We start from the raw sequence: 65,739 nt of genomic DNA, 5'->3' as shown, positions 1-65,739 counted from the left end.
CGGCCGGCCTCGCCGGCCACCCCGCCGGCCACCTCGCCGCCCCTCGACGCCGGCCACCGCCTCCCCCCTTCGCCGGCGGCCTCGGATCCGGCGCCGACGAACCTCGTCGCGCGCGCCCAGCTACAGTGCCCGATCCGGCTACAGTAAACCCTAGATCTAGGTTGACTTTCCCTCTTCCCCCTTATTTTTTTGCTATCTTTGACTGCTTGTATCTCCGCAACCGTAGCTCCGTTTTGGGCGTATGATATATCAAAATCTTCGCCTCGACATGTACATCATTTCATTCCATTGCATAATTTGCATTTGAGGTCATCTTGACGCCCAAAATGCTGTTAGAAGGAGGCTTCGTGAGTTAAATTGCAGATCCGTTAGTTCATCATGCACTTTTGTCATTTTTGCCATGTTTAATTCGTGCATGATATGCCTGTGCCCCTTTGGGATGAATTGTTAAGCATTTTATCTTATTTCCAGAGGTGCCACCCATGCATTTTTAGGATGTGTGTGTTGTCTTGTGCAAGCTTGCGAAGTGAGGTACCTGAGATTGCAGATTTCAGGGACTTAGTGATTTTCACTAAGTATGGGATATTTTAGTTCATGATGCTATATGTCCAGCTTGTTTCCTAGTGATCTGTGCCTCTTTTGAGGATGATCAGTAAGGGAGTTTTGATGTTTATGTTATGCTCTATCCATTCATGTCTTTGTTTGCATATGTGGAGTGCTCTAGGTTGACTCAATCGAGCTCAACTTTTGCTTCGTTGTTAATCTGGGCAGATCATCAACTTGTTTGCGATTTTGCCGATGCTACCGTTAGTGTTCCATGCATGCTATGCCTTCGTTCTTGCCATGTGTAGCTAGCACATTGTGCCTTCTTTCTGGTTATATGCTTTCCTTGCCATGACTTGCACCGTAGTGAGTGCATGGAGCTTGTTTACATGCCTTCGTGAGTTATATTTCAGCGTGTCTCAGTTTTCACTAAGTCTGAAAACTGATTGTGTTCGAGCTATGTTCGTGAGCTCGGTAGAGTATTTTGTGAACCCTTTTGGCCCCAGGTCACTTTGGGTGTTTTGTTAAGCTTGTTGAGTAGCTCCATGCCATGTTCTTACTTGTCATGTTCAGGTTTTCTATCATGTTGTTTTGCTGCTCCGAAGAGAGCATCGTGATCTGAAATTTCAGACTAGTGTTAATTTCACTAAGTCTGGAATCTGTTTTGCATTTGCGTTTTAGCCATGCTTGTTTGAACCTCTTAATGGATGAATTGGCCGTGGCTCAATGCTAGTGTTTTGTCAACCATCTTGTGTACATCACTGCCATGTATATTGTTTTCATGTTTGGTGACTGTAGCATGTTCATTTCGTTGCATTTAGATGCCTACTTGCTGTAAATCGCAGACCGGTGTCATATCTTAAAACGCTTGCCATTTTCAAACCGTAGCTCCGATTCCCATGATATTTATATCGTTTTCAATCGATTTCATCCCCTCTATCCAGTGGCACACTTGGTTTTCCAAGTTGATGCCAGGTTCATGCATTTCCTGTCATATCTTGCATTTTGCATCCCGCATCGCATCCCGCATAGCATATCGTCATTTCATCATATTGCTTGGACTTGCCCGTGGTTGATTGTATCCTTGTTGCTTGTTTGTCTTGTTGGGTAGAGCCGGGAGACGAGTTCGCTACCAAGGAGCCCGTTGAGTTTGCTTGTGAGGATCCAGTAAACTCTGACAACTGTGCAGGCAAGATGATCATACCCTCGAAATCACTACTATCTTTGCTATGCTAGTTTGCTCGCTCTTTTGCTTGCCACTGCTTCGATGCCTACCATTTGCTTGTCAGCCTCCCAATTGCATGATTGAACCTCTAACCCACCATTGTCCTAGCAAACCGTTGATTGGCTATGTTACCGCTTTGCTCAGCCCTTCTTATAGCGTTGTTAGTTGCAGGTGAAGATTGGAGCCGTTCCTTGTTGGAACATTTATTTTACTAGTTGGGATATCATTATATTGCTATGTTATCTTAATGCATCTATATACTTGGTAAAGGGTGGAAGGCTCGGCCTCTCGCCTAGTGTTTTGTTCCACTCTTGCCGCCCTAGTTTCCGTCATATCGGTGTTATGTTCCTGGATTGTTGCGTCCCTTACACGGTTGGGCTATAATGGGAACCCCTTGATAGTTCGCCTTGATTAAAGCTTTTCCAGCAATGCCCAACATTGGTTTTACCATTTGCCACCTAGCCTCTTTTTCCCTTGGGTTTCCGGAGCCCGAGGGTCATCGTATTTTAGCCCCCCCTTGGGCCAGTGCTCCCTCTGAGTGTTGGTCCGAACTGAGCTGCCTGCGGGGCCACCTCGGGGAAACTTGAGGGTTGGTTTTACTCGTAGCTAGTCTCATCTGAGTGTGCCCTGAGAAAGAGATATGTGCAGCTCCTATCGGGATTTGTCGGCACATTCGGGCCGTGTTGCTGGACTTGTTTTAACCTGTCGAATTGTCTTGTTGTACCGGGTTACCGAGTCTGATCGGTGTGTCCCGGGTGGAGGTCTATTCCTCCGTTGACCGTGAGAGCTTGTCATGGGCTAAGTTGGGACTCCCCTGCAGGGATTGAACTTTCGAAAGCCGTGCCCGCGGTTATGGGCAGATGGGAATTTGTTAATGTCCGGTTGTAAATAACTTTAACTTAACTTAATTAAAATGAATCAACCGTGTGTGTTACCGTGATGGCCCCTTCTCGGCGGAGTCCGGGAAGTGGACACGGTGTTGGAGTTATGCTTGCGCAGGTTGTTCCTTTAGTTTCTCGCTCGTGCTTCGCCTTCTCTTCTCGCTCTCTTTTGCGTATAAGTTAGCCACCACATATGCTAGTCGCTTGCTGCAGAACCACATATATTTGCCTTATCCATTCCTATGAGCTTAAATAGTTTTGATCGCGAGGGTGCGAGATTGCTGAGTCCCTGTGGCTCACAGATACTATAACTCCAGATGCAGGTCCAGGTGATTCCGCTCCAGGTGACGAGTACGAGCTCAAGTGGGAGTTCGACGAGGACTCTCAGCGTTATTATGTTTCCTTTCCCGATGATCAGTAGTGTTGCCTAGTTGGGGATCGATTCAGGGCCTTGTCGCATGTTGGGTTCTTTTCTATTTTGGCGCCGTAGTCGGGCCATGAGTGTTTGTTTGATGGATGTTATTTATGTACTCTGATGTGACGTGGCGAATGTAAGCCAACTATGTTATCTCCCCCTTTTATTATGTATTACATGGGATGTTGTAATGATTGCCTAACTTGCGACATTGCTTTCAATGCGGTTATGTCTCTAAGTCGTGCCACGACACGTGGGAGCTATAGCCGCATCGAGGGCGTTACAAGTTGGTATCAGAGCCTTCCCCGACCTTAGGAGCCCCATTGCTTGATCGTTTTTAGCAGTCGAGTTGTGAGTCTTAGAGCTTATGGCCATCTTGATGACAAGCTCGAGTTCATCGAAACGGAGTTCGCATGCATCTTCTATGATGTTGAAGGTTTTGCCGGTTCTTCTCGGTTGGAGGTTTCGCTCCGTGCTCCTGCCGCCTCGACTCGAGTGCGCTTTTTCTCGTGTCGGGTTTTGCGGCACTTTCTGCGGTAGTAGTGGCGGTAGTACCGCTTATTAGCGGTAGTACCGCCCTGCCTCCGCGGTAGTACCGCTCTCTGCGGGGCTGAGTGGGGGATAACGGTTGGATTTTCCCCTCCTATAAAAGGGGGTCTTCTTCCCTTTGAACCTTATCCTTTGAGCTCGTGTTCTTTCCCCATTGTTGACCTTCTTCGAGCTTGCTAACTCTCAATCCCTCCATGGATTCTTGCTAGTTTTTGAGGGAAAAGAGAGAGGAGATCTAGATCCACATCTCCACCGATCACTTTCTCCTCTATGTGAGGGGAACCCCTTGGATCTAGATCTTGGAGTTCTTGGTGTTCTCTTTCTTGTTCTTCCTCTCATTTTCCTCCCTAGCATTAGTTGCTTCGGTGGGATTTGAGAGAGAAGGACGTGGGCACTCCGTGTGCCCTTGCCATTGCATTTGGTGCATCGGTTTGAGTTCTCCACGTGATACATGGAAGTTGCAAGTTGAGAAGCTTATTACTCTTGGGTGCTTGGTACCCTTGAGCTTGTTCCTCTTGGGTGCTTGGGCGCCCTAGACGGTTGTTGGTGTTCGGAGCTCAATCATTGTGGTGCAAAGCTCCGGGCAAACGTCGGGGTCTCCAATTAGGTTGTGGAGATCGCCCCGAGCAATTTGACGGGTTCGGTGACCGCCCCCAAGGGTTGCCAAAGTGTACGGGTTCGGTGACCGCCCCCAAGGGTTGCCATTTGTACGGGTTCGGTGACCGCCCTCAAGGGTCCCTTAGTGGAATCACGGCATCTTGCATTGTGCGAGGGCATGAGGAGATTACGGTGGCCCTAGTGGCTTATTGGGGAGAATTGTGCCTCCACACCGCTCCAAACGGAGATTAGCATCCGCAAGGGTGTGAACTTCGGGATACATCGTTGTCTCCGCGTGCCTCGGTTATCTCTTACCCGAGCCCCTTTACTTATGCACTTTACTTTGTGATAGCCATATTGTTTCTTGTCATATATCTTGCTATCACATAGTTGCTTATCTTGCTTAGCATAAGTTGTTGGTGCACATAGGTGAGCCTAGTTGTTTTAGGTTTTGTGCTTGACAAATTAACCGCTAGGTTTATTCCGCATTTGTTCAAGCCTAAACCGTAATTATTTTAAAACGCCTATTCACCCCCCCCCCCTCTAGGCGACATCCACGATCTTTCAGTCGTTGTTGCAGAGTGAACATCGTAACAACCAGCTTGTTGCAATTCACGAGGCGCATGTTTGGGGAGATTCGACGGCTATTTTTGCGTTAATTGGATGGTCGCGGAGGTGGATGATGTTTTTCTTTTATAATCGTAGTGTCGCCCTTCTATAAAACCCTTTGCACAGAAGGATATGTTAGCGGTAACAGGTACATACTGGCCATTGGTTACTGGTGCCTTCATGTGGTTTGAGTTCGATTTAAAAATCAAGGACAAGGGTGAGCAGGACGCCGAAATACAGTTTAGCAAAGGCGTAGCAACGTACCATCACAAGCCGTAACACAAGTGTGTCATCGACCAACTACTTAGTTTCCATAGCACGGTGAAATTAGTACTGCAACAAGTGACAGGACCGGTGGCGGCTAGCCTCCAAGTCAGCGTTGTGAAAGAAGGGTCCCATGACCCTATTGTCCACTTCAACGGTAAATTAACTGTTGGGACTACTAGAAATTATAGATATCATATGGTTGTATATGATAGCAGTGTGCCTAGTGGGGGCTTTGTTTTTTGAGGGTGCCTAATGGGGGCTTGGTGAGGGAAGATGGCTCTCTTGTGTCGTAATCTAGTAACTGTCCAGGGGCTACTCAAGACACCGTGTTTGCAGAAGACGAACAAATGATGCTCTATGTTTGTTTTCGTGATGCGGGTTATGAGATTGAGGATGAGGATATGACTAGCCTTGAGCCAGAGGATGAGGATGGTGACGAGATTGATCCTGACAAAGAGGAAGAGGAAAGCGAATGGGATGGAAGAGGAAGAGGAAGGCGATGAAGAAGATAGCGGAGGCGAAGGGGATGAGGAGGACCATAAGAATATTGTCACTCTCGAATACCCTACACCTGAGACTGTGTGGGAACACGGTTCCCCCAAACTGAAGGTGAAGGTCGATTAGACTGCCATCTTCGTCGCTGGAATACTATTTAACAAGATGGTATGCCCTTTCAAAAGGTTTTAAGTCGCCTAATTATTGATTTGGTGGGTTCTTGGAGTGAGACTGATTTTGTGTTTTGTTGGTTTCCTATATGTCTATTCTGTTGCTCCAAACTCTGATGTACTACACTATAAGTGTAGTGTAAAAAACGATCTTATATTATGGGACGGAGGGAGTAGTTGTTATTTATCAATCGCATATATTCTGACGCCCCCTTCCTGTACCACTGAGAAGGGGAATTCAGTTTATTTATATCCAGTCAACTAGAGTGAGTATGCTCTGTTACAATCATTCCAAGCAGTTGAAGTGCAACATGTTACAACCGACGAAGAATTAGGTCGACAATAATTCCTTGGTTGGAACTGTTTACATTTTATTGCCCAGCTAAGGGAGCACAGCTTGCAACTGTTGATCAGTCACTAACTATCGTATGGTACATACATTACATTCAAGAATGGATACAGTGCGATAAATGCAGCAGAATTGTAGCCTTATACTGGACAGTAATGCCAAGATGCTAGCCTAGCACGCGCATCCGCTCGTCTGTCCTTCGGTTTTAGGGCCTTGTTCTGCAACTGAATTGAAGTAGCTGGGGACAGAAAAGTAAACATGGTTAAGACACTAGTGAATTAAGTAACGGTAGTCCAGGCTTCCAGGCTCTGCATGCCCTCTAAGCTCTAGCCTGTAGGCCTTGAGATAACCTGACAAACTCACTGCATCTGGCAAACATCTTAAGATCGGTCGTGGGTTGAGTTTACTTACATGTCTTGATCGTGCTCATGCTCCAAGGCGAGCTTGGCGATGCACAGGAAAGCGGGGTCGACATTGTAGTCGTCCTTGGCCGAGGTTTCGAAGTACGGAATGTCGCCCTTGGAGACGCACCAGTCTTTTGCTTTCTTCTCAGGAACCTGTGCAGAGCACAACAGTACATAAATTGGAACTGCAGAGCACGACAGTGAAGAAATTTGAAATTGCAGAGCGCTAATTCAAGCAACTAACTGACCACTCGTCTGCTTCCAGCGTCCAGATCGACCTTGTTCCCGACCAAAATGAAGGGGAATTGCTTGGGGTCTGATGGGCCGGCCTGAAAGTGAAAATGGCAAAAAATGCTTCAAGCGATTACAATCTGTCGATGCCATAGACAGCTAACATTGTACTATTGCAGTACACTGTGCATGATCAACGATCCAAAGGACTAAACAACCACTGTTCTTATTTTGATTTACACTGAGAATTTGAAAGCAGAAGAGACTATTGTAAACATACGCATTATGAATTTCTCATTCGCATCGCGACTAACTGATCGTGTAAACATGAGGTTCTGCTTGTCAGAACGGGCAAAAGACGAGAAAGCTACCTGGTTGATGAACTCGTCATGCCAGGTGCCAAGCGTGTTGAATGTTCTTTTGACATTGACGTCGTAGACTAGCACGCAGCAGTCGGCTCCCCTGTAGAAGGCCACGCCGAGGCTCTGGAACCTCTCCTGCCCTGCTGTATCCCAAATCTACAGCAAAACAGGGCAGGACATAATGTTCGATGATGTTAAGCACCACGTACGACATTTTTTAGTCTTTCAAAATCCAGATGAATGGAGGAGGAGCTACGAGGCCGACCGACCTGCAAGGTGACGAGCCTGTCCTCGATGAGGACCTCCTTGGTGAGGAAGTCGGCGCCGATGGTCGCCTTGTACTGCTGGCTGAACTTCTTGTTCACATACCTGACGGTCCATGTCAAGGGAAATGCAAGCAAAGCACACCTCACATTTGATCGAGCACCTTGCGGGCAGCAGCTATACTACTAAATCCCCACAGGCAAAACCCGATGTTGCCGCCACGACAGTCCGGCGTGGGCAGCACTTTTTTAATGCTTGCTTAATAAAGTGAACGAAGCATGATCCCCAACAGAATCGAGCATTGACTAGAAGTGAAACTGAAGCTAGCAGAGCCAATGAGATTGATGAAAGTCAAACCGGCCGGACTAGCCCTAGATCAGAGCAAGCAGCTCGGAAGCGAAGCACCCCCGCGCAAAGGTGCGCCTTGAACCTACCCAATCTACTGCGTCTACTAGAAAGGAATTCAACAAGCCAAGCACCATCGATGGATGATGCCGCGGGAAGGATACTGGTTCATCAGCGACGTCTTGCCGACCCTGCACGCAAAGCCAAATGATTCCAAGTCAAACAAAGTTAAAAAAGCACGCCCAAACCAAGGCCGGAAGAATGGCCGGCAAGGGAAAAGATATGGCCGGCTGGCTGACCCGCTGTCGCCGAGGACGATGACCTTGAGCAGCGTCCGCCTCCTCGGCGCCATCGCCATGGCCGGGCCGGGCAGCGACGGACGGACGGATGCGCGCGGCGGGCGGGGCTGGTGGGCGATCGGTCTGTCTCTCGCTCTCTTCCTGTCAGCTCCTCCTCCCGCCCCTATCTACTCCACCACCAGTGCAGTTGTGTCACGGGGCGGTGCACGGGGAGCGAGGGAAAAGGCGTTGCGAGTTGGGACACTTCGGAGGGCGATCCATCCGGTCAGAGTATTAGACAAGTGGGGGGGGGGCAGTGACATGAGAAAACAAATGGGTCAGAGAATCCGGCCCGCGGGCCACGACACCGGGCACCGGCACCGACGACGACGTCCGAGGCTTAGCGGGCCGAGATGGAGCCCGGCCCATGCGAGACCCGTTCGTGCGCCTCGACCGACCGTGGATCGCGGCAGCTTTTTTTACGTTATCGCCACGAGGAGCTGACTCAGGCTCGTGCTATCCCCTGTACCCGCAGCCGATGAGGTAGCCTGTCGGTAGCGCGTGGAAAGCTGCAGCTTCCGTGATCCGCTCCCCAACGTGTCACCACCACGTTGGTGTGGCTCGCTCGCAGATCGTACCAACGGGGCCCAAGAAACAGTTAATGCGTCCAATGCGTTTGTTCAGATTGTGATGACGATCTTGCCCTTCTTCGTCCTCTCAATTTCCCCGTACCGTTCTCAAAAAGAAAAAGAAAAAATCCCCGTGCGAACGAGTCCGTACAAAATTTCCCTCGCAAGAAAAAAAAAGAGAGTTCGTGCGAATTTTGTGCCTCTTCCAACTATGAATATGCAACAAACCCAAAAACCAGGTGGGAGGGCGGTGAGACACACATTTTTACCAAATGGATAACGTTAGTTTTCTTTCGAACCATAATGCAAACAAGTTGCATGTAATTTATAAAAAGACAAAGGAAATCAAGGTTTCAAGCTATTCGCAAAAAAATAAAAATCAAGGTTTCAAGCGATCATTTTTCAATGATGATCTAGCCGACAATGAGCATTGTAACATTTCTTCTAAATTTCTAATCTTCGTGGTTAAAACAAGCTCACACACACAGACACACTCTCTCTTTTCACTAGCGCTTGTCATTCTACTTGCATTTTCCCCTTACCACACATATGTGGAGCTATCTTTATTTTGGCAGTGTTTTGGGTTCACCATCACGAACAACACCATAGCAGTTCGTTGGCGCGACAGATCAGAATTCATGTCGAGTAGATGTCTTTTTGGGCAAGGGTTGACTATTCGTTTTTACATGTTCCAATGACTTGATTGTAGTGTAGAAAGACATGTTTGGTGGAACTTATGGTACGATGAGCTATTGCTCTTCCCATACCACAACATAATATCGGGGCAAGTTCCATTACTTATGGTACGATGAGCTGTTACTTATGGTACAATGAACTTATGGTACCAAGTTCCATTACTCCAAGTCGAAGAATAAAGAAACACAAGTCTGTGAAAAACACATAGGGCGCGGACAAAGTAGGATGAACCCATGAAAAATAATATCGGGCCAACATTTTTGACAGTCAAGAGTTGCCCTTGACAAATGCGGACAATTTCAGTAAAAAGACGTTTTGCGTTCCAAGTTCATGTGCACCTACATGAGCAGTAGAGATAGAACATCTAAGAACTAAAAACAGCCTGAATTTTTCTGCCAACAACATATTCCTATGTTCTACTAACTATAGTACGTGCCAAAAAAAATCAGGTTCTTTTGATTTTTTACAATTTTTGAATTTACAGTTCATCGGGAGCAGGCTCGAGCTCCATTTGAAATATCCGATAATTTTGTGGCCTTTTTGCAGCTTGGAGTCTAATAAACCATATTTAAAACGGCTCCCCACAATCATACCCAAGTAGCACTACACTTTAATTTTCCCTTATAAAATCGACCACAGGGGCACAGACTGTAGTGAGCGAGCCGACGACGTCCCTCCATCCAAGTCGAACCACACCACACTGCCGCCGCGTCCCGTGCTCCCGGGTGAGATCGAGCGCGAGTAGCCAGCCGACGATGAGCCGCCTCGTTTCCCGGCGGCACCTCGCCGCCGCCACGGCCCTCCGACGATCCCCCGCCGCGTTCGCTTCCAGGTGACCCGCCTCCGCCTCTCACCCCTGCTCCGTTTCTTCTTCTTCTTTTGTCGCGATCCGGCTCCGTCCAAAGCTTATCATCACCGGTGGCGTGCGCGGGGGAAACAGACCGTGGAAATTTGACGCCGATTTCTCAACACGGGAGCTCGAATCGCCTGCTCCGTGACCGCGATTTCAGGCGCGATCTGGGCTGGTAGCTTTCAGGGCTGTGAGGGGGGCTGCGATTGATTTGCTACTGCTCGATTCTGCACTGACCGCGGACCATTTGGTTTGTGTTTTGGGCCGTTACTGACAGTTTTGCGCGATGCGCAGGTGGCTGCACACGCCGGCATTTGCGACGGTGTCCCCCGAGGAGATCTCTGGCTCAAGCCCCGCGGAAGTGCAGAATTTTGGTGAGATGGCCGGCATTTGGGGGATCTGCTTGTATGGGCTGCTTTAAATTGGTCCTGCTTGCTTGCTAGCTTTGTCATGGACACGCTTCAGAGCCGTCTCTGTCTAAGGGGTTACTGATTGCTGCTTGTGACGTTTAAGAGCGATGCATATGAATAGGGTTATTTTCACGGTGAAGGTGGGCAGAAATAATTTTACTCGAGAAGGAGCTTTCCATCGCTTCCGATTTGTGCCATCGGTATCAGACTTCATTCCTGTGAAGTTCCTGCTGGGCCAAATGGGCAAGATGTGTTTGGTCACTGTGGTGCTTTGTTTCTTAGGCTCGTTTTATGATTACTTGCTCACACCTAGTTCTGTACTGTTCTACTGTTGAGCATTCAGTACTGTACAACTGTTGAGCAAGTATGTTTAAAAGTACGGAACCTGAAATTGAATGGCCAGAACATGGAATCATTCATTCGGCTTCTTTGTAGTTTCATCTATGACCATCATGTTCCCCACCGAAGTGAAATATGCTATGTCACCACATCCATTGACGAAGTTAAATTCAGTGCAGGGAAAATGGATAAAGTCTGCTAACTGGAACTGGATAGTCGATCCTTTAAATGGCGAAAAGTTTATCAAAGTTGGTGAGGTTCAGGGGTCTGAAATAAAGGTATTGATGCTTTGGGGTGCTTCTCTTTTGATTTCCATTGTTACAGCGCTACGAGTGTAATTTAGTCGTATCAACTTTTGTCAACTTTTATCAGCTTAAAATACAAAGACTGACTTTTTGTTTATACTTTACTGGTATCGTCGTGTGTCTATTAGCTCCGAAGTGTGTTCTCAAACAATATGCAACATTTTTGTGGTGCAGCCATTTGTGGAGAGTTTATCTAAATGCCCAAAGCATGGACTTCACAACCCACTTAGAGCTCCAGAGAGGTATGTGTTATTTTCCTGTACCATGGATTCAAGTTGGTTAACGTATATCATAACAATACTTTTTTCGGCTGTCTGATGTTTTTGACCTCAATGTTTCAAAATTAACATAACTAGTTGGTTTCCTGTTGGGGAAATTTTATTTGACTGGTCCGCTTATCTGATTGTCAACCTTTTAATCTATATTAAGTAAATGAAATCACAATTTACAAAGGTTTTCCTCACCATTTAGTCTTTGGTCACTGAAGTTTTTACCCTACAAACCTATGTATGCATGTTAATTACGGCATTATAATTTATGCTCATTCATCGCCAGACAGCACCTCCTAAAAAGTATTCTTTAGCTACTTTATACTCCCCCTGACAACATTATTGCCAGTATTCCGTAGCTATTCTCTTCACTTCTCTGTCTCTGTGATGCATTCTGCCATTATTTTTACCGTAAATGCTTTTAGCAACTATTTGAAAGTATGAATTACAAAAGTTATACACATTACTTTTCATGTCACATATCTAAATATTTTGTAAAATACAAATGACCAGATATCAAAAGGTTCAACCATGCTTCCAGCAGTAGCATGTTTTTGTGACTTGAAAGTGTAGTCAGCAAACATGGTATATGAACAAACCCATATGCCCTGTATAAAATTGTGCTGATAATAGTAGTGTCTGGTTCTATCAGCATTTGTACCTTGCTGAATTTTGGAACCTCCAATATGCAGGTATCTCATGTATGGAGATATATCTACAAAAGCTGCACACATGCTTGGTCAACCTGAGGTATGCCATCTTGAAACAAAGATGATGCGACTTTCTTCTACTCAGATCTTCTTTTAAACGACTCTACACGTGCATGGGCCAATTTGCCATGTGATTCACATTTATTAATGCAAATAGGGGCATCCCCTCCGGACTTTGCGACCCCTTCATAGAGGAGAGAAGAGCGATAGCACCTTTTTTTCTCATCTAATTCCCCACTCATTATTGTCACCGGTGATTGACAGGTCTTAGATTTCTTTGCTAAGCTTGTTCAAAGGGTTTCTCCGAAGAGCTATCAACAAGCTCTTTTGGAAGTTCAAGTTTCTCAAAAATTCTTGGAGAACTTCTGTGGAGATCAGGTACGTGCAGATCATTTTCTTCATTTCCCTGTTCAGTTGTTCACAAGTGATGGTACAGTTTTATATGAATGCGTGCATGTTTAGCAACGAGCTGTCATTATGCCCCGGTCTGCAGATTGAAATGAACACCCAATAATAATACTTTCTACTTTAATACTCTCTCTGGCTAATATAACAGGTGCGCTTTCTGGCTCGGTCATTTGCTGTACCTGGAAATCATGTTGGACAAATGAGTAATGGCTATCGTTGGCCATTTGGCCCAGTAAGTACTCAAAACTTCTTTGGTAGACAAAATGCTGTATTTGAGATTTGTTGCTCCTTTTGGTCCTTCCACTGCATATCAGCACTTCTAAAGAATTGGTACGGTCTAATTGGATTCCTGGTACTCGATTTACAAGCTATTGGGCACAGGAATTCAACTGTGTGCAAAAGTGAGCTGTATCTGATACACTAGGCAAAATAATTGCTTAACATGGCCTGCTAGTGTTTTTTTTCCCCTTAACATATTATTTGTTGAATGCACTGCCATGGTGAAGCTGCTAGACAAAGATCAGGTTCCATCCTTAATCTAATTATTTGGTAATAATAGAGTTAGACCCATTGGAACTACAAAGGAACTTTCATGTGGATGTAAAAACATTTGGCTTGATGAACTTTGAATTTTTCATGAACTCTTTAGCATGTCTTACATTCTTTTGAGAGTGAACTGAAGTACACTTTGATGGTTTAATTTCTTTTTAGTTGCTTCAAATGGTTATTCCAGTAACTGAATGTTAAGCTTTTGATGCACCATGAGTTTTTTTTATTACCTGTGACATGTTAGGTCTAATATAATTTTAACTTTGGGCAGGTTGCAATAATCACACCATTCAATTTCCCATTGGAGATTCCCTTGCTGCAACTGATGGGTGCACTTTATATGGGAAATAAACCAGTCCTCAAAGTTGACAGCAAAGTTAGCATTGTGATGGAACAAATGATCAGGTTGCTTCACGAGTGTGGGTTACCTGCAGAGGACGTGGACTTCATAAATTCTGATGGTATCACAATGAACAAGCTGCTGTTGGAGGTTTGACTTCTATTTTATGACTTTGGGAGAATGTTTCCTGTAGCTTTGGAAAGGAATTTGTGCTATAGTAAGATGATATAACTAGTTAATCAATCTGTGACAAGCCAATTCTATGTTTGGACATATACATGTAGAATCCTTTTCATCATGTTAGTGATAAGCAGCAGTGTGTGGTTCCGCCATTCTTTTAGTTTACTGAATGTGGTACAACATGTTCAAGGGTTCAACAACAGAGATTGTTTGGAATTCAAAAAATAACAATATGCGTCCACTAGCTTTTTTATTCTGAGCTAGAACTAGCTATTGACCAAGTGGGCTAGCACTACTGTCTTATATGCAGCACATATTTCATGGTTGGATTTATTCTTCACATGATCTTTTGTAGGCAAATCCAAAAATGACCCTCTTCACTGGGAGCTCACGTGTGGCAGAGAAATTGGCTGCAGATTTGCAAGGCCGAATCAAGTTAGAAGATGCTGGTTTTGATTGGAAAATTCTTGGTCCAGATGTTCAAGAGGTCTGAAGTCAGTTCTGTTTTATCCTTAACGTCAATATATTCATAATAACATTGTATATTCATAGTTCAGTGTCATGCATTTACCAAGCCGAAGATGATTTGACTTACTTTTATGATATGATGCCCAAACAGGTTGATTATATTTCATGGGTTTGCGACCAGGATGCTTACGCTTGCAGCGGTCAGAAGTGCTCTGCTCAGTCTATGCTATTCATGCACAAGGTAAAGACCAAAGAATGATATCACCAGTGCACAATTTTCCTTCCTGGGTTTGTTAGTGAATTATGCGCCCAGTTGATATCTTTATGAACACTGGTTCAAGTTCAACCGTCTCTTGTCATAGTGATTTTTGTTATTTTAAGATAATAAGTAAAATGCTCCAGAGAAAGAAAAAAGAAGTGAATGACTCTTTATGAACTTTGGGAGCTTGTTACAACATTGCGCTTCTCTGTCAACAGACACAACAATAGCGTGTTTAATAGTTTTCTTCTAATTGCAGAACTGGTCATCTAGTGGGCTACTTGAGAAAATGAAGAAACTTTCTGAAAGAAGGAAGCTTGAAGATTTGACGATTGGTCCAGTCCTTACTGTGAGTGACCATCTTTAACCACATTCTGTTCTTTTGTAACTTTCTCTTCATGGTGTAGGATTTGGCAGCAGCTAGTTGTTAAAATGCTGAAGTGAGTAATAAATCAGAACCAATTAACAATAATTGTTTCCCAATACTTTGGTTGCTGTGACAATCCAAGCATCAAGTAGTAGTGTATAAAAGAAGAGAACTGAATTTACGTAAGAAAATAAAAGAAAACTGAAGGAACTTGTCCTTGCACAGTACAATGCATATGAGAGAAAGAACACTTAGTCCACATTTAACACCATTTTTTAGAACTGTTGGTGTGGTTGCACAACTAGATGGGCAGTATAGGCAGTTTCAGGTAGGAATGCGAGTGCTCACTCTATTGATCCAACTCTCCTCGCCAATGACTCATTTCCAACATAATTGGCTGCCCACCTGGTATACATGTCATTGCATTATTTTTCAAGCAAATAGACTTGGATGCATCGATGGGTCCGACTGACCAATTCACTTGCATAGCGGCTTCAAGTTTCACCGTAGAATTAATTTTATCTTCATTTTCTGCTTATGCAGGTTACAACAGCAACCATGATAGAGCACATGAACAACCTTCTCAAAATACCAGGATCAGAGGTTCTGTTCGGTGGTGAACCTTTGGAGAATCACTCCATCCCAGAAATATATGGTGCTTTCAAACCGACTGCTGTATTTGTCCCACTAGTGGAGATCCTTAAAAATGGTAACTTCGAGCTTGTGACAAAGGAGATATTTGGTCCTTTCCAGGTAATACATTCAGACGTTGAGGCTTTCTTTCACATGCTACTGTACAACATGTTGATGATGTTGACTGATTTTCCTATGATGTTAGTGTTACTGACCCCCTCCATAAGCGTATGTATCAGATGGGCCCATGTTTACGGCCTTATTATGGCCTGGCTGAAGAATAATTTTCTTGGCTATGGAATATACTAATATTTATCTCCACTTGATGCTTAGGTCCATGTTATATTTCAGATTCGTATAGCAAATGAAAACTAGTTTTACTCACCCTTACTGAATTTGCTAACTTGGAAGAGAGCTACGGCCTAAGGTTTCCATGGCCTATCTTGTATTCTAGAATACATTAAGTTGGTTTAACTTGTATTTCTTTGACAGTTTCTTTAAGTAATATACTTACCTACTGCGAGTGCATATTTCAGGTGGTTACAGAATACTCTGAGGAACAGCTTGATTTAGTATTAGAAGCCTGCGAAAGGATGAATGCGCATCTGACAGCTGCAGTAGTTTCAAACGACAAATTGTTCCTGCAGGCAAGTTCGCTCATCTCTTTCAGTGTTGAAATTTATATCCATTTGGCTGCTTTATTATCCTCGAAGTCTTCATTTTTTGCACCAAGAGTCCGATAAAGTTGTGGTTTTAGAAGTTATTTACATTATTATCCTCAAGTCTCTTTACATCAGTAGCTGAACATTCCACAGCTTGGTGAATGATTCGCTCTTATCATCTCGCTTTTCAGGAAGTACTCGGTAGATCGGTTAACGGGACAACGTATGCTGGAATTCGAGCAAGGACCACCGGCGCTCCGCAGAACCACTGGTGAGTCAAGCCCCGTTGCCCATACCAGTAATCATCGGTGAATGCTGTTGAAAATGAATGATCTGACATTTTCCTCGACATGATTCAGGTTTGGTCCTGCCGGTGACCCGAGAGGCGCGGGGATCGGCACTCCAGAAGCCATCAAACTCGTCTGGTCTTGCCACAGGGAGATCATATATGACATTGGTCCCTTGCCCAAGAAGTGGGCACTTCCTGCGGCTACATGATATGCCTAAGCTAGGACAACTAGCTAGAAGAACACGACGGCGATGGAGAGAAAGCAACACGGACAGAATTAGCTGGTTGAGAACTGACATTGTGTTGAATAATGGAAGCCTCGTGTAGGCAATTGGGAGAGTCTCGACCCCCTAGGAACACAATAAAGGTCATAATTATGAATGGAAGTACTACGATGGTTGTCAATGGAGCTTTAGATGTTGCTCTAGTAAAAGAATTAAATTATGCAACATCTTCTATGGTTCGTCATCTCACAGGTCAGCTCTCAGCTGGTCCGTCATGCTTGAGATGCAGGCAAGGTGTTTGTCATAAGAGCACTGCTACAAGTAGTTTCGTTGTCATAATGCCCAAGAGAGAGAGGTGTGGGACACGAGAAAAAAGAGGGGGTAAATGAAGTCAACGTGCCCGACATTTTTTGCCAGGTCAGCCCTGACGTGTGGGCCTGACTAGTGAAAACGGGCTTGAAACTATGCAATATATAATCAGTGTTTTTTCTGCTAAATATACCCCCAAACCAGTAGGTTTTACCAGCAAAAATAAAATTGTTGTTTTGTTTAACTCTAACGCCAATTGTGGTGTGTTTTTCTTTGCTATTTATTCCCCTCAGAGCTCCAGATCTGGAGAATCCGAAGCTCGTTCATCTAGAACTCACCTTCTACCACCATAGTATCAAAGTGGGGAAGGAGAGAAACGACTAGCTAGCTAGATCTGGACGACTACCAAGCATATTGACAGAGCTTGTGCCACATCCACGGCCAACAATCGACTTCCATTGTGGAAGACAGTAGGAGGATGAAAAGGTCGACCACTGCTTGCCTTCTCCGGTGAGGAGCTCCCTAGTTGCGATGAAAAGGTCGGCCACCGCTTGCCTTCTCTGATGAGGAGCTCCCTAGTTGCACGAGGCCAGACACCAGCAACCACAAACCTATTGAAACCTACTATATACAAGAGCAACCTGAGCTCCCTCCCATCCTCACTCTGGACGGCAGTATCATCGAAGGAGGAGAGGAGAGCAGGGGAAAACATTTGCGAATCTCACCGGCAGAGGGGGACAGAGAAACATGAAGAAGAAAATGTTAGCCCCTATGGATTATTTGGTTTGCAATATTCTAAAAACATAAACATAGGAAGCCGTGAGAATATGGTAGGAATGCATGCCTGAAATAGATGATTGGAAATCCCATAAACCCCATAATAGATGTTTGAAATCACATAAATAGATGATTGAAATAGGCTTTGGTTCACAGGGGCAAGAAAAACAAGAACCCCAATAAACACGTCATATCAAAGTCAAATCACATGAAATATATATAATCAGCATGTTATTGTACCGCTAAGGATTTAAATCTGGTTATTCACCCATAGGAATTTGAAAAGGGCAGTGGGCTGTATTATTCCAACCTTTTTCCTTTGAAATTAAGATCAAAGGATTTTTTTTCTCCATTTTCTCTTAGCCCCATTCCTTTGAACCAAACAATATCGTCATCATAGGAAAATGTCCTATTGCTATGTTTCCCCCCACTTCTCCTTTGAGCCAAAGAACCCCTTAGACCCATATGTGCGCTTAATGCCACTTCTAAATCTCCAACTAAATGGACAGAAATAGGAGATTGTGCCGAAAGCATCATTGACTAGGAAGGGGATACAATACAAGGCTGTCTTTCATGCTCTTCAAGAAAAGCCTCCTTCTTTCTCCCGTCGGCACCACCAACAATCCGCCCCACCTTCGATGGCATTTGGGCCGTGGAGGTGCGGAGGATCACAGCCCCCCGCCGGTGTGAGGGACCCCGTTCTTGTTTGTTAGGTTCAACGTCTTGGTTGCGGCTGTGTGGCGGTGGTGATGTCCTTCAGTAAGAATAATGTCCCTCACGTTCGATCCCCATCCCATGATCGGAGGAAATGTGGAGGTGTGTCTCCGTCGGATCTCACAGGATTCGGTCGGTGTCGGTCTTCGTTTAGATCTATTTGAATCCAGTTTTTTCGTTTTCATTTATGTGGCTACAGGTTTGGTCTTTTCGATCTATAACTCTCTTCATTGGTGATGGTTACTGTTTTGATGCGCTGATTCTTTGAGACCACGACGACTTTTCAACTATCTACTACAACCAGATTTGTCCGGCTCCGACGAGGGAGGGCTTTTTTTTGAGCAACTGCATCCTTTATTAAACGTTCAAACACATGGGGATACAGATGATATCGGGCAAAATACTAAGCCACACATGGCGCCCGGGGCTAAGAGAGGCAGGTGCCTTTGCTAAAGCATGTGCTTCTCTGTTATGCTTCCTATTCTCATGAAGAAACTTTACATCTTGGAAATGACTCCTCTTGTGCTTGATATCTTGTAAGATAGAAAAGTATCGGCAAAGAACTTCGTCTTGTATGTTCAGCACTACCTCCAAGCAGTCCGAGGCCACACATATGGATTGAACCTGCAAATCCGAGGCGAGAGAGAGGGCCTCGCAACATGCCTGTGCTTCAAGTATAGTTGGGTCGAGGCGGCCTTCATAGATGATGGTCGAGGCGCCCAAGTAGTTTCCTCGTTTGTCCCTGCAGATCACTGCTGCAGCTGCGCGTCTCCAATCTTCGAAAAGCCTGCATCAACATTCATTTTAACATCATGGTGCTCAGGCGGGAGCCATGTATGCGACGGCGGATTCCCCCGGCTACTACTGGTCACATGCAGGTCCCTGGAGATCACATGCAGGTCCCCTGAATTTACATGTAGGTCCTTGGGACGTGGTTTCTTGTCCGGTATCATCTCGAGCTCCGCCAGAAACTTTTCAACGAAAATATGGGTACTTAGTGGGCTCTGGTACTGATCTTCATGGATGGCACGGCGTCTCGCCCACCATATGGCCCACATTGTCACCAATACCCGTGCTAGGTCGGCCGAAGGTAGGGTATCAACCAACCATAGCATCCAAAGCTTGGCATCCTTCTCCCTGTTTGATATGATTGTTTCCGTCAAATCCTCGTCAGTGAGGGCCCAGACGCAGCGAGCCATGCGGCAGTCAAAGAGGGAATGACGCCATGTATCGACCGCCGCGTGACAGATAGTGCACTCCCTGAGTCAGCCATACTTCGGTGTTTTCGGACCTCTCCGGTTGGGATCGAGCTCTGGGCCAACCTCCAGGTGAAGACACGTACTTTAGAGAGAACTGCGGCACCCCATAGTCTAGACCAGGACCGGCGATCTGCATCGGCCCGCGAGTGCCCTTCGGTGTGTTCAAGCCAATCAGTGCGCTGCCGCTGTGCTTGAAACGCACCTCTATGCTATGGACAAGGAAGCAATCCTCAACATTCCTCTCAGCTCCCGAGTCCAAGACGATTTCTGGGCTTGGCATTATGAACGCAAGGGCGTTTTCACGGTGAGGTCGGCATATTAAACTCCTGTCCTCTACGAGGGACGGCTTAGAGGCATCAAAGCGTATACTGGGCCGCCATCGCCCTTTTACTCCCTGGGCCATGTTGCTATACATTATACATAGCGCAAGTCCGACCCGAACTGGGAACGTAAAGCCCACCCAAAGTGTATTATATATACGCAGGTCAGGATCATCAAGGCAGGTGCTGAACCAATTGGATCATGGCGCTCCGATTAGTTTTGGCACGTGCTCTCCTCCAGCCAGCGGCGTGGGCACCCGCACCCGCCGCCGCGGCGGCGATCGCGGCCGTGCTTTCGCGCCGCCTCTTCAGCAACACCACCCGTGGTGGCGGCCGCGGCCGCGGCGCACACGTCGATAAGCGCATCGAAAGGACCAAGGAGGAGCTGCTCGAGCTCTACAAGGGGAAGACCCCCGCGCCCGCGGCGGAGGAGGTGGCGGCCGACCTCACCGGCGTGCTCCGGCGGTTCGAGGCCGCCAAGTCGACGCCGGGCCAGGAGCAGCACGGGTCGAAAACGTTCGTCGGAGATTCGTTCGCCGGAGATTCGTTCGTCGGGGATTCGTTCGTCGGGGAGCCGTTCGCCGGAGAGCACTTCGACACGGAGCCCTACGAGGCCGACGGGTCCGTCGACGGGTACTCCTTCTCGGGGGGCACGTACGAGGGGGACTCCCACTCGGGAGACATATACACGCCTTGGGTGGGCCGGGAGACCCGTCGCGGCGGCGACTGACACGGCCGGCGATCGTCCGGCGATGTAAGGTTGATTGTTCTTTGCGAGGTTGGTAGCGTCATAATCCGAGCGTGAATCCATCATATCAGGGGAACATCGATCTGTTCATGTCGCTTCAGTTTGTATCACTGAGTTACATGGACCATGATTTTTGATTGTGGGCTGTTGCACATCTAAGTGAATGAATCAAGTATAAATAGAAAAAGAAAATGTTCACACGAATCTCCGTATAAGAGCAATGACATAAGACTCAGATGTGCAATACTTATGACACATCTGGATGTGATTTAACAAAACTGTTTTTGAATTTGTTATATACCTTCCATTATTGACGACTTTGTTAACATATGTGGTGGTGATTGTTTTTCTGTTAAATATTTCTTTCCTTTTTGTTTGTTTCTTGGGCCAACAGGGTTGACGCATCATTCGATGAACTTGTTATTGTCTTTTTGGAACACACAAGCACTCATACCATATGTTGTGATAACCAGTACAATATGTCGTCGCCTCCAGATCATCCACCATCAGAAACATAGGTTACATTAACATCCTTCGACTTTGAATCCTGCTTTTCCTCCCAAAACCCCTAGAGAAAAACTATCCACCACAAGAAGTGGAGACCGGAAACAACAACTGAACACGTTGTGATCGCAGTTATCGAAGTGCTACTTTATAAGAGCACAAAGACATGAAACTAGAGAACCATACAGGCATACACCATTGTGCCCCTCCCTGTGTTTTTTTTTTTTTGCAAGAACCCTCCCTGGTTGTTGATTGTCCTACTTGACACTTTGATAAGTCTGGTATGTATACCACTAAATCCTTCGATGATACGCCAATTGTGTGTGCGAGGGGTGTTAAATCCTAGTGGAAAGCCCATGTTCCCCTAAAAATTCATGTGGTTGTTACCTACTAGCAGGGCCTTTACTTGTGACAATCTGCTGAAGAGTATGTCGCTGGATGACCTTACTTGCCCCTTATGTGCAGAAAAGGAATATATTCAACTTTTTTTTTGATTGAGTAATAGCATCACATTTTTTTCTATTTTCTGAATGATTCGATTAACCAACCTCTCAATCGATGGACAAAAAATTTGGAACTTAATAATGAATTTGAAGATCTCATTCTTCTTTCATGGGACGAAGATGGGGCAACATAAGATGTCTTTTTGCAGAGGTGGATGCTCTACTGCAACAATGGAAAGTGCTGCAAAGCGATCCGCAATCGGCACTACTGCTACGCTGATGGCGCTTCTTGGATTATCAGCATGGAGAAATTCTCTAAAAAAAGAATCTAAAGTGCTCGACTCTCCTGACGGATGGCGCGAACGAAGATCAGTGACGCATCCTGACAAAATGCACCAACTAGTTCCAGTCCTGAACATCTTGTTCATTAGGTTGTATCTGAAGTGGGCAAAAACCCATTTGTTTGGATAGTCTAGTTACCGCGAGCACCTTGGACTCTATTCTCCTGGTTTCATTCTGTGAAATGGAACAAGGAGCCTACTCTGGGGCTCCTATTTCTCCAAAAATGAAGAAAAACCATAAACCAAAAAAGGCATGCTACCAACAATATAAGACATGCCAAAGCACCGAGCGACAAACTATCAGATTGATCTGTGAGGGTAAATTAACACCACTGCCTCCTTGGTGCTAGCCAGGAGTACCTAATCCATGTTCAGATGCTCGGGCGTTGTTGTCATCCGTTCTGATGCAGAGGCCGGAGGTCTTCCTCCTTTTCAAAAAAAAAAAAACTCTCCATCACTTGGGCGTAAGAACATCCCATGCTCTGGTGCCAGCCACAAATTAAATTCTCCGAAATTCTTCAAAGGGGAGAGGATATGTTAATTTTCATCACAGATAAAGTAATTATAAATCACAAAAAGACAAGAGTCATAGTATTACTTCATCAAGAACACTACTGTCGCTTCTGCTGAGAACGATAATCGTAGTGCTCTTGTCCTCGCAGAGGGCTCTCAAAGGACCATTCAAGTCTGTTGAACTGAAACCCTATTCTCAGTCATAGCTAGGTGCAACAAACAGAAAATGTAAGGTCGTGTTGTTTGAGTATTAAGGGCCTGTTCGGCAATCCACCACTCCGAGAAATACGAGAATCTGCGGAGCATCTGTTTCTCCACTCCGTATTTTCAACTGAAGCTCGGGCCACTCCGGGAGCGGAGTCGTGCGGAGTGGCGAGACTCCGAACAGGCCCTAAGTTCATTGTACTATGAAGGAGCTGTACATATTTGCAGATGACATTCATTTAGTTTAAAAGTGCAAGGAAAAATAAATGAACTACATGTGGAGAAGTTACTGCAGAAGCCACTGGATGGTGCCAACACCTCCAGAATAGCATCAGGATGCATGCTCCGGTCTGCTCGTGCACACCACTCAGAAATGGTTGCGGCCATGCTTCACCGGTGTATGTGAGCTCCTGTTTAATTGACAAGGGTAGTGGTACATTTGTTTTGTATGTCCCTCTGGCTGTGTGTTCTCTTGCCATATGGCAGGGTCCGTGTGCAAAGAAAATTTCGTCTCCTGCCATGGCAGCTAGTCTGCTGTCCGTTGTTTTCTTTTTCGTGAATTTTACCATCTTGCATGTGAAGTTGATAGCACGTAACAGCCATATAATCGTATAAATCGTTAAGAGAGGCGGCTAAGGCACAACGGTTTCGTGGTGTAGTTGGTTATCACGTCAGTCTAACACACTGAAGGTCTCCGGTTCGAACCCGGGCGAAGCCATTATGTTTTTATTCTTCTGAATTTTTACCAACCCCTCGCTCTGTTTTTCAGCTAGTCTAGGGGGCATAGCAGAGAAGAAAAAGGGAGAAAAACAAAGTTCAGATTTGCTCGTGTCATCTGCAGATCAGATGCATGTGACGACCCAAGTTGCCATAGAGCATTTTTCATCACCACTTTGCACGGGCTGGGGGTTACAGAGGATCGAACTCTCGACCTCAGGATCACCCGCCTACGCGCTAGCAAACTGCGCCACAATCCTGTTCTTGTTTGATCAACCATACTAACCAACAAGTCTTATTCGAGATGTCCTACTCCCGCCAAAAACATCATCGCAAACCCTGTTTTTTCACTTTTCACTAATGTGTACTGAAGGTTTTGCTGCAGTTTGTTGGGGTCAGCTCCGTCCCTGCTGGACTGGACGGTGTGTGTCACGACACGGACGTGCTCGTACGGCGCAGCCGGCCTCCCGGCCGCGCGCGGGCAACCCGAGAGCGCGCGCCGAGCATGTCCCTGTCCCTGTCGGTGCGTCGGCGCCACGGCCGACGTCACGGTCGATCGAGCCACGACGAACGCCCCAAGCCCTCGCAGTCGCAGGGCTGGTTGTTGAGAAGCCGAGAGCAGGTTTTCACCCGAAAGAAAACGAGGGATCGTCTCTTTCGCAGGGTGAAGCGCACGAGACATGTCACCCACCCCGCGAGCAGAGCACGAGACAAGGGCGGCGCACGGGTTTCTCAGCTGGCCTGCCGCTATTTCGTCCCAGCCCCAAGTCCAAGGCCCCGTTTTGGTCCGGGCTCGTGCGAACGCGACGCTCTGCTCCTCCGAGCTCTCCCTAGTTGGCCACGCAGACATATGCTCTCCGCTCCCGTCATGTACTGTATAATATAACAAGGAAACACATGCCGCCGTCGCCAAGAAACTCGGCCGAGTTCCGCCACCGGACAGAGGATCCGTGGCTGCATGCGCTTAAAATCGATGTTCCCGAACTAAATCCGCATCGTAAAGACAGACGCGGGAGCCACGGAACCATCAATCGCCTTGTCTCCTTCTCCTCCCTAGCTGCCGCCCCGGACAAGATCTGTCGCCAGCATATAAGCGCGCCCGCCCGCGGACACCTGCACGCAGCAGCTCGTCTCCTCACCTGGCTATCGCACAAGCACAAGTGCACCATTGCCCTCCGTCCTCGGCCTACTTTCGTTGGGTTTCCTTGGTTCGATCGATCGCATTCACATCTGTTGGAGAGAGGGAAGAAGAGGTAGCCATGGACAGCATCCTGATGGTCAAGAGCGAGATCGAGAGCTACGCGGGGCAGCCCGCGGTGCTGGGTGGCGGCGGCGGCGGCGAGGTCGTGGTCAGGAGGAGGAGGAGGGAGCCCACGCTCGGGCCGGTCGGCGGCGGCATCGGCAAGGCGTCCCTGCCCGGCGTCGCCGTCAAGAGGAGCTCCCGGTTCCGTGGGGTGAGCAGGTCGGTGTGTGTACTTATATTCAAAGATCAGCTCCGATGTTTGCATATGCATGCCACGATTGATTTGATGTTGTGATGGTAACTGACTCTGTGATCGATGCATGTATGCAGGCATCGGTGGACGGGCCGCTACGAGGCGCACCTGTGGGACAAGAACTCGTGGAACCCCACGCAGAGGAAGAAGGGCAAGCAGGGTAGGTTCCGTGGCAGTGCCACAACAGAGCGATGCTACAGTGTATGTATACCTATGTTGTCAGATGACTAACGCTGGAAATATGTATACTACAGTGTATCTTGGAGCGTACGACGAGGAGGAGGCAGCGGCGAGGGCCTACGACCTGGCTGCTCTCAAGTACTGGGGCGCCACCACCTACACCAACTTCCCGGTCATGGACTACGACAAGGAGCTCAAGATCATGGAGACCCTCACCAAGGAGGAGTACCTGGCGTCGCTAAGGAGGTGGCACATGTCAACTCCAAAACCCTGCCATATCACATGTGTTTCTAATCTCCTCTTACGTGCACCTAGCTAACTCTGAAATTTCCAACCTGATTCCTCCAGGAAGAGCAGCGGCTTCTCCAGAGGCGTGTCCAAGTACCGCGGCGTCGCCAGGCACCACCAGAACGGACGATGGGAGGCGAGGATCGGGCGCGTCTTCGGGAACAAGTACCTCTACCTCGGCACCTACGGCACGCAGGAGGAGGCGGCGCGCGCCTACGACATCGCGGCCATCGAGTACAAGGGCGTCAACGCCGTCACCAACTTCGACCTCAGGTCCTACATCACGTGGCTCAAGCCCCCCGTCGCCGGCCCGGCGGCGCTCGCCGACCACCTCCTCGCCGGCATGCACACGCAGCTCCCTCCCAGCCCCGTGGAGCACGAGCGCTTCCTCCCGGCCGAGGCCCACATCATGCTCCCTCCCACGACGGCGGCGGCGGCCCCGGGCAGCCCTTTCATCCTCGACCACAGCGCGGCGGCGCTCGGTGGCGGCCTGAGGAGGAGGAGCTCGTCGTCGTCCTCGTCCACGGCGCTCAGCCTGCTGCTCAAGTCGACCATGTTCAAGCAGCTCGTGGAGAGGAACGACCCGGATTCGCCGCAGGGCACGGGAGGGTGCGCGGATCGCGTCGGGGAGCTGCCGGCGGGGGAAGGGTCGTACGAGTACCGCGACTTCTTCCATGGGGTTTCTTCCGACGTGTGCGGCCTCTTCTCGTCGCCAAGCAACGCTTGTGGCAACAATGCGGGGTTTCAGGGGGCCGCCGTGGCGTCGTGCTACGGTAGCGGCGAGAGGATGGCACCGACGACGACGCCCTGGGATGGGTTTGGGGACATTGCGGCGCTACAATAGTTGTACTGAGTAGTGTTGAGGGGCATGATGAATGTATCTTATGTAAATTATGTTGTTATTTGAATTTGTGTAAATAACAAGCTGATCAGGGTTTGATTTGACAAGCCAATCTTCATAGGCTAGATCCTTTTACCACATATATATATAATTACAATGGATTTTGATTCCAAGACATTAGCGAATTCTTACTCCTAATTTATTTCTCGAGGATGAAGAAGAGAGAAAAAAATACAGCTACCCTTGAACCAATAAAATGGGAAAGCACCCCGAGTTTTACTATCTTAGAGAATCTCGAGCCGATCCCTAAAAGGCTATAGATTTTACTTCTCTAACCAGGACCTAGCCGAATTCCTAAAGCGTATAAGCATGGCCGTCTCCAGGAATTTGAGGGCCCAGGACAAAATACAAAATCGGGTCCTAATTTTTCTTAATTTTGTATAACTAAAGAAGTATCCAACGAATATCTACACTGGCCAAATAATACCTCGCTAGCCAGGGAACGCCTCATGCCAAAGCTTACATAAATTTGCTCGATTGCACAATATATGTAGAACTGAAATTCAATGCTTAACAATGGAACCAAATAGATTAAACATGAAAAAAAAGGTACAAATAATAATAAGGGACACAAAAGAATACCAAAGCAATAGTTTCCCTCATCTATTCCTCCCATATGTGTAGACACTCCTGTTGTTGCAGGTCACTAATGAAAATATGTCTTCATCTTATTTTTCTGTAGCATGGAATAAAATTGATATAAATATACATCAGTTCGGGTTTCATCTAAAAAAGACATCAATTCAGAAATCAACACATACATCATGTGTGTCAAACTTCAAGTGCATCTTTTATTGTCGTTTGCTTCTCCCAGTGCAAGAATCAATAAATTACCAACTGATTAGTGGCCGAGGAGGACCAGCACCAGATTTGGAGGGGCGACAAGTCCTGCATTCAGCGGAGGCAAGGCCAGCGCCCAGCGGCCAGGCGGAGGACGGGAATCACAAGCAGCATGGTACACCGTACACTAGTGTAAGCACGGAGCAGCTAGTAGGCGGAGCTAGACTGGGGGAGAGCGGACGCCAGCGGTGATCCGCGGACCAATAATCGTGGATTCATTGCAGATCACAAGAGAGGCGGCGCGTCTGCGCAGTCGAGGGACTGGGAGGGTCACGACCCTAGGGCTCAAGTTGTAGCGGGCGCCATAGAGGCACATTACCTCTCGTTTTTCTCCATCGGGGGCCCCACGATTGGGGGGCGGGGGGGCTGTGCGGTCGGCCACTTTGGCCCCCCTCATCGACGGGCATGCGTATAAGGGAGTACAAAAATTACTCCGCCTCCTAGCGGGCGCCTAAAAATACTCGGCCGCGACGTTGTGGTTGGGCGCAGGGTCACCGGCTCCGCTTTGACATGACGGAGAGGCAGGGAACATTGTTCCTCCTTCACGCGGTAGTGCGGCGATGATGCCGGCTCCGCCTTTGCGCGGCTTGGAGGTGGCGAGGGCGGTGCCGGACCACGGTAGCACAGTGATCGCTCGATCATGAGATGGATCTATTGTTGGAACTCCTCGTCTGTCATTGCGGCCTCAGAGAAGAGGCGCGGTGGCTGGTCCTGCTCATCACCGGAGGAGATGACGATCTCCTCCTTGTCAGAGGAGCAAGTGGCCATGGAGGTCAAGGGGCCTGTGATCGACTGTGGCAGCGCCAAGATCCGGAGGCGCCGCCTGCTGGTGTGGGGAATCAGGACTTCGGCATGGTGGAGATGATGGTTTGGAAAGTGCCAGAGTGGAGATGGTGTGAGCGGAGAGAAAAAAGACTCATGCAGTGCCGTGTGGTCGGAGTAGGCTTCTCAATCGTCGTGTCAGCATTGAAGCGATGTCGTTTGCTCGTCCAGTAGCTTCGCTCTGACCAACATCAATGTCATGGAGTAGGAGCGGCGCTGATTTGCATGAATATGTGGCAACCTCTTCGCGTGAAGAGGGTTTTGGGTGGGACCGGTGTGGCGGACATGTAAGTGGTCCAGACGCCCGCAAAACCGCTCCTGTTTTGTGTCCGATTTGTGGGAAAGCGAACATTCGGACTGCTCCATGGACTGATGCACTACTAGGAAAAACCTTATACGTAGATGCTTAGGAGTAGCGGGGGTCTATAGCACACGCTGCTGCTAATTAGTTGTAGCGACGGGGCTACACCACACGCTACTACTACGCTATTAGTAGTAGCGTGTGCTATAAATCCCTGCTGCCTCTAAAGGTGGCCCGAGGGTTCCCCCGGGTCTCACCACAGTAGCAGCGTGGGAAAGAATATGCGCTACATGAGGCATTTCCTGCTCATCACCGAAGGAGATGATGATCTCCTCCTTGTCAGAGGAGCAGGTGGCCATGGAGGTCAAGGGGCTTGTGATCGACTGTGGCGGCGCCAAGATCCGGAGGCACCGCCTGCCAGTGAGGGGAATCAGGACTTCGGCATGGTGGAGATGATGGTCTGGACATTGCTGGAGTGGAGATGGTGGGAGCAGAGAAAAAAAGGACTCATGTGGTGCCGTGTGGACAACGCCGGAGCCCGACTTAAATAGGCATGACCAGGCCAGGCAAAGGGACGGGAAGGGAGAGGAGGACAACTTCAATGCGGCAAAGTGGTCGAAGTAGGCTTCTCGATTGGAGAGAACTTTCAAGTGCCCAAGCCACAAATTGGAGACAAGTGGATCTCCATTCTCCATTTTGGAGATGGACCGGTTTACCTGTTTTATGCTATTTTACCTAGAAGAGAGGAGTAGAGTTCCTAGGTATTAAGAACAAATAGTTAGTGTTGATTATGACTATGATGATGATGAGAAGTTGTTATTGTGTGCTACAATGTGTTAGAGTTAATGACGGTGAGGAGGAGGAGTTGTGATTATGACTACTACTATGATGATGATGATGATGATGAGTTGTGACTATGAGTAGTGACCAAGTTGTTATATGACTCATGGATGACAATGATGATGATGAGGAGGAGTTGTTATATGACTATGATGTATTATGATGATAAGTTGTTAATATTACGATGATGATGATGATGACGACGACGATGATGATGATGATGACGATGATGATGAGTTATTATATCATTGGGTGAAAGAACCGTGGATTAGATTCAAGTGGATGGATCCAAAGTGACCAAGTCACCCACTGATGTAATAACTCATTATGATCATAATTATATAACAATCTCTAAATTGCTATTGTATGAAAAATTGTATAACAGTGTATAAATATGATATAAAATAAAGTAAAAGTGGAATATGTACAAATAGTACTAGCGCGGGGTTGAGAGGTGCTACTACTAACTAGCAGTAGCGCGTTCTGTGGAGTGCGCTACCGATAACTGAGTTAGCAGTAGCGTGTGCCCAAACAACGCTACTGCTAAATGTTAGTTGTGGCGCCGTAGCAGTATCGCCGTTGCCCACGCTACTGCTAGGTCATTTACTCACGCTACTATTAGGGTCTTCCCTAGAAGTGATGGGGTGACACGTTGGCAAGCAAAATATGTCCGGACCCCTTAGGCCCTGTTTGTTTGGGCTTTTGCTTCTGCCTTTGAAGCTTTTCCATTTTGGCCAAAAAGCGATAAAAGCTTCTAAATAGGTGCTTTTGGAGCTTTTATGGCTTTCGAAGAATCAATATAACAATATTTAGCTCCAAAAACCAGAAAAGCTCTAAAAGCATCTATTTAGGAGTTTTTATGATTTTTTTTGCCAAAGTAGAAAAGTTGTAAAAGCAAAAGCAAAAGCCCAAACAAACAAGACCTTAGTCCAAATACTTACACACGTTTGAGCGTCGGTGTTGGAGATGCACCTCATGAAACTTCTGAAACGAAAGGAACCATCACATTCTTAATAGTACATACCGAACTTATTTCAAGGTGTCCTTGTTGGCTTCGAGGATATCTAGCAACGTGTACTTGGAGGCAACGAAAAAAAGTTGTTTAGGGATACTTGTTAAAAAAAAATTCTCATCACTCACCACATAACAATTCCTCTATTTCTTTTTTTTCTTATAGGAAAAGGCAATGTTTCAGGATTTACGGGGAAAATATATATTTGTGCATTACGAAAATCAGTGAATGTAAAAATTCTACGCATGTACTTGCAATGTACCTTCAGTACCGTAGCATTATTTCTTGCTTGTACGATTGTACGTTTGACCTTCTCTAGAAGAAAAGAACAATTCAGACATAGGCACACATTTTCCATGCCAGCTCCAAAGAGCTTCACATTCCTGGTGAGTCGGCGCACTGAGGCACCAACTTTTATATGCATAAGTTGAGAGAATAAATATGAAATTCAACTTCTTACTAGATGTAGGTATTTAAAAATTCAGTATACAATGATTATAAAAAAAGAGGGTTGACAGGCAAACTAACTCTTGTTCGACGTTCTGATCATTCTAGTTTTGTCAGCTCCGTCATTGGATTTCTTCATATCATGGTAAGGTTATGTGAGCAAAGAAAAAAGCTATACAAACTTGAGCCAGCATGATCACACGTTGTCACCAGAACATTTTTGCAGTTCCAGAACTCAAGAAACGATACAAATATGACACTACAGTTGCACCACACAAAACACACTTTTCAGGAGAAGTGGTTTGGGCATTACATCAAAAGTTCATAATAGAAACGTGCTAAAATCAGTCTATCTGTTTTCACAAAACGAAAAATATATCCATCTTAGTGCTAATAACATAAAAGCATACCATCTTAGGTATTTTGTGTCTCAACAAGTTTAGCAACTTGAAGTCCACGCGTTCCGTCTTGGTTATGTCGAGCATGGCAAAAGCTAAACTAAAGCATGACAAGGTCGGTAAATTATAGTCGACGGAAGTGACAAGGATGCAAGTGGATTGATTGTGGATTCAAAGGCCACCCCAAAGAATGCCGGGCTGATAGTACGAGCGCGCGGGGGGGGGGGGGGGGGGGGGGGGATTCAAGTATTCAAGTGGCTTGGACGATTCAACGGGAGATAGGAGGGTCTCGTTTAGAAGCATGCGCAAGCCTAAAAGGGGAAGGCAATTCCGGAAGACCCGACACACAAGGAGTCTCCAAGTGGCGAAGAATAAGTTAAATTAAACTTCCAAGGAGAGTATGGAAGCACTTTGTCTGCATGTGACGACAGCGCGGGACGCAGAGTCTGGCGGGGCTCCTGGCGGCGGGGATGTCTGGATCCGGCGGCTGCTGGGCTGGGAGGCGGTGGTGGATCTCCGCGGCGTTGGTGGCGGAGGTTCGGTTGGGGTTAGCCAGATCTGGACCTCGATTGGCAGTGGGCGGCACGGCTGTTGGTTCTGGTTGGGGTCCTGCTAGGCAGGGGTGGGGGGGGGGGGGGAGACGCGGCCAGGAGGGCTGGTGCTTTGCCACTCCTCACGTGTGGGACTTGCCGTGGTGAGTCTGCTTCGGCCCAGATTGGGGTCCAACAGGGTGCGTCGACCAGGTGGGGGGACACAGCTAGGCTGTGGCCGCCACCTACCTCCTAAGGTGGGCACGACCTGTGTGTCGGCAGGCGTTTTGGTCGACCTGTGCCGGGGGGTTGCTGCCTGAGGTCCTGCTACCCGGTTCTCGGCACCATGGGGTTGTGTGCCGTACGGGCGGCTATGTTCATGGGTCAAGGTAGCCACCGTGTGCTTGTTCATTCATGGTTCCGTCGCCGGCCTAGGGCCCGGGCAAGGTGGCCTCATAGGGACCGGCGATCTTCTCGGGCGGTGGAGTTCTTCCTCGACATGGTGGTCAAGCTACAAGGCCTAGGGATGATGGTTTAGGGAAAGATGCGTAAGGCCTTGTCTTTTGCTGGCGGCGACGACATCTACGGACGTTATTTTCCTCCTTGGAGGTGTTGTTTACGGGCCATCCTCCCTAGACAAACCGGCATCCTCCCTGTTGCAGCGTCCTCCATTCCACGACGTCTTCCTCAGTGGTGTTCATCTAATGTCTCGATACCTAGGTTCCTCTAGGGGCTTCTTGTCACTGGCGATGTACCTCGTTGTGACCTAGGCCTCTTTTAGACGGCAGTATGCTCGGTGTGCGAGGTCATCCCAGGACCCAGGGGGGTTGCTGGGATCGGTGTCACGCGGGTCGGCCACCGGAGGTATTATTTAGTCAAGTTGCATCGGGTGTAGTTGTCGGTTGCCAGTGATGCTCTCTCGGGTTGGTTGGTGGGTCGCTGGCAAATGCCATGCTTGACCTTGTTAAGCCGACGCCGCTCTCCTCCTTGGATGCGTTGTTTATTGGCCCTTCCTCCGTCAAACCGATGGTTTCTTACTTCTCCTGGCCCGTCGCTTGAAGTGTGCCTAGGAGTGGTGGCCTGCCTGATGAGGTGTGTCGAGGCGCTCCGTGAAGACTTGGGCTTATTGCGAGGAACTAGCTAGCTTTCCTAGTTTAGTGCTTAGCTTAGTCCCTGCTTTTGTGTTCATGTGCTTAGCTATTTGTGCTTCTATTGTATAGCTGGTATCCCAGCAGGGTTGGTGTGTGTTTGTATGCTTCATCTGTAATAGTTGTGGCTTTATTTATAAAGCAAGGTGGAAGCATCGGTCTATCATATGTGAAACTAAAGGAATTATCGACGCTATGTTCCCGTCTAACTTACTTTTTTTACGGGGAGTCTAACTTACTTGAAGCTGGCCTTAATGCCTTATGAGGATATCAAGCAGTGTGACAGTCTGCGTAGGCTCACACAGGAGAGCTGGTGTCGGCTAGCGGGTAGCCCGTTTTACTTCCATTTTAAGCGTTTAGTTATGTTTGCTTACATATCCATACATTATTCTGTATATTAAAAGGCAGCGCACAAAGAAAAAAATATGTGTGTACTCTATAATAGAAAATGAGTCAGAATGTGGAAATTCTACGCATGTACTTGCATTGTACATACAGTGCCAAAGTGTTATTTCTTGATTGTACTGTTGTACATTGTACTTACTAATTAAGACCTTAAGAAATTTAGATAGTGGGGGTCCTACTCGATGGGTGTGGTCTGGTGGGGGTGGGGGGAGATGCGACTAGGTGGGTCGGTGCTCTGCCCTCCTTACCTGTGGGACTCGTGCGGTGAGTCTGCTTTGGCCCGGATTGGGGTCCAGCATGGTGCGCCGACCAGGTGGGGGGCCGCAGCGAGGTTGTGGCCGCCACCTACCTTCTAAGGTGGACACGACCTGGGCGCCGGCGGCTGCCTCGGCCGACCTATGTCGGGGGCTTGCTGCCTGAGGTCCGGCTGCCCGATTATCGACAGCGTGGGATTGGGTGTCGGACGGGCGGCTATGGAGAGGCGTCGAGTAGCCACCGTCCAGTTGTCTGTTCATGCTTCCGTCGCCGGTCTAGGGCTCGGGTCGGGTGGCTTCACAGGGATCGACAATCTTCTCGGGTAATGGAGTTCTTCCTCGACATGGTAGTCAAGCTACAGGGCCTAGGGATGACGGTTCAGCGAAAGTTGCGCAAGGCCTTGGCTGTTGCTGGCGACGACGACGTCTACGGATGTTGTTCTTCTCCTTGAAGGCGTTGCTTATGGGCCGTCCTCCCTAGGCAATCCGATATTCTCCCTATTGTAGCATCTGGCGGCGTCTTCCTCGGTGGTGTTCATCTGATGTCTCGATACCTAGGTTCCTCTAGGGGCTTCTTGTCACCGGCGATGTACCTCGTTGTGACCTAGGCCTCTTTTAGACGCCAGTCTGTTTGGTGTGCGAGGTCATGCTAGGATCAGGGGGTTGCTGGTATCGGTGTCATGCGGGTAGGCTGCCGGAGGTATTCTTTAGTGAAGTTGTATCGGGTGTAGTTGTCGGTTGCCAGTGATGCTCTCTCGGGTTGGTTGGTGGGGCGCCGGTAAATGCCATGCTTGACCTTGTCAAGACGATGCAGAAGACGTCCCCAGACACCACTCTCCTCCTTGTAGGCATCATTTATTGGCCCTTCTTCCGTCAAACTGATGGTTTCTTACTTCTCCTAGCCCGTCGCTTGAAGTGTCCCTAGGAGTGGTGGCCTGCATGGTGAGGTGTGTCAAGGTGCTCCGTGAAGACTTGGGCTTATTGCCAGGAACTAGCTAGCTTTCTTAGTGTAGTGCTTAGCTTGGCTTAGCTTAGTCCCTGCTTTTGGGTTCCGGTTCTTAGATATTTGTGCTTCTATTGTATAGCTGCTATCCCCGGCAAGGTTGGTGTGCGTTTGTATGCTTCATCTGTAATGGTTGTGCCTTTATTTTTAAAGCAGGGCGGAAGCCAACTAAAGAAATTATCGATGCTATGTGCCCGTCTAACTTAATTGAAGCTGGCCTTAATGCCTTATGAGTTATGAGTGTTGAAATATATTGCCCGCCTCTCTCCATCAGTTCGGACATTTGGATAAGTTGGTCGGTGCATGAATTCAATATGGTATCAGAGCCAAGAGGTCTTAAGTTGAAGACCCTGCCAACACAGTACTCCCTCCGTTTTTATTTAGTTCGCGTATTAGCTTTGGTCAAAGTCATGCTTTGTAAACTTTGACCAATTTTATAAACAAAAATATTAACATATACGACAACAAATCAACATCATTAGATTTATTATTGAATATACTTTCATATAGTATAAATTTGTTATGATAAATATTTATATTATTTTCTATAAACTTGGTCAAACTTTACAAAGTTTGACTTCAGTCAACTCTAATAAATATGCGGAGTAAATAAAAACGGAGAGAGTATTAAATAAAACGATTATGTGGCCTATATCGATCCAATGTCTAAGGACTAAAATAGTCTAGACATGAGGGGGGGTGTTGAAATATATTGTCCGCCTCCCTTCATTAGTTCGGACTTTTGGATGGATTGGTCGGTGCATGAATTCAATAACGAGGATATCAAGCAGTGTGACAGTCTGTGTAGGCTCACACATGAGAGCTGGTGCCGGCTAGCGGGTAGCCCGTTTTACTTCCATTTTAAGCGTTTAATTATGTTTGCTAACATATTCATACATTTTTCTGTATATTAAAAGGCAGCGTGCAAAGAAAAAAATATGTGTGTACTCTATAATAGAAAATGAGTTAGAATGTGGAAGTTCTACGCATGTACTTGCATTGTACATACAGTGCCAAAGTTGTACTGTTGTACATTGTACTTACTAATTAAGACCTTAAGAAATTTTGATAGCGCCCACGTTTTGTAAGTTGCCTGAATATAGTTTCTCGTTGATGCGAGTCATGACACTAGTAATCTATACGCACGTGAGCACTAATCATCTCCTCAAAAACAACTTCTTGTGCGTCCTATAAATTGATATAGTCCCAGTATGCATAGGCACCAACACCGGCCCAACTCATCCACTCAAGCAGCATCTGCGATAATAGCCACCACCAACCTGGAAACCATGGTGTCCTCCCCCGTCCTCCTCCTCGCCACCATCCTCCTGGCCGTGGCGTCTGTCCGCGCAAGTGGCCAGGGCCTGCCGCCTCCACCGGCAACGGCTCCAGCACCATCCGCCTGTGGAGGCGACCATTGCCCGTTGAGCGACGTGGTCAAGCTCGACGTGTGCGTCGACCTCCAGCTGGGAAGGATGGGCCTGGCCAACAAAGAGCGATGCTGCCGGCAGATACGTGGGATGCCGAACGCCGCCGACTGTCTGAGCGTCACCTTAAGCCGGGCACATGTCCGTGTTCGCGCAAACATCGCCGACGAAGTCAATGCCGTGCTCACTGCCTGCGGCGTGGCTCGCGTCTTCGACCTCGCTTGTATCATCATATTTTGATGGTGCAGGAGCAGGAATGCGGCTGAGAGGTGCATTAGCACACGTTACCTACTAAATATACGTGATGCCTAAATAAATCTGTCATGCTCACCCGCAAAAAAAAAAAATCTGTCATGCTAGTATGTACTGGTTTCGACCTAGCTTATCCATCGATGCGCACGTGTATCATGGCTGCTGGCTGCTGCTACTGCTGGTCGTCTAAATAAGTTGTGGTATCTACCTGCTATTGTAAGTGATGTGTTCGCTGGCCCTTTTCTTTGGTCTGATCATGTTTTATGCAAAACAATTGTGGGCTTCTAGTCACAAGTTGATTCGGCAAAGTTTTTTACTCACAACACAAGTGTCACTGTGAATGTTGCATAGATTTCCATATCAGAAGCTGTAGCGTTCAAATAAGAGATACTACTTGGCATCACAAACAATACATCACAACAATCACGGATCGGGTCTGGGTGTGCCACACTTGATCACGGCGAGTTCTTGCCTAGCACGAAAGTTGTTGCAAGAGATGGTGTAGTACAGTTGGAAACGCTAATTGACATGTCCAATACAGAAAGATCACAAAACTGCGAGCCGCACGGTTCGCAAATGCCATCCTGGCCAGCGAACGCTCACTGGCTATTGCAGTCGATAAATAAACATGGAACACAAAAAAAGGCAGAAAAGAAAGTTAACCTTTTCAGATAAAAAGAAGTCAACTTTCGTGTTCCTTCACATGATCCATCCGCCCAACACTCACACTCTAGATATATCTACACGTTCAATGATGTAAGCAAAAGATGGTAGATGGGCTCGAACCAAAAGATGGAAGGGTCGCACATAGAGGTCTTATTCCCCCGCACTAAGTGGGGATAGGAGAAGATGTGTGTTTTATATTTTACTTCCTCTATAAACTAACATAAGAGCGTTTAGATCACTACTTTAGTATTCTAAACGCTTTTATAGTAGTTTACGGACGGAGTATCAAATATTGTATAGTACATTTATTTGCTTATATTTGTTGATTCTACTCCAAAGATATTGAGGGATGGCGTTTTTAATGCCTCAGAGCGCCCGTGTTAAAAGAAACTAATAACTCCTTCATATCAGATTGATCTCGGCCTTGATGTATATGATGATTTGACATACATCTAGTAATTTGGAAATTTTCATTTCAACACAACTAATTAATGTGCTATGGCTAGAGAGAAGATATGCTTTGCATGGAGACAAATCTCAAGGCAGTGGATTTGTTGCCGTGTTGTTTGACATCACAAGAATGATGAGGCGCTCGCCGTTGTCACAACTCCTGGGGAGCGCCTTCAGTGTTCCGCCAGGGGCGGAGGAGGCCGAGGAGGGGAGAGGCGAAGGAAGGGAATGGAGAAGCTAAGGTCTTCATCATGAGAGAAAAGGGAGAGGAAATGAGACCTTACCGGAGAGAAGGTGTCAGTCATTGTCGCCACTTTGTTGCGCCACCACCTTCGTCTCGTTGTAGGGTTTCTTTCACCTCCGTCTCTTATGGATTCGTTCCATGAGTCAGAGACGATTCTTTCTACCCCCGTGGAACAGAGTGGTGCGGCGTTGTTTGGGCCAGGATTTTCCACGCGCTGGCCCATACCAAATAGTCAGATTGTGATCCACCGTCCACATGTAACAATTCCCGGTACGGGCGACCCACATGGATCGAGCCATGATCCCAGGCAATGCACATAGTTATTTAGTTGCTAACCAAACAAGACCTTAATGTTATGTTTATCTATAGATTAACATTCTTTTGATACTGCAGTCTGTAGGGTACCAACTCCGATCAACAGTTTATGTTGTTATGTGGAACCAGATCAATTTGTATATTGTACAGTTTGTGTTGTTATATGCAACCAGACCAATTTATATATTATGTAGTTTGTGCTGTTATGTGTAACCAGTTCAATTTGTATACTGTAAGAAATCTACATGGGGTGTCTTCTCTCATTCCCATTTCAATACTACCCGCTTTCTCTTAATGTCTCCCTTTTCTCTCTAGCGATTTCCCCACTTCTCCTTATCATTTTTATCCTCAAAAATACACATCAAGGCGTGGGGCTTCATCTAGTTCTGTAAGTTGTGCATCAGAAACTAAATTTTCATGTGCAATTCCAGTCACTTTGTTATGGCTGACATTCATCCTTACGCTTTCTGGCTTTGGTCATCGGAAGCCAAGCCATGACATGGACCCCCCCCCAGAGTTGGACCAGGAACACCCTGATGGCGACCTCCTGGAGCAGCAGGGGTGAACTGGACTGGAACCCCGACAACAAGCTCCATGCATGACGGCTCAGGTGCGCACTGCCACGATTGTCGCGTTCTTTGGCTACCGCCACACCCTCGTTGCCGCTGGCCCCGATGGGTAGATAGTATTTGGCGAGGCCCAAGACAACGAGGCTGTGTGCCATGCGGAGTACGACAGGGAGCCTGTTCGCCGGCCAACTCCGGTGAGGAGAAGGGGGAAGGCGCACGCCCAACAAGCCAATGCATCCTCTCCCGCCATGGCCACACATGTGAGCTGGATGACAGCTTTGGCCGCGGGGGCAGTTGGTCAAGAGGCGGAGGGGATAGGAGGAGAAGGTGAAGGGAGGTGGAGCGGTGGTGAGTGCTCGGCAGCTGGTGGTGCGTGCGATGCCCTGGCTCTGTCCCGTGGCAAATGGCGTCTCCAACACCGACCCTTAAAATGCCCGCATATGTTTCGGATGAGCTTGTCCATCCAAAAAGATAAGGGTCCCGATAACTGCCACACGTGTGGTGTATCGGATAGTTGTGCCACACGCCTCGTGTGGCATGGACAGCAACCAGCCCACACACTTATGTGTGGGCAAACAACTAATGCCCACACACATCTTTTTTTCCCTCCTGAACCCTCTCACACGCGTGCGTGTGGGCAAAGTTGATAACGCCCACACGCCCGTATGTCAGGCCTCGTACCATTCTGGTCCCGCACGCGATGCGTGACGCCCACCGCGCGTCCGCAGTTGCCATGGTCCAGACCCTCGTCCATGTTCGTTTATCTACAGTTGCCATGTCGCTGAACTACGGTTGCCATGTCGGACAACTGCAGTTGCCATGGTTGCTCAACTGCAGTTGCCATGTATAGTCTGATCTAATGTAGTTGCCATGATTTCATAACTTTAGGAGTTGCCACATACTAACACTAGGCAGTTGAGAGAGTTGCCATGTGCTCACAAGCATGCTAGGACAGTTGCCATGTAAAAAAGAAGAGTTGCCATCTGCTTACGTGCATGTTAGGGCAGTTGCCATGTACGTGCACGTTGGGGCAGTTGCCATATACCATGCAAAAGCACATGGCAACTCGGTAAAAGATAGTTGTCATCTGCTTACGTGCACACTAGACAATTGCCGTGTACCCTGCAAAAATACATGACAACTCGGATAAAAAAAGAGAGTTGCCACCTGCTTATAAAGCACACTAGAGGCAGTTGCCATGTGCGCTGCAAAAACGCATGGCAACTAGCAGCTTACGTGTGGGAGAGGAGACGGGCGTGTGGGCGAGATGGCAAATACCCACACACCAGCCCTTGTGCGTGACTAAAAACTGGTGTGTGGGTAAACTGCTAAACGCACACACACCGGCCCCTTCGTGTGGTAAAACGGATGTGTGGGCGAACTATGTCACACACCACACACACGCCTTGTCCTACGTGGCACAGAAAATCAGCTAGATTGTGTCAAGATTCGTGCATATAGTACTGGACGATGATGGATGCGTGTGGTCAAGATGGTTAACGCCCACACGTGTGGGCATTAACATTTCCGAAAGATAAGGGTATATCCAACGTTGTCACCTAAAACATAACATTGTATTTGTCCGCGGACGCGTTCGTCGATAGTGATACGAAAACCAGCTATCCAGCGCCACCCGCATACATTTCAAATCGAAATTGAACTAATCAGATGAACTTCGTGCAAAGATGACGGAATTCACTTTAGTTCGGACATAATTTACATAAACCGGACAATATTTCGTCTATTCAACTAAAACTAAAAAAAAACCTAAACTAGCATGTATCGCGTACGCGTGGCCGGCCTGCCAGCAGCGCCGATGTTGCCTTCCATGTCATCTTCGTCAGAGCAGTCCTTCCAGTGACGGAAGGGCGCACGGGCGCGACAGCCATGCCTGACCGCCTCGTAGCGCTCGCGCAGGAGCTGATCTGCTTCCTCCTGCATCGTGCGGAGGGTCACCTCGACCAATGCTGACCCTAAGCGCCTTACCCTTGTTGACGGTGGCGGAGGTGTCGCCGAGCGACCACTCCTGGACGATCTTGGCGAGCTCCTCGTCAAGGCGGTGACGGTGTCGGGTGGCCGCCTCCATTGTGTAAGCGACCAGCCGTGTGCCCATGCCTCCCTGAGGTCAGGGTTTGTGCGGACCCAGACTGACGCCTCGTTGGCTTGGCGAATGCCCTGCTGCCCGTCGCGTTGCGCCGCTCCCTCCATGCCGTCTACCTCGCCGCCCTGTCCACCGCCGTGACAAGGCTCCATGATGAAGAGGAGCCGTCGTCGCTGAAGTAGTGGAGGATGCGCCCGCGTGCCATCGCGATTGCTGGCGGCACCTCCTCCTTCACGGCCTTGTCATGCCAGTTGCAAGGGGGAGGCGACTCCGGCTAGTCGATGCGTCCGTAACTGCTATGCGGCGGCAAAAATGGCTCCTTCTTCATGAGTCACCTTGGACGTTGTGGTTGCGGGCGGGGATGCCGGCTCCGCCTTGACATGATGGTGAGGCAGGGAACGTTGTTCCTCCCTCATGCGCTAGCATGACAATGACGCCTGCTCTGCCTTTGCATGGGATGGAGATGGTGACGGCGGCGCTGGACCACGGTAGCACAATGATCCCTTGATCATGGGACTGTTTGTTGCCGGAACTCCTCGTCTGTCATCGCCGCCTCCGAAAAAAGGCGCGGTGGCTAGTCCTCCTCATGACCGGAGAAAATGATGATCTCCTCCTTGTTGGAGGAGCAGACGGACATGAAGGTCAAGGGGCCTGGAGAGCCACTGTGGCAGCGCCAAGATCTGGAGCTGTCGTTGCCTGCCAGTGCAGAGTACCCAGACTTCGGCATGGTGGAGATGATGGTCCGAATAGTGCCGGAGCAGAGAGGGTGGGAGTGAAAAGGAAAAGGACTCGTGAAGTGCCATGTGATGGTGTCGGAGCCCGTCTTATATAGGGACAACGAGGCCAGGCAAAGGGACGGGAAGCCGGCTTCAGTGCAGTACAGCGGTCGGAGTAGGCTTTTCGGTCGCCCCGTCAGCATTGAAGCGGTGCCACTAGCTCGTTCGGCAGCTTCGCACTGATAGGCATCAATGTCATGGAGTCGGAGCGACGCTGATTTGCATGAATATGCGGCAACGGCTTCACGCGACGAGGGTTTTGGATGGGAACGATGTGGCGGACGTGTACACGACGCCTGTTCGGACGTCCACAAAGGCCCCATGTTTTGTGTCCGTTTTGCGGGAAAGCAAACATCTGGACTGCTCCGCGGACCGATGAGATAAGGCGTTGGATAGCAAAATGCGTCCGGACAACTCTGTCTAGATGGTTGCGAAGAGTTTGGGAGTCGGAGGTAAAACTTTTTAAATGAAAGGAATCATCACATCTATAATAGTACCCACCTAACGTATTTCACGGTGTCCTTATTGCCTTCGAGGATATCTAGCAACGTGTTCTTGGAGGCAACAAAAAAAGGTTGGCTCAGGGATGCTGGTTAAAAAAATTCTCATCACTCAGCACATAACAGTTCCTCTATTCCTTTTTTTTGCTTATAGGAAAAGGCAGCGTTTCAGTTGATTTCCGGGGAAAATATACATTTGTGCATTACAATTGAAAAATTAGTGAATGTAGAAATTCTACGCATGTACTTGCAATGTACCTTTGGTACCATAGCATTATTTCTTGCTTGTACAATTGTACGGACTGACCTTCTCTAGAAGAATAGAGCAATGCAGACATAGGCGCACATTTTCCATGCTTGCTCCAAAGAACTTCGCATTCCTGGTGAGTCGGCACACTGAGGCACCAACTTTTATCTGCATAAATTGAGAGAGTAAATATGAAATTCAACTTCTTACCAGATGTAGGTAGTTAAAAATTCAGTGTACAATGATTACAGAAAAAAAATGGTTGATAGGGGAGAACCTGGGAGCACCAACGGATTTCCGATATGCATACATAGTAACTCTTGTTCAACGTGCTGATCATTCTAGTCTTATCAGCTCCGTCACTGGATTTCTTCATATCATGTTAAGGTTATGTGAGCAGAGACAAAACCTATACAAACTCAAGTCAGCGTGACCACACGTTGTCATCTGAACATTTTTGCAGTTCCAGAACTCAAGAAACCATACAAATACTTGAAGTAGCAAGCATGACGTCCACGCGTACCATCTTGTATGTCGAGCATGGCAAAAGCTAAATTAAAGCATGGCAAGGTCGGTAAATATACAGGATGGAAGTGACAAGGATGCAAATGGATTGATTGTCGATTCAAAGGCCATCCTAAAGAATGACGGGCCGAGAGTAAGAAGGGGCGAATTTCAAGCGCCGTTGACGATTCAATGGGAAATAGGAGGTGTTGTGTGGAATCATGTGCAAGCAATTAAAAGAGAAGGCAGTTCCGACAGACCCGACACACAAGGAATCTCCATGTGGGGAAGAAAAAGTTAAACTGAACCTCCAAGGAGTGGTGAGGAAAAAGTTACACTGAGCCTCCAAGGAGATAAGGCGGCACTGCGGCCCAACTTTGCTATACATTTTGTATAACGTATGTGAAACTAAATGAATCATCATATGCTATGTACCCGCCTAACTTAGTTTAAGTCGGCCTTCTTTTTGAAACGAAGTCAAAAGTTTTGCATCATCTCATTAATAAAGAGAAGAGAATTGTCTGGTTAATTGACGAAAAACTGGATGAAATCCGTTACAACATGACCACACAGAACACTTAGGGCGACTTGCCAACTCACACAAGAACGCACACACCGTCAAGGAGAGAAGCGTCGTCGAGGTAGCAATCCAGTGTCATCGTCATCACACCTCCGCCAAGGCGACTCTGACTCCACCATCAACGACCACCGATGAAGCCCTCATCATAAACGAGCGTCGAGGCCTGCGCCGGACAACACCAAACAGTCCACCGCACGCGTCGAAAATCAGGCAGCTCCGACTCTAGCGACGAGCATTGCAGGGGGGAAGCGTTGGACTTGTGCCAAGCCAGCGCCGGAACCGACCACCCGTCTCGTGTCATCGTCACCGCGGAAGCACCTCCTTTGCAGCTCCGACTTCAGGAAGACAAGTATCAGGCAATGTGATCTGGTCTGTGTAGGCTACCATATTTGTATGAGTGAATTCCAAAAAAAAGACTACCATATTTTATTAAATTCAATTGTGGATTTGCTACCATATTTCTTGGACGCCCCAACAATCTACTGTTTACCTTCCTAAATTTTTCGATAAACACTTATGACCGATTTGGAACGGATTAAACCAATTTCTGACGTGTCAGGCCCGCTGTAAGCGCTGACATGGCACATAATTGTCAACACGGATGTTTGACCGTTAGTTTGGATGGAGGGCCCACCCATCAGCACCGTCATATCTCTTTCTTTGTGTGGCATTTCTTCGAATAGGTTGTGCGCAGCGCAGGTGCAGTACGGAACAACGGCGGGAACGTGTTCCTCGGTAGCATGTGTCGCACCCGCGGTCGCTTCCCACGTCGTCCCGGACCGCCGAGCCCCTACCCGGTTGAATCCCTGCCGCCCCCGGCGAGCCATGTGTCGCACCAATCCGAGTGACCGGCACACCGTCGTCCTACCCGACACATCTCCTTGTTGCACCAAGTGTTTGATGCGGCACCAGCGATGAGGCCTGGGAGAGGAGGGACAACCATGAATGCCCAGGTGCAGTGTGGCGGTTCCTCCTCAAGTTCAATGGGGAAGATGAGGGCGCCCCACCCCTGCCCCCTCCTCCGTCTCGGCCAGGAGGGGCTGCTCTAGCGCGGCGATGAGAGGGGGATAGGAGGGCACTCCGCCTTGATGCGCCGACTAGGCCCGACACGCCACCATGACAAGCGGAGGAGGATGAACCCCGTGCAGTTCACGGCTGCCAGCTAGGGAAGGAGGATGAACCCCGTGGTGTTTATTCTTATTCCTGACTATACCATAAAGGCACGCGTTCCTGTGCCGGCTCATTATTAAATGAATCAATCAATAAATAAAAATAGTAGTAACCATAGGTATAGTTCATTTACATAATCAGCGAGTGGCAGCGATTTGCCTGAATATTTGCTGACAACACATCAAGAACAAACTCCAACATACTTGTTGCTGCAGCATATTAAATAATTAAAATTTATCAAAAAAGCATATTAAATATTTAATTATAGAGGATCTGAACTCCACCGGCTAAACAAGAGCACTGACTTTGATCCCAAGTTCACAAGTAATTGGTTGGGAGGAGTTCTAGTATACAAGTAACTTGACAGCTTGTTTGGTTGGGGGGAGTTGTTGATTGGGAATGGGAGTTTAAGGTAAGTGAGACTTAAAATCCTTTAATTGACTCAGGGACATGGGAATTAAGAAAGGAGGGGAAAGGGGAATTAAGAGGGCCAACTCCCTCAGATCTCTTCCCTAGGGAACCCCTGGTAATTGAACTGGGGATTGAGAATTAGCAAAAAAGAAAAACGTTTCGTTGATTGTGCATGTTCGTGAGGGACCTTTGGTTAGCTGAGTACGTACGTGAGGAAGGCATTCTCCTGCCTAATCCCACCAATCAAACAGGGGCAGTTAACTCCCTCTTAAAATCCCACTTCTAATTGCCTTCACATGCCAAACAGAGGAATGGGACTTACAATCAATTTCCCATGTCTAATCCCTTGGCAAACTCCCATCTCGAAACTCCTATTCCCTCTCCCTGTTATTACCAAACACGCTGTGAGGATTTATTGTCCCTTCCAATGTGTTTGAGTCCAGAATGGAACAGATCACTGTGAAACCCCTTCAGCAAGGGGAGAAGGCAGTGCCATAGTGGGAGTGGAGATGTGTTGCACTCCGGTCGTGGTCAGGGTGGGTGGCGGGGTGGCGCGTTGTGTCCTCTGTTGGGGAACGTTGCAGAAAACAAAAAATTTCCTACGGTTTCACCAAGATCCATCTAGGAGTTCATCTAGCAATGAGTGATTGGATTGCATCTACATACATTTGTAGATCATGCGCGGAAGCGTTCAAAGAACGGGGATGAGGAAGGCGTACTCGACGTGATCCAAATCACCGGAGATCCTAGCGCCGAACGGACGACACCTCCGCGTTTAACACACGTACGGTCAGCGTAACGTCTCCTTCTTCTTGATCCAGCAAGGGGGAAGGAGAGGTTGAGGAAGATGGCTTCAACAGCAGCACGACGGCGTGGTGGTGGTGGAGCTGCAGTACTCCGGCAGGGCTTTGCCAAGCTCTATGGAGGAGGAGGATGTATTGGAGAGGGAGAGGGAGGCACCAAAGGCAAGGGTAAGAAGTCCTCCATCTCCCCCACTATATATAGGGGGGACTAGGGGGGGCGCCGGCCCTAGGGGATCCAATCTCCTAGGGGGGGTGTGGCCAAGGGAGGAATCCCTCCTCCCCAAGGCACCTAGGGGGTGCCTTCCCCCTTTAGGACTCTTCCCCCCTTGAACCCTAGGCGCATGGGCCTCTTGGGGCTGGTGCCCTTGGCCCATATAGGCCAAGGCGCACCCCCTACAGCCCATGTGGCCCCCCGGGGCAGGTGGCCCCACCCGGTGGACCCCCGGGACCCTTCCGGTGGTCCCTGTACAATACCGATGACCCCGAAACTTGTCCCGATGGCCGAAATAGCACTTCCTATATATAATTCTTTACCTCCGGACCATTCCGGAACTCCTCGTGACGTCCGGGATCTCATCCGGGACTCCAAACAACATTCGGGTTACTGCATATACATATCCCTACAACCCTAGCGTCACCGAACCTTAAGTGTGTAGACCCTACGGGTTCGGGAGACATGTAGACATGACCGAGATCGCTCTCCGGTCAATAACCAACAGCGGGATCTGGATACCCATGTTGGCTCCCACATGCTCCTCGATGATCTCATCGGATGAACCACGATGTTGAGGATTCAAGCAACCCCGTATACAATTCCCTTCGTCAATCGATATGTTACTTGCCCGAGATTCGATCGTCGGTATCCCAATACCTCGTTCAATCTCGTTACCGGCAAGTCACTTTACTCATACCGTAATGCATGATCATGTGACCAGACACTTGGTCACTTTGAGCTCATTGTGATGATGCATTACCGAGTGGGCCCAGTGATACCTCTCCGTCATACGGAGTGAGAAATCCCAGTCTTGATCCATGTCAACCCAACAGACACTTTCGGAGATACCCGTAGTATACCTTTATAGTCACCCAGTTACGTTGTGACGTTTGGTACACCCAAAGCACTCCTACGGTATCCGGGAGTTACACGATCTCATGGTCTAAGGAAAAGATACTTGACATTGGAAAACTCTAGCAAACGAACTATACGATCTTGTGCTATGTTTAGGATTGGGTCTTGTCCATCACATCATTCTCCTAATGATGTGATCTCGTTATCAATGACATCCAATGTCCATAGTCAGGAAAGCATGACTATCTGTTGATCAACGAGCTAGTCAACTAGAGGCTTACTAGGGACATGTTGGTGTCTATTATTCACACATGTATTACGATTTCCAGATAACACAATTATAGCATGAATAAAGACAATTATCATGAACAAGGAAATATAATAATAATGCTTTTATTATTTCCTCTAGGGCATATTTCCAACATCCTCCTCCTCTGTTTCCTAGAGCCATTTGACGCCATGGCCTACTCCTCATTCCCCGTCGCTGTTGACATGCACCCTCTCCAGCATATCGTCGTTGTCGTCCTAATTCCAAACACACAGATGCCATTAATGGCAGGAAGAAACATCAACGATGCCACCATCTCCTTCGCCCATGCCGCCGCTCAGCCTGCTTTTTTCTTTTGAGCGATTATTACTTTCCTCGTCCGCTCTGTTTGTCGACCTGGATCACAGCAAACTTGATGACCCAGTTACAATTTTCGGCTCGAATGATGAGAGGAAACCTAGGTCGCTCTCAAGGGTAGCGGCCCAGATATGTTGGCCCGGTCATGAGTGGCTAGCGAAAACGGCCTTAGGGATGCAGCGAGTGACCGGCCGATCTGGTGCGTTCGTAGGCTTGATCCAACTGTTAGCGAAGCAAAGCCCTGTGGTGGCTCGTAGCTCACCCCGTTATACTGTTTCTTAATAAAGGGAAAATTGTATGTGCTAGCTCATCAGATTTGTATAGAAAAAAATGAATGATTCTGTATTCAACCATTCTATGACCTTTTTAGTTTTAGTGTATGAAATGTATTGAGTTTTCTATGTGTATTACAGCAGTCCAAAAAGTTGTTTACCAGCAGTTTGCTAGAAAAAAAGCAGTTCAATATAAATAGGAATAAATTTAGTTATATATGTGTGTACTGCAGTAGCAGTTTGGTAAAAAGGGCATTCAACGTAAGGGTGCAATGCGACAGAAGAAAAAACAAAATGGGATACTGAAATAGAGGGCATGTGGGGTGGTCAAAGTGGCAAAGGATGAGCATAAACAAATGAGTGGTGGATACAATTCACTACCTTTAGTGTATAAAACAAAATTTACCTTAATTCCCATAAACGAGTGTCTTTTCTATACGGATCACGTTCCAAAAAATTGTTCTATTATGATTGCGTCCTTGCACTCATTTTTTCCTTGTGGAAATGTCGAAACGAGAATAACAGAAAGATTGTTGTTAATTTGTTCCTGTGACGCTATAGATGTTTGTTTACACTAAAAAACAAAAAAGTTCAAAAAGAACAACACACTTGGATATTTTCCTTGTTAAAAAAATAGTACAATGTATATGAAGAACTCATATTTTCCTTGTTACTAAGTAATAAACCAAGAAGGTTAATTTACAAAACAGAGCAGTTCAATATTTATTGCAAAAAACTCGAATTTTTCTCATTACTAACGAATAAACCAAGAAGTACAGTTTGAAATAACGAAGAAGTTCGACATTTACTTAAAAATCAATTCTTACCATTTCTAAAAATACACAAACAGGTTCAAAAATTCAACAAATAGAGCGGTTTGATGTCTATAAAAATTCTTTTTTTCGTTGCTAAAGTTTAGCGCCATTTTTGTCATTAAAATATTGGAGCAATTTGGTTTTAAAAAGGAAATTAAGAATTTCAAATTAATGAAACGGAGTAGTTTGATGTATACAAAAAACTCAAATTCTTCTGGTTTCTATGCAAAATTAAAGTATGAAGTTTATTTTTTAAAAATTGTACGACGTTTACTTAAAAATCATTTTTTTCCTTTTGTAAGAACAAAATTAAGAAGTTCAAATTAAAAAAACACAGAAGTTCATAGATTATAAAAACCTAGGATTTTTATCCGTTAAAATACCCTAGAAGTTCAAATCTAAAAAACGGAGCAGTTCGGTGGTTATAGAAAATTCAAAAATTTCCCTTTATTAAAGAATGAAGACAAGAAGTTCAGTTTTTAAAAATGGAGTAGTAAAAAAACATAAAAAAGGATTTTCACCATTTCTAATAAAAAAACTCTAGAAGTTCATATTTAAATATAGGGTAGGTTCAGTATTTATTAGAAAACTAGATTTTTTCTGTTACTACAAGGAAATAAACCAAGATGTCCAAATTACAAAAATAGAGATGGTCGATATTTATAAAAATCTTAAGTTTTTCTTGTTACTAAAAAATAAAAATGAAGAAGTTCAAATTAAAATAAAGGAGTAGTTCGATGTATACAGAAAACTGAAATTCTTTTTGTTTCTAGGAAAAATGGAAGCAAGAAGTTCAATTTTAAGAAAAATTGTATGATTCTAAAACTATATTTTTTTCTCCAAAGAATAATACTATGAATTTTTAGGAATTGTGGGTAAAAAACAGATAGTAGTTCAAAGTGAAACCAACCAGCGGTTCAACTACTACATGCAGTGTGTTTCATATCAAAAAAGAATAAAAATACAAAGTCTAAAAAGACTTTAGCTAGAAGTTCACGTGGTCGTACCATGAAGTTCAATAATTCTTCTAAAGGAGGTTCACTATGTATTTACTTGTGCAAAAACACATAAAAATGTTGTTTGTGTTTTAAAACAATTTTCTCAATCCATTACAAAATTGAAACACAAAGCTCGACACGAAAAGTGTTCTTTCTATTCAACAAATTTCCAAGGGTATACCATATTCTTATTCCAAAATAAACGGTTAAAAACAAATTGGTGTATGTTGTTTGAAAAAAGAGTTTAGTCGTATTAAGAAAAGTTGCGTCCTTTCAACATGTTTCTAATGGTTTATCATTGGTGGAACTCCGAGCAACGGGTGAGGAATTACAAACAAAAAATATGTGACAGAAGTTCAAGGTGAAAACAACGGGAAGTTCAACTACTACACGGAATGCGTTTCAGATAAGAATATAAAACAAAAAGCTTAAAAGATTTGTTGCAAGAAGTTCACATACTCCTCCTAGCATAGTTCAAAATTCATGTGCAAGACGTCTGTCGTTCATTTACATGTTGAAAAAAGGCAAAAAACAATGTTGTTTTGCCATTTTAAAAACTGCTCTCAAACGATAACGAATTTGTAACACATGTCTGCATGAAAAACTTGTTGGTAGTCATAAGCTTTCCACTGGTATATTATGTGGCATATTTTGATAAAGGTTTAAATTTTTCATGTATACTGTTTACAACACATTTTTATGTATTCAAAAAATTCTTATCTGTTGAAAGAAGTTGATAGTGAAAACAACGAGAAGTTGAAGTACTGCAAGGAATGTATTTCAGGTGAGGATAAAAGTATAGAAAAAATAAAAGCTTAAAAGATTTGTTGAAAGAAGTTCAAGTGCTTTGTCCGGGGAAGTTCAAAAATTCTTGTGACAGAGGTTCACCTTGTATTTGCATGTTCAAAAAACACAAAAAAGAAATTGTTTTTTGCGTTTTAAAATAATTCTCTCAATCCACAAAGAAGTCTAGTTATTATTTGGGAGCATATTGATTTCAAAGAGAAAATAAAAAATTCAAATTATAAAAATGGAAAAAGTTCATGTACTACTCCCTCCGTCCTAAAATTCTTGTCTTAGATTTGTCTAGATACGGATGTATGAAGTCATGTTTTAGTATTAGGTACATCCGTATCTAGACAAATCTAATACAAGAATTTTGGGACAGAGGAGTACATGGTGTGTGTGTTTAGTATGAGAAAAATGAACTAAAAGGCAAGGTCCATTTTTTTTTGTTATAAGTTCAAGTCCTCGGTCGGAGAAAGTTAAAAAATTATTGTGAGAAAGGTTTGTACAAAAGCAATATCATTTGTGTAACACTGACGAATGGATGAGAAAATTACAAACAAAAATACTTCACAGAAGTTCAACATGAAAAAAGCAGGAAGTTCAACTACTACACTGAATAAATTTCAGATGAAAAACTTTTAAAATCATCACGAATATGAAAAAATGATCAACATGGGAAAGTTGCGTGTTTATAGCAGCTTTCCATCGGTATATCACTTGCTTAATTCCGGTGAGTGGATGGAGAGCTACGAGCAAAAAAATCACGTGAAAAATAGAGTGAAGTTCAAGTAGACATGCCGAAAAGTTCAAGTTCTTCACACGATGCATTTTCGAAGAATCTGTTTCGCGATAAAGGCCGACCACATGATCTCGCTGTTTTCAAAATTACTTGAAAACGGCTAGGAATAAGAGAAAACTATCTATATGAAAAAGTTTCAGATTTTCCATAGCTTTTCAACGGTATATTATTTGCCCAATTCCGATAAAGTTTGTAGAAATTACGTCCAAAAAATATTTTTACCCATTTTCAAAATTGACTTAAAACCGTAAGGACTTGGGAGAAACAATATATACCAAAAAATTTCGCATTTCCTCAAGCTTTCCAATGCCATATCATTTGCTGTATTCAGACGTACGTTAAAAAATTAGCTCGAAAATACAAACTCGGTGAAACTTGTACCATTTTCTAAATTACGTTTAAACCGTTCAAAAACTAGAAAAAAATTTCAACGTGAAAAAGTAGCCCATTTTCATAAGCTTAACAATGCCATATCATTGGCCTCAATTGGATTAGCCGTTTAGTAGTGACACCGAAAATACGAACTCGGCTGTTTGGTTTGTGAAATTTTACGATTTTCCAAATTACTCTTTAACCATAAGGAATTAGAGAAAACTTTCAACACCTGGAAGGAGCGGTTTTGCAGCAGCTTTCCAATGCCATATTATTTGCCTCATTCCAATAAACGGTTTAGAAATGCGATCGAAAATATGATTCACGTTTTGTATGAAGAAAAAACAGTCTTCAAAACTGCTCTTAAACCGCTTACATTTTTGCCGAAAAATTAACTTGGGTCATGATACTCATGTCCATAGCTTTCCAATGGTATATCGCAAGCCCCATTTGGGCAATGTTTGCGGAAGTTCAACCTAGCACCGGGTGAAGTTCAGATCGAACAACTCAGGTAGTAAAATTTCAACAGATGCATGTTTAATCACGACCCGAGAGCAAATCCGCCAATGAGCGATATTCCTATTTAAAACGGGCATTTAGTTGCTAGAAACCGTTTGCAGATTACACTTACATCACATGGAACATGGCTGACCAGAAAAATTTGCGCGGGGAGATACGGTTGCAAAGATACCATTTGCAGATCAAGACGCTTAATTGGACTTTCACAAAGCACATACCTTGATAAAGTTTTGAAGAAGTTCTAAATGGATCAAGCAAAGAAAGGGTTCTTGCCTGTGTTACAAGGTGTGAAGTTGAGTCAGACTCAATGCCCGACCACTGCAGAAGATAGAGAGAAAATGAAAGTCATTCCCTATGCTTCGGCCATAGGTTCTATCATGTATGCAATGTTGTGTACCAGACCTGATGTGTGCCTTGCTATTAGTTTAGCAGGGAGGTACCAAAGTAATCCAGGAGTGGATCACTGGACAACGGTCAAGAACATCCTGAAATACCTGAAAAGGACTAAGGATATATTTCTCGTTGATGGAGGTGAAAAAGAGCTCGTCATAAACGGTTACGTCGATGCAAGCTTTGACACTGATATGGGTGACTCTAAGTCACAAACCGGATACGTATTTTTATTGAATGGTGGAGCTGTCAGTTGATGCAGTTCTAACCAGAGCGTCGGGGCGGGATCTACGTATGAAGCGGAATACATGGTTACTTCGGAAGCAGCAAATGAAGGAGTCTGGATGAAGGAGTTCACATCCGATCTAGGTGTCATACCTAGTGCATCGGGTCCAATGAATATCTTTTGTGACAATACTAGTGCAATTGCCTTGGTAAAGGAATCCATATTTCACAAGAGAACCAAACATATCAAGAGACGCTTCAATTCTATCCGCGATCAAGTCAAGGAGGGAGACATAGAGATTTGCAAGATACATACGGATCTGAATGTTGCAGAACCGTTGACTAAACCTCTCTCACGTGCAAAACATGATCAGCACCAAGACTCCATGGGTGTTAGAACCATTACAATGTAATCTAGATTATTGACTTTAGTGCAAGTGGGAGATTGAAGGAAATATGCCCTAGAGGCAATAATAAATTTGTTATTTATATTTCACTATATCATGATAAATGTTTATTATTCGTGCTAGATTTGTATTAACCGGAAACTTAGTACATGTGTGAATACATAGACAAACATAGTGTCACTAGTATGCCTCTACTTGACTAGCTCGTTAATCAAAGATGGTTAAGTTTCCTAGACATAGACATGAGTTGTCATTTGATGAATGGGATCACATCATTAGAGAATGATGTGATTGACATGACCCATCCATTAGCTTAGCACTATGATCGTTTAGCTTATTGCTATTGCTTTCTTCATAACTTATAAATGTTCCTATGACTATGAGATTATGTAACTCCCGAATACCGGAGGAACACTTTGTGTGATATCAAATGTCACAACGTAACTGGGTGACTATAAAGATGCTCTACGTGTGTCTCCGATGGTGTTTGTTGAGTTGGCATAGATCGAGATTAGGATTTGACAATCCGAGTATCGGAGAGGTATCTCTGGGCCCTCTCGGTAATGCACACCACTATAAGCCTTGCCAGCAATGCGACTAATGAGTTAGTTATGGGAGGTTGCATTACGGAACGAGTAAAGAGACTTGCCGGTAACGAGATTGAACTAGGTATGATGATACCGACGATCGAATCTCGGGCAAGTAACATACCGATGACAAAGGGAACAACGTACGTTGTTATGCGGTTTGACCGATAAAGATCTTCATAGAATATGTAGGAACCAATATGAGCATCCAGGTTCCGCTATTGGTTATTGACCGAAGATGAGTCTCAGTCATGTCTACATAGTTCTTGAACCCGTAGGGTCCGCACGCTTAACGTTTGATGACGATATGTATTGTGAGTTATGTGATTTGATGTACCGAAGGTTGTTCAGAGTCCCGGATGTGATCACGGACATGACGAGGAGTCTCAAAATGGTCGATACATGAATATTGATATATTGGAAGGTTATGTTTGGACACCGGAAAGGTTACGGATAGGTCCGGGCATTTTCCGGAGTACCGGGGGTTACCGGAACCCCCTGGGGGGTTAATGGGCCTTCATGGGATTTAGTGGAAGAGAGAGGTGTTGGGGAATGTAGTATTTCAAAAAAATTCCTACGATCACGCAAAATCTATCTAGGAGAAGCATAGCAACGAGCAGCGAGAGTGTGTCCATGTACCCTCATAGACCGAAAGCGCAAGCGCTTAGTAACGCGGTTGATGTAGTTGAACGTCTTTGCGATCCAACTGATCCAAGTACCGAACGCACGGCACCTCCACGATCTGCACATGTTCAGCTCGGTAACGTCCCTTGAACTCTTGATCCAGTTGATGCCGAGGGAGAGTTTCGTCAACACGACGACATGGTGACGGTGATGATGATGTTACCGGCGCAGGGCTTCGCGTAAGCACTACGACGATATGACCGAGGTGTTAACCATGGAGGGGGCGCCGCACACGGTTAGGAACAATTGATGTGTGTTCTAGGGGTGCCCTCCCTGCGTATATAAAGGAGGGAGAGGGAGGGAGGCAGCCTAGGGTGCGCCCAAGTAGGAGGAATCCTACTTGGGCCCTTAGTCCAATTCAGCTTCCCTTACCATATTTGGACAACGGGAAAGGAAGGAGGGGGAGGGGAAGGAAGTAGGAGTCCTACTTCATACTTTCCTTTTCCTCCTCTCATTTTCCTTTCTCCCCACATGGCTGGCCCTATAGGAGGTGCACCAGCCCCTTGTGGGCTGGTGCGTTCCCTTACTTGGCCCATTAAGCCCATATATTTGCCATGGTTTGCCCGGAACCCCTTCCGGTGACCCGGTATCACCCGGAACACTTCAGGTATCCGAATATAGCCTTCCAATATATGAATCTTTACCTATCGACCATTTCGAGACTCCTCGTCATGTCCACGATCTCATCCGGGACTCCGAACAAACTTCGGTACATCAAATCACATAACTCATAATACAAATCGTCATCGAACATTAAGCGTGCGGACCCTACGGGTTCGAGAACTATGTAGACATGACCGAGACACATCTCCGGTCAATAACCAATACCGGAACCTGGATGCTCATATTGGATCCTACGTATTCCACGAAGATCTTTATCGGTCAAACCGCATAACAACATACGTTGTTCCCTTTGTCATCGGTATGTTACTTGCCCGAGATTTGATTGTCGGTATCATCATACCTAGTTCAATCTCGTTACCGTAAAGTCTCTTTACTCGTTCCGTAATGCATCATCCCGCAACTAACTCATTAGTCACATTGCTTGCAAGGCTTATAGTGATGAGCATTACCGAGAGGTCCCAGAGATACCTCTCCGATACGCGGAGTGACAAATCCTAATCTTGATCTATGCCAACTCAACAAACACCATCGGAGACACCTGTAGAGCATCTTTATAATCACCCAGTTACGTTGTGATGTTTGATAGCACACAAGGTGTTCCTCCGGTATTTGGGAGTTGCATAATCTCATAGTTAGAGGAACATGCGCTAGTAGAAAAACAGCCTAATGTGAAGCACATTAGTACCGGTTTGTAATTGAGCCGGCACTAATGTGACTATTAGTGTCGGTTCCAACGGCTAGTAGGGCTGCTACCATTAGTACCGGTTCTTGGTGAATCTTTAGCACCGTTCGTGCCACGAACCGGTACTAAAGAGAGTGGTGGCAGGATGTTGTCAGTCTGGGGCCCCTCCAGCACCTTTAGTACCGGTTCGTGCCACGAACCGGTACTAAAGGTCCTCCTATATAAACCCTTCGTCCACCCGAGCTCGCTCTGTTTTTCCCCTTTCCCCTCTCCTCTCTGTTCTTCCCCTCTTCCTCTCGATCTCATCACACATTTTGCCCAAATTTTGTCAAGATTTGAAGGCCCCCATCCATTCAAGTGATCACAAAGGTAAGCAACTTTGTCCTTTCATCTCTCATTGCTAGATTAGCTCTTGCAATGCTTTATATAGTGATTAATTTGTGTGTTTTAGTAATTTGGGAGGAATTATATGCGGTAGTTTATTTGTTTATATGCAATTTGATCTCAAAATAACTCTTAGTTTGCATATGTAGGTGTGGTTTACTTAGTGCCTTCCCGTCTCCGTCCTAACCACTGTCGATCGTCCGCACCGTCTTGTGGCCGGCACCACCTTGTGGGGTGAGCCCTCTTGTTCTTCTCTTTTTTATATAAAAAAAATCATGTTTGTGTGATTTAGATATATAGTTACTTGTATAATTATCTTACCCGTACGTTGTTTGTTATTCATAGTGCCATGGTTTTGATATCCGTCCCCGCCGGCCCTCATCCAGGTTATGATTCAGATGTGGTATATTTTCTTTTATAACTATTTTGTTGCGTTCGTGTTTATGAAAAATTATGCCCATCAAGTTGACATAGATATTTTTATCTAGGAGGTATGTGAACCGGAAATTCCAACCGACCCTATTGTTGAGAGGTTAAATTCAGTTGAAAGAGAAAACGGGTATTTGAAAGAAAAAATTGAAAAGAATTGAGGGGAGAAGATGGAATTGGAGTTGCATGTTCCCTATGTCGTCGATGATCACAAGATCAGGATGGAGAAAATGCGCTCGAAGATTAGAAATATTAGAAAATATGACATTCATGGTGAGGCTTGGTATCATTATGTTGTTGGATCAATTGTTACCTTAGTTGTGATCTTGATCGCATTTGTTGTTGCATTTAAATTCTTTAGCTAGAGACCTATTTATATGTTTGCTTTATGAGAATAAGTGTTGTATGAACTTGTATTAATTTGGTCTATTCGGTGTTGTGTAATGAAGATGAGCCGGCAATGAATGTATGATGACTGATTGATACGTCTCCAACGTATCTATAATTTTTGATTGTTCCAAGCTATTATATTATCTGTTTTGGATGTTAATGGCCTTTATTTTACACTTTTATATTATTTTTGGGACTAACCTACTAACCCAAGGCCCAGTGCAAATTGCTGTTTTTTTGCCTATTTCAGTGTTTCGCAGAAAGGGAATATCAAATGGAATCCAAATGGAATGAAACCTTCGGGAGAGTTATTTTTGGAACGAACGTAATCCAGAAGACTTGGAGTGGACATCAAGAAACAAGTGAGGAGTCCATGAGGCAGGGGGCATGCCTACCCCCGTAGACGCGCCCTCCCCCCTCATGGCTCAACCGACCTACTTCTTCCTCCTATATATACTCATATACCCTTAAAACAACTAGGAGCACCATGAAACCCTATTTCCACCGCCGCAACCTTCTGTACCCAAGAGATCCCATCTTGGGGCCTTTTCCGGAGCTGCGCCGGAGGGAGCATCGATCACGGAGGGCCTCTACATCAACTCCATGGCCTCTCCGGTGATGTGTGAGTAGTTTACTTCAGACCTTCGGGTCCATAGTTATTAGCTAAATGGCTTCTTCTCTCTCTTTGGATCTCAATACAATGTTCTCCTCGATCTTCTTGGAGATCTATTTGATGTAACTCTTTTTGCGGTGTGTTTGTCGAGATCCGATGAATTGTGGGTTTATGATCAAGTCTATCTATGAACAATATTTGATTCTTCTCTGAAATCTTTTATGTATGATTGGTTATCTTTGCAAGTCTCTTCGAATTATCAGTTTGGTTTGGCCTACAAGATTGATCTTTCTTTTAATGGGAGAAGTGCTTAGCATTGGGTTCAATCTTGCGGTGCTCGATCGCAGTGACAGAAAGGGAAACAACACGTATTGTATTGTTGCCATCGAGGATAAAAAGATGGGGTTTATATCATATTGCTTGAGTTTATCCCTCTACAGCATGTCATCTTACCTAATGCGTTACTCTGTTCGTATGAACTTAATACTCTAGATGCATGCTGGATAGCGGTCGATGTGTGGAGTAATAATAGTAGATGCAGGCAGGAGTCGGTCTACTTGTCACAGACGTGATGCCTATATACAGGACCATGCCTAGATATTCTCATAATTATTCGCTTTTCTATCTATTGCTCGATAGTAATTTGTTCACCCACCATAATACTTACGCTATCTTGAGAGAAGCCACTAGTGAAACCTATGGCCCCCGAGTCTATCTTTTATCATATAAGTTTCCAATCTATTTTATTTTGCAATCTTTACTTTTAATCTTTATCATAAAAATGCCAAAAATATTATCTTATCATCTCTATCAGATATCACTCTCGTAAATGACCGTGAAGGGATTGACAACCCCTTTATCGCGTTGGTTGCGAGGTTCTGATTTGTTTGTGTAGGTACGAGGGATTTGCGTGTGGCCTCCTACTGGATTGATACCTTGGTTCTCAAAAACTGAGGGAAATACTTATGCCACTTTGCTGCATCACCCTTTCCTCTTCAAGGGAAAACCAACGCAGTGCTCAAGAGGTAGCAAGAAGGATTTCTAGCGCCGTTGCCGGGGAGTCTACACATAAGTCAAGACATACCAAGTACCCATCACAAACTCTTATCCCTCGCATTAAATTATTTTCCATTTGCCTCTCATTTTCCTCTCCCCCACTTCACCCTTGCCGTTTTATTCGCCCTCTTTTTCCGTTCCCCTTCTCTTTTCTAGTTCATCTCTTTTTGCTTGTTTCTTGTTTGCTTGTGTGTTGGATCGTTTGCTTGTCACGATGGCTCAAGATAATACTAAATTGTGTGATTTTTCCAATACCAACAATAATGATTTTATTAGCACTCCATTTGCTCCTCTTACTGATGCTGAATCTTGTGAAATTAATGCTGCTTTGTTGAATCTTGTCATGAAAGATTCATTTTCCAGCCTTCCTAGTGATGATGCTGCTACCCATCTAAACAACTTTGTTGATTTGTGTGATATGCAAAAGAAGAAAGATGTGGATATGTATATTGTTAAACTGAAGCTATTCCCATTTTCTCTTAGAGATCATGCTAAAACTTGGTTTTCGTCTTTGCCTAAAAATAGTATTGATTCATGGAATAAGTGCAAAGATGCTTTTATCTCTAAGTATTTTCCTCCCGCTAAGATCATCACTCTTAGAAACGATATTATGAATTTTAAGCAACATGATCATGAACATGTTGCACAAGCTTGGGAGAGGATGAAATTAATGATACGTAATTGCCCTACACATGGTTTGAATCTTTGGATGATTATACAAATTTTTTAGGCCGGATTAAACTTTGCTTCTAGAAATCTTTTAGATTCGGCCACGGAGGCACTTTTACGGAAATCACTTTAGGAGAAGTGATGACCCACAAGTGTAGGGGATCTATCGTAGCCTTTTCGATAAGTAAGAGTGTCGAACCCAACGAGGAGCAGAAGGAAATGATATGCGGTTTTTAGCAAGGTATTCTCTGCAAGCACTGAAATTATCGGTAACAGATAGTTTTTTGATAAGGTAATTGGTAACGGGTAACAAATAGTAAAAGTAAAGAAGGTGCAGCAAGATGGCCCAATCCTTTTTGTAGCAAAGGACAAGCCTGGACAAACTCTTATATGAAGGAAAGTGCTCCCGAGAACACATGGGAATTATCATCAAGCTAGTTTTCATCATGTTCATATGATTCGTGTTCGGTACTTTGATAATTTGATATGTGGGTGGACCGGTGCTTGGGTACTGCCCTTACTTGGACAAGCATCCCACTTATGATTAACCCCTATTGCAAGCATCCGCAACTACAACAGAAGTATTAAGGTAAACCTAACCATAGCAAGAAACATATGGATCCAAATCAGGTGTCGGTGTCAAAACCGGCGGATCTCGCGTAGGGGGTCCCGAACTGTGCGTCTAAGGCGGATGGTAACATGAGGCAGGGGACATGATGTTTTACCCAGGTTCGGGCCCTCTTGATGGAGGTAAAACCCTACGTCCTGCTTGATTTATTCTTGATGATATGAGTATTACAAGAGTTGATCTACCACGAGATCGGAGAGGCTAAACCCTAGAAGCTAGCCTATGGTATGATTGTATGTTATCCTACGGACTAAAACCCTCCGGTTTATATAGACACCGGAGGGGGCTAGGGTTACACAAGGTCGGTTACAAAGGAGGAGATATACATATCCGTATTGCCTAGCTTGCCTTCCATGCCAAGTAGAGTCCCATCCGGATATGAGACAAAGTCTTCAATCTTGTATCTTCATAGTCCAACAGTTCGGCCAAAGGATATAATTCGGCTGTCCGGATACCCCCTAATCCAGGACTCACTCAGTAGCCCCCGAACCGTCAATGACGACGAGTCCGGCGCGCAGTGTTGTCTTCGGCATTGTAAGGCGGGTCCTTCTCCATATTTTGAACGTTTGTAAAGCAATGTCTGGCCCCATAAATGTTTGGACCTCTTGGCTTCTGTGCCCAATAATGGCTATTTTTCACGCGTCGAATGAATACGAGGCGCCAGGGCGTTTTTACATTCGCCCCCTAGCCAGATAAATAAATTGTCTATTAAAAGGACGGGGATTCTCAGATCCGATCCACACCATCCTCCCCCAGTGAGAATCCATCAGAGCGTGCTTCGGAAAGATCCATTCCAGCATGTCCGCCCTCCGCAGCTCCTCCTCCCGCCCCTATAGCCCTAAGCCCGGTGATTGGGAGAGGTGTTCCGTCCCACACAGTCGATTAATCGAACTGCAGACTAAGGGATTTCTCCCTCCAGCATACATGGTGTCCGTTCGAGCCGGGCTTGCCACCTACAATGGCGGGGAGCAAGCGGAGAGCTTTCACAGTCCCTCTATGGGGGAGCGGGTCTGCCTTGTTCCTTATTTATTAAGGGGACTCAGATTTCCAATTCATCCATTCCTCCGCGGGCTCCTGGAGTTCTACGGCCTCCAATTACACAATTTCACCCCTGCCTCCATTCTACATATCGTCGGCTATGTTGCTCTCTGCGATTTGTTCCTGGGCTGCGAGGCTCACTTCGAGCTATGGAAAAGGCTATTTTGCCTCGTCCTTCGCACACAGGGGGGTCACTTTATCAAGTGGGCGGAGCCGAAATATGGCGCATCGCTGGTACCGGATACCTGTCCGGTACCCCGAAGAAGTCGGCCGAAGACTGGCCTTCGGAATGGTTTTATATGGAGGATGTTCCCATTCCGGACCCTGTTCGGCAGGGTCTTCCTGAGTTCAGCAATGCTCCTCTGAAGAAGCGCCAAAGTTGGCGCCCACGGAGCCCCCAGGTGGAAGACAATGGAGAAGTCCTCTATCTGATGAACCGGATTAAAGCGTTGGCTCAATCAGGATTGACAGTAATCGAAGTTATGTTGATTTGCATAATGCGGGGAGTGCAACCACTTCAATATCGTGGGCACCCCTTGTGGTGTTTTAACGGGGCGGATGATGCCACCCGCTGCGGGCGTAAGGGTCCGGACAATGCTGCCACTTTAGCAAAAATTCTGTCCGAATTGTTCAAGAGAGAGGAAGAGGAGTTCATCCGCATCAAGCCACGGGATGGATTCTCCATGTAGAATCCTCCAAGCTGGGTAATTTATATCTCCTTACTCCCATTTTTCCCGCATTCTTTGTCGTAAGTATTCACCTTGCCACTTTGCGGTAGGAACTGCGAAAAGCCATAAAGGAGGTCAGCAGCCCTTCTCCACAACCATAGGACCCTGACCGGGCCCTCGACTCCGGACTTGAAGAAGATCCGGTTATATTCGTGGAGCTGATAGACCGGCAGTTCTATCAGTTAAGCTGCGATGATGCCATGGTGGCCATTACGGCCGACTATCTCGGACTGCTTCCTGCATCGCACGTAAGAAAAACCAAAAATCCCAACTCCAAAAACTAGGATCCCCTTTTAGACACTTCACATACCATATACATATGGCGTTTTTACAGGGAAGGCATTCGGGACGCCCTGCCGAACCTGCAACAACTCGCCAACAAGAGGCACCGAGGCCGGGTAGGCCAAAAAGGAAGGCGGTCAGGACGGAGACGCCGACGCAAAGGTATAACAAAAACCCCACTCCGTGGTTGTCGTCTTTCTCGAAATGTAATGACGCTCGTGTTTCTTTAACAGAAAAAACGCTCGCCGGAATATGTCCGGCGATGTTGCTAATCATACTTCCACCAGTCGAGCGCCAGGACCAGACATAGAGGCGGAAGCCGATATGGGGCGGGCGCAGGATAATCCTCCTACAGAGGATGCTGATAGGTTATCCGCCACAAATTTAGAAGTGGAAAGCGCCATGAATCATAGGCGCAACCGGGCCGTACTCCGCGACGCTTGTTTCTCACCAGAGGCATTTGATGCCTTCAATTCTAGAGAAGCGTACCTCCATGTTGCTCAAGATGGTCTAGCCAGAGCCACGGATCAGTATGTAAAGGATGTACAGGTAAGTAAATCTGGCGATTATATGTATCAGTAGCCCCTGAGACTTGAAACAGTTAGCAGAACTGATTTAAGGATCATCTTTATTGTGCAGGTTCTTACAGAGAAGAATACTCGGCTGTCACAGGAGCTGGAGGAATGCAATGCCCAACTGCGGGCTACTGTAGCCACATTGAAGGAACCGAAAAGGTCCCCCGCTGGTAACATCTACTTTAAAGAATGATGGTTACCATATAGTGTGCGGTGTGGCTGCAGATCTAACAATAGATGTTGCAGATGAATCCGGAGAAAATCCGGAGGACCAGCATGTCGTGCGACAACTAGAGGATGGAAAACGTGTGCTGACTGAGGTTAGGCGGGAGAAAAACAATCTCCAAGACGCCAATATCAAGCTGAGCATGGAACTAAAAGACGTTCGAGCCCAGCTTGCAGACTCCGAGAAGGAGAATAAGTGGCTTCAGCGCGGCATTTTCAGTAAGTGCTTGAACGAATCCTTTTGAAGGAGTTCGGCGAAGAAGCTGACTAACAACGTTATGTCTGTAGGTATGCTGATGGGTCGTCCCGCGGAGGAAATGCCCGGGTCTGCGGGTGATCTTCTATCCGAGCTCTCACATCTGCACGAACAAGTTCGGCAGGTGATGCAAGGTGTTGCCCAGGCCTTATGGCCATTCGTCTCCTTGCCAGAAGGCGTTGCAGAGCTTGCAGAGAAGCTCAAGGGAGCACGGCGGTGCTTCCGATTATGGAAGATATCGGCCTGTCGTCAAGGTGCCAGGGAAGCCTGGGCCATGGTGTAGACGCGGTATACCAAGGCTGACCCAAATCACATGGCCGAGGTCGGACCTGTGGGGCCCGACGGGAAAGATATTCCTGTTAGCTTAGTTTATGGGCAAGTAGAATTAGCCGCAAAGTATTCCCAACAGGATTGTAGGCTAGACCGCCTGTTGGATGGTATAGAAGAGGAATTTAGTCAGTCTGCATGACTATGTAATTAAAGTGACATGTATAATGCCTTCTAGCCAGATTGTAGATCATTTGTCATGGCGGACCTTTTCGCTTCAACCTCAGGACCCGATAGTCCAGAGTGTATCCAAATACCCACTCAGTTATATAAGAACCGGGGTATGCGTGGAGACCAGGCGTAGGGGTCATTAGTGCTTGAACAGACAAGTGCCCAACTAGTTATGTTATATTACATGGGTAGTAAGAAACATCTTCCAGGGAGAATAGTTCCGTTAAGGGTTCCTTTCCCTGGGTACGCATGCCCTAAAGTGCATGTCCGGACTGTGATAGGAAACGCAGGAAAAACATCTGGGGGCACATATGGAAAATAAAAATCATCTTTTGTTCACCGACCGTATATTCCCTTAAGAACGCTAGCTTTCGGCTTCACCCAGTCTGAGGTACACATCCGGCTGACCTGGCAGTAACAATCGCAGAGGTGCTCCCCTTATGCCCTAGCCGAATTAATGGGAACGTAGGGCATAAATACAAGAGCCAGGCAACCCAGCTTGGCCAAAACTTAAGTCATATCGATGCATATAATGGCGAAAAAAGGTACATGCGGAAGTATAACACATGTGCGGGGCATGAGGCCTAGATAAATAATTAAGCTTCTGTGAAAGAAGCCCCCAGGTATGATGAGCGCGGCTAGCGCATCTATAATGTGCAAGCGAGGCACAAGTTGTCCCTTGAAGGCCTAGAGAAAGAATAAAAGAAAGAAAGAAAGAAAAACAAGACAGATAATGTATATGCAAAAATGGACAGAGGAAGGGGACGAACATAGAGTCCGGCGCTAGGCCTAGAATCTTCGGAGCCTCGCCGCGTTCCATGGGTTCGGCTCGAGTCGATTAGTCGATGCATCGCACAGTCGGTACGCTCCACTGGTCAGAACTTGGTCAATAATGAAGGGACCTTACCATTTGGGCTCGAGCTTGTTCTTTTTCTTATCCGGCAGGCGTAGAACTAGCTCGCCAACATTATAAGTTTTGGCCCATACTTCTCTGCTTTGGTATCTGCGAGCCTGTTGCTGATAAAATGCGGAACGGGCTTTTGCTATGTCGCGCTCCTCCTCCAGGGTGTCCAGACTGTCCTGTCGATCGAGCTCGGCTTCTCTTTCTTCATACATGCACACTCGAGGTGAGTCATGAATTATGTCACAGGGCAAGACTGCCTCTGCGCCGTACACCATAAAGAAGGGTGTATATCCGGTACTACGATTCGGCGTGGTTCACAGCCCCCGGAGTACGGAGTCGAGCTCCTCTACCCAGTGCGTGTTAGACTCAGTTAAGGAACGCACTAATATGGGTTTAATGCCACTCATTATAAGACCGTTTGCTCGCTCAACTTGGCCGCTGGTTTGTGGGTGATAGACTGAAGCGTAATCGAGCTTGATGCCAATTTTGCTGCACCAGAGTTTTACCTCATCGGCCGTGAAGTTCGTGCTGTTGTCAGTGATGATGCTGTGGGGGACGCCATAACGGTGTACGACCCCGGATATGAAGTCTATCACCGGTCCGGATTCGACTATTTTAACAGGTTTGGCCTCTATCCATTTGGTGAATTTATCCACCATGACCAGTAAGTATTTTTTCTTGTGGGTTCCCCCTTTAAGGGGTCCAACCATGTCAAGCCCCCAAACCACGAAGGGCCACGTAATGGGGATTGTTTGGAGGGCGGTGGGTGGCATGTGGCTTTGATTTGCAAAGAGCTGGCAACCGGCGCAACGTTGGACCAAGTCATGTGCATCTGCCTGGGCCGTTGGCCAATAGAATCTTGTATGGAAGGCCTTGCTTACAAGAGCCCGGGCTACGGCATGGTGACCGCCGAGTCCGGCGTGAATTTTTGCCAAAAGGTTCCGCCCTTCCTCTTCGGAGATGCACCTTTGAAGGACTCCGATAGTGCTTTTTTTATACAGTTCTCCCTCATGGACCCTGTAGGCCTTAGATCGCCGCACTATGCAGTGTGCCTCATTTTGGTCCTCCGGAAGTTCCTGCCTAGTTAGGTAGGCCAGGAATGGTTCTGTCCACGGGGCTATGATGGCCATTATTACGTGGGCTGAAGGCGTTGTTTCGGTGGCAGAGCCTCCGATTATGTCAGAGTGTTCGGTATCGAGTGTTGTGGCCGGGTCCGAACTAATATTGCCGGTGTCCCCCTCCCATACCACGGATGGCTTAAACAACCTCTCTAAGAAGATATTGGGGGGGACCGCATCGCGTTTTGCGCCGATGCGGGCGAGGATATCCACCGCCTGATTGTGTTCCCGAGCCACATGGTGAAATTCGAGCCCCTCGAACCGAGCTGACATCTTTAGGACGGCGTTACGATAGGCCGCCATCTTTGGATCCTTGGCATCAAAGCCTCCATTTATTTGGGATATTGCGAGGTTCGAATCCCCACGCACCTCCAGGCGCTGAATGCCCATGGAAACTGCCATCCGAAGACCATGTAACATGGCTTCGTATTCGGCTGCATTGTTGGAGTCTGTATACAGTATCTGCAGTACGTATTGAACTGTATCTCCGGTTGGGGACGTCAGGACGACGCCAGCCCCCAGTCCAGCCAGCATTTTGGAGCCGTCGAAGTGCATAATCCAATTGGAGTATGCGTCGTACTCTTTAGGGAGTTCGACTTCCGTCCATTCGGCGACAAAGTTGGCCAATACTTGCGATTTAATGGCTCGCCGAGGTTTGTATGTTATGTCAAATGGGAGGAGCTCAATGGCCCATTTGGCAATCCGTCCCGTGGCATCGCGGTTGTTAATAATATCATTGAGTGGCACCTCCGAGGCTACTGTAATCGAACACTCTTGAAAGTAGTGTCG

The 65,739-nt window shown here is 46.4% G+C and overlaps 3 protein-coding genes and 1 non-coding gene across 4 annotated transcripts; 3 read left to right on the top strand and 1 right to left on the bottom strand.

Annotated features, from left to right (window-relative positions):
* Window positions 1–6,024: 6,024 nt before the first annotated feature.
* Window positions 6,025–8,275, bottom strand: LOC123180139 (ras-related protein Rab7). Its single transcript, XM_044592109.1, has 7 exons — window positions 8,006–8,275; window positions 7,871–7,897; window positions 7,367–7,466; window positions 7,107–7,253; window positions 6,753–6,833; window positions 6,512–6,657; window positions 6,025–6,338 (listed from the first exon to the last, which is right to left on the bottom strand). Exons 1-7 carry the CDS (start codon window positions 8,062–8,064, stop codon window positions 6,272–6,274), a joined length of 627 nt encoding a protein of 208 aa, XP_044448044.1. The 5' UTR covers window positions 8,065–8,275; the 3' UTR covers window positions 6,025–6,271.
* A 1,619-nt stretch (window positions 8,276–9,894) lies between these two features.
* LOC123064834 (probable aldehyde dehydrogenase) lies at window positions 9,895–16,796 on the top strand. The gene is made up of 15 exons (XM_044488238.1): window positions 9,895–10,141; window positions 10,454–10,533; window positions 11,083–11,186; window positions 11,388–11,455; window positions 12,175–12,232; window positions 12,457–12,570; window positions 12,749–12,832; window positions 13,421–13,639; window positions 14,025–14,156; window positions 14,289–14,378; window positions 14,656–14,745; window positions 15,307–15,516; window positions 15,933–16,043; window positions 16,250–16,329; window positions 16,418–16,796. Exons 1-15 carry the CDS (start codon window positions 10,065–10,067, stop codon window positions 16,554–16,556), a joined length of 1,656 nt encoding a protein of 551 aa, XP_044344173.1. The 5' UTR covers window positions 9,895–10,064; the 3' UTR covers window positions 16,557–16,796.
* Window positions 16,797–23,347: 6,551 nt separating this feature from the next.
* On the top strand, window positions 23,348–23,421 carry TRNAV-AAC (transfer RNA valine (anticodon AAC)). Its single transcript has one exon. It is a non-coding gene; the product is annotated as a tRNA-Val (tRNA).
* Window positions 23,422–24,679: 1,258 nt separating this feature from the next.
* Window positions 24,680–26,228, top strand: LOC123180131 (AP2-like ethylene-responsive transcription factor At1g79700). Its single transcript, XM_044592099.1, has 4 exons — window positions 24,680–24,882; window positions 24,994–25,076; window positions 25,171–25,342; window positions 25,445–26,228. The coding sequence occupies exons 1-4, from the start codon at window positions 24,680–24,682 to the stop codon at window positions 26,226–26,228; spliced, it is 1,242 nt and encodes a 413-aa protein (XP_044448034.1).
* The last annotated feature ends 39,511 nt before the right edge of the window (window positions 26,229–65,739 follow it).

Source organism: Triticum aestivum, chromosome 1A (assembly GCF_018294505.1).
Source record: "Triticum aestivum cultivar Chinese Spring chromosome 1A, IWGSC CS RefSeq v2.1, whole genome shotgun sequence".
Classification (NCBI taxonomy): Eukaryota; Viridiplantae; Streptophyta; class Magnoliopsida; order Poales; family Poaceae; genus Triticum; species Triticum aestivum.
This window is presented reverse-complemented; position numbering and strand designations above follow the sequence as displayed.

Bases quoted from the DNA above. Each gene is read 5' to 3' on its own strand.
- LOC123180139 (XM_044592109.1), bottom strand. From the start codon at position 8,064: ATGGCGATGGCGCCGAGGAGGCGGACGCTGCTCAAGGTCATCGTCCTC. The intron at 7,898-8,005 runs GTCAGCCAGCCG...CTTTGCGTGCAG, and splicing joins ATCGTCCTCGGCGACAGCGG to GGTCGGCAAGACGTCGCTGA. The intron at 6,834-7,106 runs GTAGCTTTCTCG...TTTCACTTTCAG, and splicing joins ATGACGAGTTCATCAACCAG to GCCGGCCCATCAGACCCCAA.
- LOC123064834 (XM_044488238.1), top strand. From the start codon at position 10,065: ATGAGCCGCCTCGTTTCCCGGCGGCACCTCGCCGCCGCCACGGCCCTC. The intron at 14,379-14,655 runs GTAAAGACCAAA...TTCTAATTGCAG, and splicing joins CTATGCTATTCATGCACAAG to AACTGGTCATCTAGTGGGCT. The intron at 14,746-15,306 runs GTGAGTGACCAT...CTGCTTATGCAG, and splicing joins CGATTGGTCCAGTCCTTACT to GTTACAACAGCAACCATGAT.
- LOC123180131 (XM_044592099.1), top strand. From the start codon at position 24,680: ATGGACAGCATCCTGATGGTCAAGAGCGAGATCGAGAGCTACGCGGGG. The intron at 25,077-25,170 runs GTAGGTTCCGTG...TGTATACTACAG, and splicing joins GAGGAAGAAGGGCAAGCAGG to TGTATCTTGGAGCGTACGAC. The intron at 25,343-25,444 runs GTGGCACATGTC...TGATTCCTCCAG, and splicing joins TACCTGGCGTCGCTAAGGAG to GAAGAGCAGCGGCTTCTCCA.